The sequence below is a fragment of the Pelodiscus sinensis genome, chromosome 2 (genome assembly GCF_052426305.1).
Source record: "Pelodiscus sinensis isolate ZL-2025 chromosome 2, ASM5242630v1, whole genome shotgun sequence".
Classification (NCBI taxonomy): domain Eukaryota; kingdom Metazoa; phylum Chordata; order Testudines; family Trionychidae; genus Pelodiscus; species Pelodiscus sinensis.
Genome location: NC_143053.1, coordinates 5,839,412 through 5,910,500, shown reverse-complemented (window position 1 = coordinate 5,910,500; position 71,089 = coordinate 5,839,412). Strand labels below are relative to the sequence as shown.

The 71,089-nt window shown below is 51.5% G+C and overlaps 1 protein-coding gene across 1 annotated transcript; it reads right to left on the bottom strand.

Moving 5' to 3' along the window:
• Nucleotides 1–57,469: 57,469 nt before the first annotated feature.
• On the bottom strand, nt 57,470–63,723 carry ARC (activity regulated cytoskeleton associated protein). The gene is made up of 3 exons (XM_006126511.5): nt 60,555–63,723; nt 59,561–59,713; nt 57,470–59,195 (listed from the first exon to the last, which is right to left on the bottom strand). The coding sequence occupies exon 1, from the start codon at nt 63,301–63,303 to the stop codon at nt 62,086–62,088; it is 1,218 nt and encodes a 405-aa protein (XP_006126573.1). The 5' UTR covers nt 63,304–63,723; the 3' UTR covers nt 57,470–59,195; nt 59,561–59,713; nt 60,555–62,085.
• Between the last annotated feature and the right edge of the window lie 7,366 nt (nt 63,724–71,089).

Here is a 71,089-nt window from a genome sequence, read left to right as displayed (position 1 = left end):
AATTCTCCGCTTCAGCACCGGTCAGGTCCCAAGGGTTCTGGACTAGGGAGGTTCAACCTGTTGTGTCAAACCAGTGTGAGATCAGAATCAAGCCCTCGGTCCATAATTATGACTGCAGTGGAGTTGCACCATCAGAGAATTTGGCCCTTCAGAGCCTGGATCCCAATACATAAGAACATAAGAACGGCCGTACTGGGTCAGGCCAAAGGTCCATCTAGCCCAGTAGCCTGTCTGCCGACAGTGGCCAGTGCCAAGTGCCCCAGAGGGGGTGGACCGAAGACAATGATCAAGCAATTTGTCTCCTGCCATCCATCTCCAGCCTCTGACAAACAGAGGCCAGGGACACCATTTCTATCCCCCAGCTAATAGCCTTTTATGGACCTAACCTCCATGAAATTATCTAGCATCTCTTTAAACTTTGTTATAGTTCTTGCCTCCTCTGGCAAGGAGTTCCACAGGTTGACGATGTGAAGAAGAACTTTCACTTACTAGTTTTAAACCTGCTACCCATTCATTTCATTTGGTGTCCTCTAGTCCTTATATTATGAGAACTTATGAAGAACTTTTCTTTATTCACCCTCTCCACATCACGCATGATTTTATACACCTCTATCATACAGAAGCTATTTAAGCACATGCCTGATTGTAAGCATGTGAAGAGTCACATTGAAGTCGACAGAACTGTGCCTAAAATTAGATATGTGCTTAAGTACCTTGCTGAATCAGACCTGTAGCATCTTCCTGCTCCTGGGGTTACGGGGGAGGGATCTCTTGATGATTCCCTGTTCTGTTCATTCCCTCTGGGCTACTTGGCATTGGGCACTGTCAGACGACAGGGTAGATGGACCTTCGGTCCGACCCAGCATGGCCATTCTTATGTTCTTATGGTCCTTGAGTAAGATTCTGCCTCCAGTGTAAATCAGGAGTGACTCCATTGGACTCATGCTGTTCCACTTATGTGGAAACACATAACAGCAATGCGGATTATGTAATCTATTTGCACTATCCCAACAGTCTTGGGGCAGGGACAGTCTAGCAGAGGAGTGGGCTGAGGGCAGTCTAGCCTAGTGGTTATAAAGAGCATCAGGACTGAGGGTCAGAGCCAGCGTCAGTAGCCCAGAGCCGAAGCCAACGGTCCAACGGGAGGGCAGGAACTGGAGCCAGCAGGGTATCCCACAAGGTGGGTGCTTAACGCAGAGGCAGGAGAGAGGCAAGGTGGGGTCTGCAGGAGCCAGGTAATGCAGGAGCAAGCAGAGAGCTGGGAACGAGCGTTGAGAAATATTGTACAGCTCCGAGCACAGCAGGGCCCGAGCCCAGGACCACAGCACCGATAATAAAGATTAATAACATTCGCAATACCCATATTACCACAATGGGGCCTCAATTTTCCTAGCCCTCCAGGTGCCATTGCTACCTAAATGTAAACGACAACCATATGTGATGGCTTGTTATGTATTCTTCACGTAGCTGCATGGTCCAGGGCACAAAACTCATACAACACAATGCCAATCTCTCCCCTTGTATCCCTGCCTGGGGGAGGGTTCCCTCTGCCTGCCTGGTCTAAAGCCCATGGGAATTTTGCTGTGATCCTGGAGAAAGCTCCCACATAGTTTCCTCCTCTGCTGACTCCTGAATCCTGTATCCAGCACAGAACAGCTTCCGGTTCTCCCCTCGCGGCCTTCCCTTCCCATCACAAGTGGGCAGCGGCCTCTGTAGAAATCAACCCGAATCTAGAGGGCATCTCCGCTTCACATGCCAGGAATGTGGAAAGAGGGACAGCATGGGCCAGCCACGACCTACAAGGTACGTATTCCCCACACGGAGAACGCAGCCCCGCCAGGCTGTGAGCAGCAGCTAACGGGAGCGGTTCATTTGAGCGCTGCCAGATCCCGACAAGTCATCGTGGGGCCTGTCAGTAGTTTAATAGGGTGAGCGATGTTTTGATACCGTCTTCGATCAGGGGTGGGAGTCAGACTTGCCAAGTTCTCTCCTGGCCTAGGAGACTGGAGGGGATTGTCAGCGTCTCGCATTTTATTTTGAATCCTCCATGCGTGGGTGGAAGGGGAGGAAGGTGGACAATATTTTGCACTTCTGTAACGATGCCCTGAGGTTAACGGTTTTCAAACTTTTTTTCCTCATGACCAAGCCGAAAATCATTGATGCCCGCGACCCAACATCATTTGACGAGAGGGTGGGGCTGAGGAGGAGAGCTTTGGGGTGCAGGAGGGGGCTCTGGCTTGGGTTGGAGGGGGGGCTGGGGCAGGAGGGGCTTACCTCAAGCAGCTCCTGGTCAGGGGTGCAGCGGGGGGGCTAAGGCCGCTTCCTACCTCTGCTGGCACCGCAGAAGCCGCCAGTAGCAGGTTCCCAGCCAATAGGAGTGCAGCGTTACTGCTCGGGGCAGGGGCAGTGAGCGGAGCCCTATGTGCTCTCCCCCTGCCCCCCCAGGAGCCAGGCCTGCTGCCGGCCGTTTCTGAGGTGCAGCGCCGTCTGTGGTGCTAGGACAGGCAGGAAGCTGCCTTAGCCCCCCACTCCTCACCTGATCCCCCTGCAGCAAGGAGACCCAGTGCCCGACATGCCACCCCCCAGTGCTGAGTCGCGACCCGTCCTTTGAAAACCGCTGCTCTAGAAGGCCAGCGGCAGGGACTGACTGCAAACCCCCTCCATCTTCTAGAGACACCCACCTTGAGCGACGGGGCAAGTCTATTGAGTCAGAGAATGCTCCGGACTCACAACCATTTAGACAGCTGGGGTCTTAAATGGTCCAACTAGATCAGGGAGAGGAAAGGTGGGAGGAAGAAGTCGCTAACTTATCCCTTGGCTGGATTCCAGCTACTGTGGTTCTGGGTGGATATTTGACCTCAAAAGCTAAGTGTGGAGCACTTCCAGACCACAAGTAGCCTCATTAGCTACAATGAGCAAGTCCTTTTCCCCCCCGTCCCTTCTTTTCCTGTTTTAAATTGTGAGAGTCCCCTCTTTTCTCTCCACCCTGCTCTCCTGGGGAAGTGGGTTTTGCCCACAAAAGTGCATAATACTCTCTCTATATATATTTGTTAGAGTCCGAGAACCACTAGTTCAGGGCTCCCAAAGTTAGGTGCAGTAGTTAGGGTTGCCAGGTGTCTGGTATTGACTCGGACAGCCCGGTATTTGCACCTTCCGTCCAGTAAAAACATTCTGTATTTTCTGTTTTTCCCAGGCCTGGCAGAGGTGTCGGACAGAAGGCCGCACAGGGAGGGGGAAGCGTGTCTTGATAATTAAAGGGGTCGTGACTTCATTTCAGCCCTGGTCCCTTTTCTCCTGAAAGGTTTTTTTTTTTTGCTCAACAGAATTTTTTCCGGGTGTTTTTTCTGTGAGGTTGTGTGTGTGTGTGCAGTATTTTTTGTGAAACTACCTGGCAACCTTAGCTGTAATGCTGACAAAGTCTGTTGTGTGGCGGGAGCTCACCACACCCCCTTCTGGGAGCAGAGCTCTTTGGCATGGCCAGCACAGGCAGGCGGGCCAGAGGGAAGGGAAAGGGGTGTCTCCGTGGGGTTCATTCACAGGAGAAAGTCTGTGCACCTCTCAGGTACCATGAGTCCCCAGTCTACTGCACAGCCTGTCGGTGAGAGCAGCTGAGGAAGGGCAAACCTTCCCTCCCCCCCTCCCCCGTCTCTTGGTTTCTCCTTTCGTCGCTCCCCACTTCTCTCCGCTGTCTCTACAGTCAGCCTCCTTACACAGGTACCTCTCCATGCATTAGCATATCATTTGCATTCTGGGTGTGGCCTGCCCATGCAGAATTCTCACAAATCTCCTTTTGTTATGGCTGGCCCTGGGAAGGATTACACACAGTGACAACTGTAGCATCTGAGGTAAAAGCCAGTGCTAATTTTACTCTCCCCTCCCCTTGCCTTCTGTCCCAGTAACGCTGGAGTCCTGGAGTCCCAAGGGCAGGGGGTTGTTTCTAATGTCTTGCCTGTGGGAGGCCTCTCAGGGAAAGTAAGAAAAAAGTCCCTCCCCCCCCATCTGTTAGGTTAGAACCAGTTAGGGATTGTCCTTCCAGACAGGCATTTAGACTGAAGATGCCATCGAATATAAAACAAAGAAAAGGACGTTTTTCTTCATGCAGTGCACAACCTGTGGAACCCCTTGCCATAGGATGTTGTGAAGACCAGGAATTTAACAGGGTTCAAAAAAGAGCTAGATATATTCATGGAGGATAGGTCCATCAATACTTATTAGGGTAGGAATGGTGTCCGTAGCCCGTTTGTCAGAGGCTGGAAATGGGCGACAGGGGAGGCTGGATGGACCTTTGGTCTGACCCAGTCTGGCCATTCTCATGTTCTTATAAATTCTATAAACTCTGTGGTGCTGATGCGATCCCTTCACTGTACTATCTGAGCACCTCATACTCTTTAATATACCTCTGTGGTATAGGGAGGTGCTATTATCCCCCTTGTCATGGGAGGGAAACTGAGGCAAAAAGTGACTAAGTGACTTGTCCATGCCCATGCAGGACTGTCAGTGGCAGAGCAAGGAGTGGACCCCAGGTCTCTCAGGTCCTAGCTTGTGCCCCAACTACTAGACCATCCTGCCTCTAAGGGCTCAGATGAAAAGCACGCCAAGACATCAAGATTGGGACCAGCTGGCTTAGCCTGGTCCATGGGCCTGACCCTGCATCTCTTACTCTTATTGAGACAGAGTAAAGGCCGCAGAGGGCGGGGGAGCCGTGAGGTCTCCAGCCGTATGGCGGGCCGTCACTCAGTACAGGGTGCAGGCTGCTAATGCGTTATTGATGTTGTTTATTAAACAAGCGATGTCTGTGCATGGCAGCTGGGCACACACCATAAATATCACGGCGCAAGCCTTAAATTAAACTGCCAGCCCTGGACGTCAGTGCAAACATCCCCCGCCCTTCCCCAGCCTGCTTGACCACAATAAATAACAACCCAGCAGCCGTCTGGGGATGGGGGACGTGCCTTGTGTGCCGATTCCACCCTTCCCAGGGGAGAGAACCCACAGACATGAAAGGGAGAGGCTAAGGGAGTGCTTCCGCAGGAGAGCTGTATTAGTAGGCTTTTATCCCACTGTGTTAAATCTGCAGCATTCTCTGCAGGGGCTAAGCCGGGGCGGTGGTATCACAGGCAGGTTGCCTTCCCAAACCGACAGCCTGGCCCTGCCCAGACTCCTCCCCCTGGATGCCTACTGGAGTGGAGTGTTGCTGCTCCTGAGCATCCGCCCTCTCCATGCTCCAAGTCCGGGGAGTCTGAGACCGTGCCGCCGCGCCTCCTCGTGGTGCTCCAGGAGGGGGAGGGAGGTTGGTTCTCATGGAGGGCGGAGCTTCAGCAGAAGGGGCAGGGCTGGAGGTGGCCTTCACCCACCACCGCCGGCCCTCAGCAAAGTTTTGGGAGTGAGCTCAGTGGAAAACCTCTGGAGTTATCCCGGCAATATCTAGACCACTAGCATCCTAGGAGATTCTTGCCACCGCAATGGGGCCTAAAAGAGAGAGCTGGCTTCTAAGGCGCATTTAGGCGCATCGCCCAGACTCGGGCCTGGACGAAGACGGGAAGCGAGCGCAGTCCACTTAACCACAGACCCAGTCTGAGCGCGCTGCAAAATGAGAGTGCTTTGCCATTGTCTAACCTGGGGCGGGGAGAAGCCTGGATGACAATGGCCACATTCATTAGGAAAGGCCGTAGTTTTGGGGCTCATCGATTAGTTGATGCTGCCACAGCACCTGACAGCTGACGGAAATTTAGAAGCACTTTACATCCTTAGACGCTATTGAATCATTGCAAAACACCAGCACAGACACGCACCACTCAAGCCAAATATTAAAAACCCACAGTAAAGGGGCAAAAAATGCCCCTCGCTCTGTATTTGCAAAGCTTCCAGTACAATGCAGTCCTGGTCGGACCTGCAGCCAAATTCAACAAAATATTGATGCTCCCATTACTCATCTCATGCACAACCATCAGGAAACATTGTCCAGGACCAGCCAATGCTGTAATCTGAATGTAGATTGACCCTCTCTAATCCAGCACCCCCAGACCTGACCGGTGCCGAACCAGTGAATTTGTTGGACGATAGCAGGTCAATATTGTCTAGTTGCATTTCCAACACTTCCACTGGGCTCTTAGAAGACATTTAAGGGTAGATTAGAGCTAAATCACAGCACAGAACACTGAGGCTGTGTCTAGACTGCATGGCTCCCGCGCCGACCTGGAAGCCCTTTATCGACATCCCCGTTATGCCTCGTAGGATGAGGTTTACCGTGGATGTCAATAAAAGGCTTTCATTTCAACAGGGGAGTGTCCAGATTCGCGTTGAGCCGACAAACAGCTGATCAGCTGTTTGTCGGCTCAGCGCGGCAGCCATGTAAATTTAAATGAAGCCGCGATTATTTAAATCGCGGCTTCATTTCCCTTTGCCAAAAAACCAAATCTACATGGCTCCGTCGACGGAGATATGTAGTTTAGACGTACCTGAGAGCCAGGACTGGTGGCTGTAAACAAACTTTATGGGACCGCGGGAAACTTGGCCATACCCATGCAGGACTATGGATGTTACCAGATTAGGGAGGTTCAAACTGTATTATTATAAGGTGTAAGTGAGGGTGGATACTCATTCGATAACAGTGGAGGGTGACTTTTAAAAGAACCTTCCCTGACCTGGAAGATCTATGAGGCTTTAATATCTCGTATTTGTCCTCACAACAGCCCCCTGAGATAAGGAAGTGCTATTATTCCCATTACTCTCAGGGTCAGGGAAGGGTGTGCTTTTGGCCCGATAGAGAGGTGCTGTTATTCCAGCGCATCAGGCAGGATATGTTACTGGGTGACATTTTCCAGGGTGGGAAACTGAGGTACATTGAGACTAAGTGACTTGCCCTTTAGATGTCAATGCAGAGCAGGGAAGGTATCAGGTCAGGAGTCTAATCACTGGAGCAGCTTTCTTCTCCAGCTGAAGATGTGTCCTGCCTATTTTGCCTCTACCTGCCATATTGTACTCTGGATCTTCACAGAAAAAACTTCTGGGATTTGTTACTGGGAAATATCACTCTTGCTGATATAACAGGAAAACAACATTGCTGGTCCCCACACTCTGTATCTGCCACACTGAAATGGTGCTGGGTTATTCATAGAGAGCTTGCTCATAGAGTTGGCTGCAAATTCTCAGATTTCAAAACTTGGACAAAACTTCCACATCATCTCCTGTGACTGCAACGCCGAGACCACTCGCTCCCTGCGGATCTCTGCCCTTTCAAAGGGGCTGAAAGGAGGGGGGTGGATTTTAAGGTGCACAGGTCAGAAAGATTGTGGTTCTTTATAGAGGAGTCACATCACGTGGAATTGGACCTCCATGCTGATGGGATGTTAAATGCAGTTCACTTAATCATAAGCCACACCACATTCTGCATGAGAATTCTGTGTGCTCTGGGGCGGTGTCTTTCTCCAATTTTCACCCTTTTCTCTGTCTCCAAATGGCTCTAAATTGCAGGGTTATTTCTTGGGAAACACCTCGCAGTTATAGGCTTGTCCACAAGGTGGGGCGAGACCACGAGTTGTAAGAGCAGCAGAAGCCGGGAGCTCCCATCAGAGGGAATAGAAGGGTGATATTTGAGAAGAGCTGGCCTCCTTCCCCAGCCATCTGGCTTCATTAGCTCACCCACTCAGCGGGGAACCATGAACAGGAGCCTCAGCTCCTGCCAAGAGCATCCTATTTTCAGCGGGGAGGAATCACGACTCTTGGCCACGTTGCAATGAGTGGAAACCCTTCGTGTCTGCCGTCGGGAGGGCGGCGATGGGGCTGGAACCGTGTTCTACTTCCAGCCCTGCCAATGAGTCCCTGCAGGTGCATCTACACAGGGGTCTAGCCAGGCTCCTTCTAGCAGGACTTGACTCAAGACCCCAGACTGCTTCCCGAGCCATACTGCTAGCTTTATTGCGCTAGCTGGAGTCCCGCTAGCGCAGATCTGTCCACCCATACTGGGAGGCTTGCACCTGGTGCAGTGCCAACATAGCCTCTATGGCCTGCCCAGTTGGCATAAACTAGCCATGTCTCAGTCCCTCCCTGGGGAGAAATGTGCTCTGTTCCTTTCGATCCAGCTGGTCCGAGGGGGAAGTGGTCACTGGTTTCAGTGGAGAAGCTGCTGACTTTGCAACTTCTCAACCATTTCTCCTGTGGGTCAAATGGGTGAGACACAGAGAGATGGAAACTGGGCCGGTTCCAGAGCAACAGCCGTAAGAATGCGGCTTTGATGACCACTCAGTTAGACAGCTTGATTCTTGCCTTTGAACAGAAGAACGGCCACACTGGGTCACACCAAAGGTCCGTCTAGCCCAATATCCTGTCTTCCAACAGTGATCAATGCCAATCATCAAGGAATCTCTCCCCATCACCCATTCCCAGCTACTGACAGAGGCTAGATCAAGGATGGGCAATCATTTTTGATGGGGGGGGGCCACTCCAAGATTTTGGAAAGTGGTCCAGGGCCGCACTCTTCCATGATTTTAATGGAGCAGGTGTGAGGTCTGGGATGGAAGTTTGGTACAGAAGGGAGGTTGGAGTAAGGGACTGGGGTGCAGAAGGGAGACTGGAGTCTGGGAGGACTTTGGGTGAAGGAGGTGTTTGTGACCTAGGGCAGGGGACTGGAGTCCAGGGTTTGGGATGTGACGTAGGGTGGGAGGGGACTGTGATCTGGGGCAGGAGATTGGGGGGCCAGATATGGTAGGGGGTATGGATGCAAGAGAGGGACAGAGGGTTTGGGTATGTTCAGTAGGGGAGCAGAGAGCTGGGGAAAGGAGGGGCTGAGGCAGGCTCTGGCTAGGAGACTTACCAGCCAGCAGCCCAACCAGCCAGCCTGCCTGCAGAGCTAAATGCTTGCAGAGCTTCAAACATTTCCCAGCCAGCCATCCTGCTTGCCTGGCCATATGCTTCAGTGAATAACTGAGCCAAGGGGAGGGGGGGCGTGGTTCTTCTTGGCTGCCTGTTATTCAAACAAGCAGCTTCCATTGGCCAATCTCTGTCCAGAAACCAGCCAATGGGATTGTGCTAGGGGGTGAGGGCAGCTCCTGAAGCTTTTCCCCCTCCCTTCTGGGATTACAGTTTTGAAACAGAAACAGGGCCTGTCAGTTGCATTTCTGAGCAGCGTGCGGGGCTACGGGGCAAACAGAGGAGCTTGCTTGGGGTCCCCCGCTGCCTGTGTGGGACAGATCTGGTGGCTTGGCAAGCTGGATCTGGCCTGTGGGCCATATTTTGCCCAGGCCTGGGCCGATCTATCCTCCATGAATTTCTCTAGCTCTTTTTTGAACCACAAGATAAGTTAATTTATCTGGCTCTTTTATGAACCCCATTACAGTCCCCTTCTCTTGGCTTTTGAATCTGTCTCTTTCATGTCCCCACATTTTTTCTACCTCGGGGGATTTCCCCCCTTTGCTAGATGTCTTCTTCTCTTTCGGTTTGCCCTTGGGCCAGACGGTTTTGAGGTTGCCTGGGATGGATTATTTGGCTTTTCAAAACCATGTGTTTCATTTATTTTTAAAGTGCCTGGCAAGGGGCCAAATAAACAACAAAAGAGTCAGAAAATAAAGTTAATCAAATCTTGTCCAAACCCCCCCAATTTTGTTTGAGGTGAAAATTTGGTGAGCAGAGGAGGGACGAATTATCTATAAACTCACTGCTGGGGGTTCGACCGAGTTGCCAAAGGATGTCACCGCAGGGGAGCAAGACTTGAATGGCCCAGTCACGATGCAGCCTTCTGACACAGCACACGGACAGATTCACAGAGATGCGGGGTCTTGGCTCCCAAGTGGCATAGCTGCTTCTCAGCAGAGAGATAGCTCAGTGGTTTGAGCATTAGCCTGCTAAATCCAGGGTTGTGAGCTCAATTCGTGAGGGTTCTACTTAGGGAAGTGGGGCATATTTGCCGGGGATGGTTTTTGGTGTTGCTGTGAGGGCAGGGGACTGGACTTGATGACCTCTCAAGGTTCCTTTCAGCTCTATGAAATTGGTATATCCCCATCTAATACTTTGGCACAGAGAGGTGGTTTACTGGAAAGCTCCATAACCTTGTCACAGATCCAAGAAGCTGCATGTTGGGAACACCTTGGATAAGCAACTAGTCAAGCAAAATAAAGCGAGCAGTCTTCCCTTCCGGGTGCCCTGTCAACGCGCTGAAAACATTTTGCAATTTTGTTGGTGGTGGTTTGCTTTATGGTCGCTCATAGAAGTCCCAAGCAGGATCAGTGCCTCAGGGTGCTAGGGGCTGTACATACACAGAGTGAGAGACAGGCCTGGCCCCACGGAGCCGACAGTTTAAGACAAGACAAAGAGCAGGAGACAAAGTGGTCTAAATCGTGGGTCACGCTGTTGCTACTGGACGACACTGCTTCCCAGTGTCTGGTCTATAGCACGCTTGTGTCAGGCTGTAACAGGGTGACCCTCACCTCCCACGAGCGCCCCATTTGGCCAAATGAGTGTGCCTGTGCTGCCCTCAGTCTTCACAGCCTTTTTGGCTACTCGGCCCTCCGGCCGAATCACACACCCTTGTATGAAATCACAACCGGTTCCGGGGTGCACGCCTAACAAAAGCCCATCCCCGTGTCCTCTGCTAGTGTCCCTTATCTCTTAGTTTGGCTCCTCACTCAGGAGCGAGTGGTGCCTCCGGGCCCTCTCCTGCAGACAGTTTCTTGCCCCAGCTCAGGGCTTTTTTTCAGTTCATCATTCTCAACAGCTCTCCATTGGGAGCTGTCCCCCCAGCCCACCACCCCAACGTTCTCCCTTCCAGGTCCAGGCTGTAACTGAGCTGCCGCTAGTGGAGCAGCTTCTTATATAGTCCCTCTTGGCCCCTGATTGGCTGATTCCTTCCTAGCCACTCTAGCCACCTGAAGGACTTCTCTATGGCCTTAAGGCCTAGCCCTGTTACACAAGCTGATCTAAATCCACAAGTTCCAGATCTGGTGACTTACTCAGGTCTTATTGATAGTCTGAAAAGTGAGGTGGTGAGGTCCTATCTTTTACGGGACAAACTTCTGCTGGTGAGAGAGACAAGCTTTTGAGCCACGCCAAATTCTTCCTCAGGTCTAGGAAAGGCAATCCAAGCATCACAGCAGAACGCAAGAGGGAATGGATCATTTTGCAGAAGTAGCTAGCAAACATGAAAGGGGACCACTCGTGACAGAACGGACCAGTAGAGGGCAGCAGTGCACACAAACAAGTCGGTTAGTTACATCTTCTTAGTGCAGTGGCCGGCAAGGTAACATACAACATTTCCATATGTAGAGTTTGTTTTGGATGGCTGGGGCCTTGCATAGCCAGCTCCACTACCCACTGTGCACTGGGAGATGTGTATGTTTAGCCAGGACAAAGTAACTCCGGTAGCTTTGTGTGGCATGAAAGATCAGCTCATCTGAGGAAGTGGAGTTTGCCCACAAAAGCTCACAGTCCTAGATATATAAGCTAATATATGTTAGTCTCTGAGGGTACATCGACACAGCAACATTATTTCGAAATAACTTAGTCCGTGTCTACACAGCAGGCAGTTATTTCGAAATATTGTCAAAATACTGTCAAGCTGGAGGACTTCTAATCCGACTCCTGTAACCCTCATTGTACGAGGAGTAAGGGAAGTCAGAAGAGTGCTTTGTTTCGTTTAAGTGCCGTGTAGACGCTCCCAATTTCGAAAGAAACTATTTTGAAATAAGCTACGCAAGTGACATAGTTCAATTTGCGTAGCTTATTTCAAGGTAAGCCCTGCTGGGTAGACACACTCTAAGGTGCCACAGGACTACACATTGCTTCTTCACAATGTTCCAGACCTTTGTCTAGTTTCTGTCTCAGCAGACTGACATTGCATGTTGCATACAGCAATGGAGATCAGAGGAAACCCCCACAGCTTTGGTCAGGGTCTCGATGTTCTGTGCTCGTTGCTTGCATTCCAAGAAGCCAAGAGGCTGGAGAGCAATGTTCCCTCTAACCTTTTCCATCCATGTGTGGATTTTTTGCCCTCTATGGGTGTGTCTAGACTACTGGGTTTTGTTGACAAAAGTGGACTTTTGTCGATAAAACTATACCTGCGTCTACACTACCTATGAGTTCTGTCGACATAACGTCGACAGAACTCAGCAGTTTTGTCGACGGTGGTAAACCTCATTCTACGAGGAATAACGCCTTTTGTCGACAGAGTTCTGTCGATAGAAGGCGTTATTGCATCTACTCTGTCCTTTGCGTCTACACTCTCATGTCGACAAAGCGGCTTGCTTTGTCGACAGAACTAGATATAGTCTAGATGCTCTTTGTCGACAGAAGCTTTGTCGACAGTATCTGTCGACAAAGCCTTTGTCGACAAAAGCCTGTAGTCTAGACATACCCTATTTGTGGAATAAATGTTATGTGCATCAAGGCATGTGCGGATGTGCACCACCAGGAGAAAAAAAAGCCAGCTCTGGGTGCTCTGCTAATCAGTGGGACATCATTGGAAACTCTGTTGAGTGGCCGCACAAGCACCCAGCTTAAAGGGAACACCTCTGGAGAGCTTTAAGTGTCTCTGATTTCATCCGGCCTCCTTATGAAAGCTCTCAGAACCCTGAGACAAAAATACCCATTAATAGAGAATAGTGAGGCCTTGTGACAGGAAGCCTGTCTGGAAATAACAAAGGGCTAATAAGAGAAATGCAGGATATCGCTGCCTGACAGTTGGTAAAGAAGGAGCTGCGTGGGGCTAAACAAATCTTTCTGTAACGGAATCAAACTGGGCAAGGCTTTCCGAAAAGCTGTCTTGCAATATGCTCCCCTTCCTGGTTTCATCAGAAGAGCCGTGCGATTTCCCTGACTGGGCCATCCCCTGGGAGCCTTTGTGGGTTCTCATGTATCGACGACCTGGCTGTCGATCTGTCCACGGTATCTGTAGGGCTCCCTTCACCCACATATTGGAGTGCTTCACGGTCTTTAATGTTGGTGAGGGGAGCTAGATAAATACCGTGGACAGCCAGACAGCCTGTCTACACATGAAAACCCACGAAGACTCGCAACTTTTCTATGTGGCAGGGCAGTGCTATCTCCCCCTTGTATAAATGGGAAACTGAGGCACAGGCAGGTTCTATGCCTGGCCCAAAGTCACACAGGAAGCCTGTGGCATCCCTATCTCCCGAACTCTGGGACTTCATCCTCTCTCTACTGGTCAGCAAAGTCCATTTCTAGCATGATTTGTCCCGGAGATTACTGTTATTCTCTGTGCCATGCAGAACCAGAGTGGCTAGGCAAAAGGTAGCAGGTTTAAAACTAATAAAAGAAAGTTCTTCTTCACACAGCGTGTAGTCAACCTGTGGAACTCCTTGCCAGAGGAGGCTGTGAAGGCTAGGACTATAATAGAGTTTAAAGAGAAGCTAGATAATTTCATGGAGGTTAGGTCCATAAAAGGCTATTAGCCAGGGGATAAAATGATGTCCTTGGCCTCTGTTTGTCAGAGGCTGGAGAGGGATGGCAGGAGACAAATCGCTTGATCATTGTCTTCGGTCCACCCTCTTTGGGGCACCTGGTGCTGGCCACTGTCGGCAGACAGGCTACTGGGCTAGATGGACCTTTGGTCTGACCCAGTACGGCCGTTCTTATGTTCTCATGTAAGGTGACATGGACAATTCCTGGGGGAGTAGCGATGGTGCTATATAAGGAACGGGATTGTATTGGGGTCGGTGAAACTGGCTTGTTGAATAGATGCCTGACCGTCACATGTAAACTGCTGTATTGCTGAAACTTCCAAGTGTGAATGAATAAAAGGTCTGTGGAATTGACCTAAGAAAGCAGTAATCAGAAATAAGTAGGGTATATTCTCTTGACAACGATTCATATTCAGGCTCAGTTGGAGAACTCTGCATTGTGCGACCTTGAGAGTGGTCACCTTTTAGGTCCGTTCTTTGCATGTGCGGAATCCAATCAGAGCATGTTATATATGCGGTATGTAAGATGTATGTAAGATGTATGAGGCCTGGCCAAACCAATTCCCAGGTAGATGTGACCGGTTTTTACCTTCTGCATTTTGCAAACGTATCTGGAACTGGAATAAAGTGTGCAGAGTCTGGGGTAATACAGTACCATTGCTACAGTAGCCAGTCTCGACAGGTATTTTAGAGTGCATCTGTGCGTCTGTCTGTGAGTCCGTTTGTTCGAATTCCTCCTAAACGGTATGAGCTAGGGCCACCAAATTTGGTAGGCAGCTTCCTCTTGTCCTACTTTAAAGAAACCAGCAGGGGAGAGCTATTCTGCCTGTTCACTGGAGGAAGCCGCACCCCCAAGGGAGAGACCAGCAGGGCTGGCGCTCCATCATCTTGCCTGCCGGCACACCAGTAAGTAGCCCCCCTACCTAAGGTTACCAGGTGCCTTCAGATAAAAATACTGGACACACTTGATCTCAGTTGCTGGGGGAGAGGGGGAACTCCCCCACCACTTCCCCTACCCCTTTGGCTGGCAGGAGAGGGCCCCCTCCTGGCAGGTCTGGATTTAGGCCTGCCTGGATGGGGGGGGGTGGGGAGAGCAGGGAGTGCACCCCCCCCCCCCCCCCCCGAGCTCCTGTGTACTGAGAGGGACCCTCCTACACGCCGGCCAGCTGAACTCTCCTGAGGGGGAGAATTTGAAGCATCTTGCAGCAGGCTGAGGCAGCACCCTCCCTTGCTCAGCGCGGTTCACAGAGCCTTCCGGAGGTCGCCAGCACAATGGCTTCCCAGCCCCCCTTCTGGGATAGGACGGCAACGCCCAGGCCTGTAGCCAGCAGCAGTACACGGTGCATTTTCTTTTCCAGCCGCAGGAGGAGGGAATGGACCATGGCGCTAGGCCTCATGACTGAGGAGGATTAATTATCTTGCCGCCAGGGGCTCCGGGCCAGCTAGTGCTGGACAAACACGACAGCCCAGCTCCTCAGAGGAATTCAGACCCCTCTCCCCCTCTGATTCCAGTGGGCCACGGCATTGGGTAGGGGCCACCCCGCTCAAGGTCCTACAGTCTCAGAACTCGGCTACCTTGAATAGAATTACCGCCATGAGCCGTTGCTGCTTCCTTCCCTACCCAAGCCCCCTCGCCGGTGCGTTTGCCACAGGCTTTATGGGCGCCTGATCGAACCGGTGTCTGATCCAACCCATGGCAAAAAGCCATCTGTTTACAGCATGTTTAAACCGGGGCGGGGAACCCTTTTGGGGGGAGGGAGCCACCCACCCACAGAAAAATCCATCGGGGGCCGCACACACGTGAGAAGCAAAAAACAAAAACCAAACAACCCCCCCCCCACACATAAATCCTCATTAACGTGGCCCCCAACTGAGGCGGGAGACACCCCGCCCCTTCCCCTCACACACCCAAGCCTAATGGGGCCTAGGCCAGTAGATTTGTGTGCTCCCGCCCCACAGCGGGTGGTGGGCGGGGGACCGAGCACCAGTGCGAGAAGGAGGACATGGTGGGTGGGGAGCTCTCAGCCTTGGGGTCCGGATCCAGGCAAGCCAGGGGCCACATCCGGCCCCTGGGCTTTAGCGTCCCCATCCCTGTTTTAAACCATGAACAGCCACTGGGCCTTCGCTCCCTCGCTTTCCCCTCCCCGTCCCGCAGTGAGTCACAGCCCAGGAAAGCGGGGTGTGACCAGAGATATCGAACGAGATGTAATCTGCGCATTTGGCAGCGGGCGCACGCAGGAGGCGGCTGAGCGGTGACAAGGGAAAGAAGCGGGAGGTGAGAGCGAGACTGTAAACGGTTCATTGATTTGAAACCGGCTCCCCATGAGGCAGGGGGAGGAAAAAAGGCTTTTCAGGGAACGGAGACAGGGAGAAACCACTCAGGCATGGCAGCTCCTCTGTGTACGCGGGCTGTACGCAGCGCTGGCGACGCGCAGGCCGGGTCCCCTGCGGAGGCTCCTTCTTTTTCCCCTGGCACGGCTTGTTCCGGCTGGAGTCTGGCACAACCCGCGCTCCGGCAGCCATGGGGAACGTGCCCCAAGCGGCACCGCCGTGAGCCACTTGTGTCCACCCACGGCCAGATGTTGCCAGCCTCCAGCGTTGCCAAATGGTCTCCCAAAAAATACCGGACTCGTGGTATTTTTGTGCAGCAAAAAAAAAAAATAAAAAAAGGAACATGGGTTAATAAGTACGGACACTCCCCCACCGCCACTGCCCCACCTCATCCCCCGTTGTGATGCGCCCAGAGGACTCGCAGGCTGGGAGGCGGGGCCACGATTGGCGCTAGGAGCTTGTGACTGCACAGGAACGAGGCGGGGGGAGTGGCTAGGAGTCCCAGCCACTGCCCCTGCCCCGACTGGCTTTTGCACGCGACCACAGGACTCCCAGCACCAATCGTGCCTCACCTCCCAGTCGCTCACCCGCCCCCCAGGCTTCCGTCCGGCGCCCAGCTGGAAATTCAGAAAATACTGGACATTGCACATGTCCGGTATTTTCTGAATTTTTCTACCGGACAGAGGGCACAAATACCGGACTGAACAGTAGCAAACCGGACACCTGGCAACTCTACCCCAGCCCACCTCTTCTGCTGAGGCCCGGCCCCCACAGAAGCCAAGACGCCTCCCCGCCTCCCTCGCCGTCCCCTCTCCCAAGAACAGAGATGGCGACGGCACAGTCCCAGCCTCCCTGACACTGGAGCACAGCAAAGGAGGAGAGCATATGGGGCAGCAACCCTCCGCCCCCAGTACACCAACAGCAGGAGTTCTGGGGGCAGAGCGCCCCTTTCCCCCCCGTATCCAATTTGTCCACATCTCAGCAGCGCCCACCATTTCCACTTGCACCTCGAACCTGCGGTGGGTCAGGGAGCATGGAAGGGGGCGTTTCTCCACAGAGAATCTCAAGAAAATAGCGTCAGGACACTAGGTGCCAAATGCAGAACGGCCAGACGGGGTCAGAGCAAAGGCCCAACTAGCCCAGTATCCGGTCTGCCAACAGCGGCCAATACCTGGTCTCCCAGAGGGAATGAACAAAGCAGGGGATCATTAACTGTCACCCATCCCCAGCTTCTGACAAACAGAGGCTGGGGGGGAGGGATAGCTGAGTGGTTTGAGCATTAGCCTGCTAAATCCAGGGTTGCAAGTTCAATCCTTGCAGAGGCCATTTGAGGCTAAAATTCATCAGGGGTGGTACTTGGTCCTTGGTCCTGCTGTGAAGGCAGCAGACTGGGCTCAATGACCTTTCAAGGTCCCTTCCAGTCCTAGGAGATAGGCAATCTCCATTATAAAAAAAAACCCATCCTGGCTGATAAGTGTTGAAGGATCAAACCTCAAGTGAACACTGTTCTAAGTGCTGGACAAGGCAACAAAAGGGCAGATGAAATTCAGTGCTGGTGAGTGCACTGTAAGGCACACTGGGGGGGGAAAAAACATTCCAAATCTGCCTACAAAACAATGGGACCCAAATGAGTGTTACCACTCAGGAGAGAGCTCATGAAATCCTTGCAGCTAGTTCTCTGAACACAGCCACTCTACTGCAGCAGCAGCACTTAAAAAAAAAAAAAACAGAACATCAGGAACAGGATAGATAATGAGACAGAAGATATCTAGGGGAACATCTACACAGCACACTTATTTTGGAAAAAAATGTCCGCAATAGCTTATTTTGAAATAGCACATCTACACTACAGGGAAGCCTCAAAATTAGTCCGAGGCAGGCTTTCCTAATGTGGACGTGCTACCTTGAATTAGAGCCCCAAGAGGGAGTAATTACTCTGAACAGCCCTTGGGAGGAGCTATTTAAAAATAGCAGCAGTGGAGCATCCACACTACTGCTATCCCGAAATAGCTTTTTCCTCATGGAATGAGATTTACAGATTTCAAAATAAGACATCCGTTATTTCAGAATTAGTTCGAAATAACAGAATTGTTGTGTAGACGCTCGCATTGCTATTTCGAAATAATGGCCTTTATTCCAAAATAATGCAGCTGTGTAGATACGCCCTATATAAATCCATGATATTCCCACACCTGAAATACAACATGCAGGTCCGATCATCACATCTTAATAAAAGACATTAGAATTGCAAAAGGGGCAGATAAGGGCCACAATAAGGAGATGGAACAGCTTCCATATGAGGAGAGACTAAAAAGACTACCACCGTTCGACTTAGGAAAGAGATGATCAAGGAGGGAGGTCTATGGAATCATGAATGACACAGAGAAAATGAATAAGAAACCATTATTTATACCTTCACATAACACAATAAGCAAACATGAAATGACTATGCGGCAGGTTTAATACAAACGTAAGGTGCTTTTTTTCACACAACACAGAGTCAACCTGTGGAACTCCTTGCCAGAGGATGTTGTGAAGGCCAGGACTTTAACAAAAAAGAGTTAGATAAGTTCATGGAGGACAAGCCCATCAACTGCTATTAGCTAAGAGGGTCAGTGATGCAATCCTATACTCCAGGGCTGTGTCTAGACTGCATCCCTTTTCTGTAAAAGGGATGCAAATTAGACACATTGCAATTGCAAATGAAGTGGGGATTTAAATCCCCCCCCTTCATTTGCATAAAAATGGCTGCTGCTTTTTTCCGGCTCGGAGCTTTGCTGGAAAAAAGCGCCAGTCTAGACGCGGATCTTTCGGAAAATAAAGCCTTTTCTGAAAGATCCCTTATTCCTCTTAAATCCCCGCTTCATTTGCAATTGCGATATGTCTAATTTGCATCCCTTTTACGGAAAAGGGATGCAGTCTAGACACAGCCCAGGAATGTATAAAACCTCTGACTTCCAGAAGCTGTGATAATTGTCCTGTTCTGTTCTATCCATCTGAACCATCTAGCAGTGGCCACTGTCAGAAGATGGGTCTGGTCCATAGTGACTGGTTCCACCCCTGTACTCTCACCCTACCCACTATTTCAATAACCTTCATACAAAATATATCTTGTGTCAGGTATCATTTGAAAACAAATAATTCGCTGGTCAATAACAACATGGTGAAATGTAGGTACCAACATAATGTGTGAAGGCATGAAATGTCTCCCATATGCTGTTAAATGCGCATGTTCAAACAACATCCCCTGGCGAGTAGTTCCACAAGTTAGCAGAACTGAACAAACAAGGCTTTCAAACAAATGGATGTGGGTTTCCCTCAGTTTGCATCAGCTTTGTTTACACTTGCGTGTTAAAGTGTTGCAACACTGTGACCACAATGCCAGCAGTGGGAGAGAGCCCCCTTGATGTGGGGCGTCGTTCCCAGTGCTGGGAACCCATCTACACGGATACTCTACACTGTTGAAATGTGCTGCTCTCGGGGGGGGGGGTGATTTTTCACACCCCTGAGCAAAAACGTTTTCACCCAGTAACCTCTGAGTGTCGACAAGCCTATAGATGCTGCAAACGGCATCCTAAGACAACAAGAAAGCAAAGACAGGAGACAAAAGAAAACTGAATTTCAGCATTTGTCTCTGCACCCCCACCAGCCCAGCACAAATTCAGTGCTGCCCAGCTAAGCTCAGAGCCAACCGACAACCTCGCAGCAAGCAACCAGCAATCCCAACCGCGCTGCCTCTGAGACATGGTGCGAGGCAGGAGGGGGTAATACAAGGAAGCCAAATTGATTGTGTCCAAAGGCGTATTATGTGCCCTACTTAATTGCTTATCACTCACGGGAGGAAAATTACCCTTTCTCCTTCCTTTCTTAATTGCTCTCAAGCACTGAGATTGAAATCCAAATGCTTCTTTATTTATGGTTTTGCCTTCTCTTTTTGGAGTGCAACAGCTGTTCCGAACCAGCATTAGCAGAATTATTCTGATTGTCACAAGGAGGGAGTTGTGTGGCTAATTGGTCTCATTCCTACGGATCATACATAGAGATCTCTATCACCAACGTAATAAAAACTGGGCCGCTTCAACCAAGGCCCGTTGAACGAGGGGCGGGATAAATACATGGTGAGAAGTGTATTTACAGTCAAACTAGGCAAGGGAGACAGAGATGGGGAAACTGAGGCACAATAGGCTAGGGGCCAGATTTTGGAAAGTATTTGGGCATCTCAGGATGCAGACAGGATCTTGGGGGGCTGTCAGAAATGCCTCAGTGGGTGAGGGGCTTTTGAAAAAAGTCTCACTAGGTCACTAAATAGCATCCAAAATTTGGCCCCACAGGACTTGCCCAAATCACATGGGAAGTTTGTGGTTGAGCTGGGGACTGAAGCCCAATTTCCTGCGGGCCAACCCTGCGCACCAGCCATTAGATTGTCCTTTCTACCGCACTTGGAGGAAGTTCTCCCATAGGACAAATTGGGGCTGCCCCTCCAGGCCCCACACTTTTGGGGCTCCTATGGATGGGAGGGACTCAAGAGATTATGGGAGCCTGGCACCATGCAGGTGGCAGGAACCATAGCGGCCTGGCAGGCCACTCCACTCCATCCTGCCGCTGCGCTCAGCTTCTCAGGGATGGCAGGAAGCAGAGTGATCCGGCCTCAGGGTGCTCCACTTCCCATCGCTGTGGTGAAGTAGGGCGCAGCAGGCCTGGAGGAGGTGGCACGGTGGGGTGGGGCAAAGCAAAGCAGGCTGCCAGGCCACTCTGACTCCCAGTGATCATGGGGGGGAACCCCTGTTGCCATGGCACCAGGACCCCTTTAATCCCCCAGGCCATGTTGCTCAGAGGTGGGAGAAAGGGAGCAGGCAGGGGCGGGGCTTAGGGAAGCGGTGGAGAGGGGGTGGAGCCTGTGCCTGGGGCACTGTGGGAGGGGGGTTGCCTCAGGTCCCGTACCCCCCTCAGGACAGCCCTATCTCTAAACCTCATGGTGATGGGGTTCGACATAGACTGGTCGTTTAACTGTACCACCCCCAGGCTGGAATCTCTTGGGGCCCGATCCTCCAGACCAGCGTCCGCTCGATTCAATGGACTCTGGATCAGGCCCCAAGGCCTCCAAAGGGAAGTGAGGGAGGCTCCTTTTTTTGTCATTCAAAACTAGAGTGGAAACCATACAATCAGGTGCAAGCCGCTCCGGCCTACAAAGCGATGGTCTGGATGGCCTACTGGTTCCATCTGCCATTTCTCTGTCACTCCAGCACTTTCCAGAAAAGCTCAGTTCAGATTTAAGAACTGCTCACCCTCCCTTGATACATGGAGAAAACATAACAAGAAAAAGAGTTTGTTCCAGGGTTGTGGATCTCCCCTTACAATCCGGGTTTAATCAGTTGACAAAATCCCCCCTGAGAGCCAGAAGGTGATGAAGGAAAGTTGCCATTTACTGGGGGGCTAAAGATCAATTGGTTGCATCTCTCAACGCCAGAACTTGGAAAGAAGGGAGGAGTGAATGTGTCCATCGGAAGGGACTCATGTTACTGCACTGGTTACATGACCCTGCCGTATCCAAAGGCACTTGGATGAGAACTACCGCTCAGCAACACACAGGCTGAGTCTGGACTGGCATGATTTTGCGGAAATACTTTTAATGGAAAACTTTTTCCGTTAAAAGTATTTCCGCAAAAGCGCGTCTAGATTGGCATGGATGCTTTTGCGTAAAAAGTGCTTTTGCGCAAAAGCATCCGTGCCAATCTAGACGCAATTGTGCGCAAGAAAGCCCTGATCGCCATTTTAGCCATCGGGGCTTTTTTGCACAAAACAGTTCTTCCCTGTCTACACTGGCCCTCTTGAGCAAGTATTCTTGTGCAAGAGGGCCTTTTCCCGAGCGGGAGCGGGAAAGTTTTTGCGCAAGAAGCACTGATTTTCTACATTACAAAGTCAGTTCTCTTGCGCAAATGCAAGCGTCCAGTGTAGACAGCCTGTGCAGAAAGGGCAGGGCTTGGGCAGCATGAGGCTGTTCCCATTGGTTGGGAACTTGCTACTGGCTGCTTCTGGGGCACAGCACGGTCTGTGGTGCCAAGAGAGGCAGGAAGCTGCCTCAGCCCCGCCCCCCATCGCCCTCGCTTCCAACCCTTGGCGTTCCACTCTGCTTGAACAATGGGTAATTCACAGGCAGATTGTCCAACCATTAGCTTACAACGGTGTTTCCCACATGGTGTTCCATGGAACCCCCCGGGTTCCACAATGTGAAAATCAGGGTTCTGCGAGAAAATCACATTACAATCACATTTTCTGATTAAAAAAATAATAATTAATATTTAAGCATTTATGAATTTTATTGAAAACCATTTTCATTGGTGTTTGCCACGATAAGTGTCCATGTGTAATACCGGCTTAGCCAGAGAGTGGGGACGATGATGTCACTATTTAGCGCTGATGTCCACGTATTAGACGGTTATTAGGGGTTCCGCCAAATTCTTTCGAGTTAAATAAAATTGGGAAACACTGGGATACAAAAAAGTCAGTGGTTCCCATGCACCTTTACTCAGCTGTAGGAATGTCCCCTCCTATTGGCTAGTGCCTGCTACTTCCATCTGACTCCGTCTGCTTCCACCTAACAAATCTATTGCTGCTTGTGATTGTGAGACCGAGGTCTGGGGCAGCCCGCTTCCATGGCAAGCAGGAACCCACATGGCAGAATGAGAGTCAGGCACCGGTAGCCCAATTTTGATCCCTATTAGGGGAGCTCACGTAGCAGCCTCCTGCAAAAAGCCACCAGCATTAACAGCAATACACTTCCATGAGTGTCGGTGAACAAGATTGCAGTCAATAATACCTCTGCTCTGGGTGTCTCCTGGATTCCTTCTGTACCTTGCGACATCCGCGTCTGGTGTTAATGAGTGGCTTTTGTGAGCTTTGTTTGGGGCTTTTTCTTTTCGTCTGTGTTCTGCAGGAGAGCCGCCTGTTCCGTGCGCCAGCCCCTCCGAGACACCAGCAGGGGAGGTCTGTCCTTTGCTCTAATGCAAAAATAATGATTCACCAGAAAAATTGCTTTTATTCCTGGGCTGCCATGGTCTGAAAAGCTTTGCTGCAAGTGGGCGTAGGTTAACCCTGTGTGTGCTGGGTTGGGGGAGTTGAGGCCACGTCTCTGTCCTGCTACATCTCTCCTTTCCTATATTTCAGAGATATTTACAAGACCGTTAAAGGCCAGCGTCTAGCTGAAGGGAGCATAGCGTTCCCATAGGTGCAGACCCTCCTAAGCCCCACCCAGGCTCCTAGTAAATCGGCACCTATGCGTAGGGTCAAATCTTCTGCCGCCATGAAGTCGCGTCTCTCCTAGACTTCAAGGCCAGAAGGGACCACTGTGATCATCTAGCCTGACCCTCCGCACATCACAGGTCACAGAACGCACCCCCCTCCTCCTGGAATAGGCCCAGAACCTCTGGCTGAGTGACTGATGTCCGCGAGTCCTGGTTTAAATACCTGAAGTTACAGAAAATTGATCATTGGCAGCACTTGGTGAGCCCCGTCCCTGGGAAGCCCCGGCCAAGCAAGGCAGCAGTGGGGCCACTGGCAGCCGGCAAGCCCCATCCCCACAAAGTCCAGCTGGGTGGGGGAGAAGCAAGGCCACCAATGAGCCCCGTTCCTGGGGAACCCGGACCGGACAGGTCAGAAGCAGGGTTGGTGATAGCTGGTGAGCCCTGTCTCTAGGGAGCCATGGCAGGATGAGGCAGAAGCAGGGCCGGAGCTCAGTTGCATTGGGCCTGGATTGGAGCCAGCTGCAGGGAGGGCAGCGTGCTTAGGAGGCCAGGGTCAGGGGACCTTCCCTGGGCAGGGATCTTTCCCTGATCCAGAAAATTCCCTCGTTCGAGACCAGCCAGGTCCCAAGAGTGCTGGACCAGGGAGGTCCAACCTGTAGTTTAAACCTGTGACTGACCCTTGAGTCAGGGGAAGCCAGACCCACCCCCATGGTCTCTGCCAAGCTGAGTGTGGGGAAAATTCCTTCCTGACCCCAATTTGGTGGTTAGTTAGACCCTGAGCACACGGGCCAGGCTCACTAGCCAGACACTTGGGACAGAATCCTCTGCAGTAACTCGGGGTACGTCTACACAGCAGAGCTAAAGTCAAGTTAAGCGACGCAACTTGAGCTACGTCAATTGTCTAGTTACATCGAAATAGCTTTAACGGAAAACTTTTCCGTTAAAAGCATTTGCGGAAAATCATACCAGTCTAGACGTAGCCAAGCAGTTTGCTTGATGTATCTTTACTATGGGCCTAGAAGCCTGTTCTTCCCTGCTAACCAGAGAAGGGTGGCCAACCGAACGATACTTGTTTAACATGTATTCTCATACTTCCCATTAAGCATATTACATAAAATATTATAAAAATCTGGTCTATGCCACAGTGTGGCTGGAGCTCACAAAATCTACCCGCCTGGGGTCAGCAGCCCCCAACTCAAAAAATGTTCCCCACCCCTTATCTAAAAGAATGGATACTGCAACTTAGCCCCAAACGCACGGCCTTTCCTTCCCGGGACAGCTGGCTGGTTCCCAGCCTGGCCTCTCCGGAGTCTTCCTAGCCCCAGTCTTGAGCTCAAATGCCTCTCTCCTGACCCACATGGAAGCCACAGCCCACAGCCCATGGGGCAGAGTGTCACTTATGGCCGGATCTCCTCAGCCCAGTAATTTCCAGGGGCTTCTCACTATGGAGTCTGGACTTTGGAGGGTTCTCCCTGTGGGCAGGGTGACCCCAGCTCGCCTTCCCTGGCTGTGCTTTGGCTCCACCAGCGCCCCGGCGCAGCAGGGCTCTGTCCTTCCCTGCCCATCGCTGAGCCTACTCAGGGCAGAGCTTTCCCATGCTCCAGGGCGTAGTCTCCAGACTACAGTCTGGTCTGCTTTCTCAACACAGGTTCTTAAAAGGGCCCCACACTGTCCTTAAAGGGGCAGACCATGATTACAGTCACCTTTCCCCTCCACCTGGACGGGGCTGTCTGTGCTGCACCCATTCTCACCCCATATGTTTGTAGGGCCGCATCCTTCCCCTGAGAGCTGCACTGGAAAGGGTGTGTGTGTGTGGGGAGGGGGAGTCATCAGCATGAGCTGCCCCTATTCCTTAGCCATAGGCCTCACAGAGGGGGAGAGCCAGGGCCGGATTAAGACTTTTAGAGGCCCTAAGCACTGAATAGATTATGGTGCCCCCCCAAATGTAATTCGAAATAAAAACAATACTAGACCGTAAAATAAAATTGTATTTTTCGAAATGACACAAAACCGACATGTCTTCTGAAATTAAAATAGCTTCTTTCTAGATTTTCTGATTGCAAAATTCTGGATACATAAGAACATAAGAACGGCCGTACTGGGTCAGACCAAAGGCCCATCTAGCCCAGTAGCCTGTCTGCCGACAGTGGCCAGCACCAGGTGCCCCAGAGAAGGTAGACCGAAGACAATGATCAAGCCATCTCTCTCCAGCTTCTGACAAACAGAGGCCAGGGACACCATTTTATCCCCTGGCTAATAGCCTTTTATGGACCTAACCTCCATGAAATTATCTAGCTTCTCTTTAAACTCTATTATAGTCCCAGCCTTCACAGCCTCCTCTGGCAAGGAGTTCCACAGGTTGACTACACGCTGTGTGAAGAAGAACTTTCTTTTGTTAGTTTTAAACCTGCTACCCATTAATTTCATTTGGTGTCCTCTAGTTCTTCTATTTAGGGAACTAATAAATAACTTTTCTTTATCGGCCCTTCGATGCGTTCATCGAAGCTGACTTGACAAAGCACATCCGCTTCCATACACAATAGGGAAAGTGAATTGAGTCTGTCCTGACACATTGTTGTTCTCTGAGGGTTTTATATTCTTTTCAGCTGAGAAAAAGAGTGTTCTGTGGAGTTCTGACTTTCCCCACAATGACAACTTCAATGCTTTTTTTGAAATATCAAATTTTTTCAAAAAAAATCTCTTTTTCTTTTTGGTGTCCCTCCTTTGCTGGTGCCCTAAGCACGTGCTTAGTCTGCTTATTGGATAATCCAGCCCGGAGAGGCAGAGTATGGGCCAGAGAGAGTGCGGCCAAAAGTAGCAAACCTGGACTTTGAGATGGGTTATTACAGTTTTTTTTTCTTTCCTGGTGTAGACTCAAAAGATAGAGGCTGAATTACTGTGTCTCTGCGAATACACCTGATGGCTCTTGGCAGGGCAGCGGAAGGAAGCTTGTATCATTTGTCCCTAATAATGATCTCTTTTGTGGATAAGAGAGAGCTTTATTCCCCAAGGAGGCTCATGCGACAATGCTCACCAGAATAAATGCACTTAAAATATAGATGGAATTCATAACAGGGCGAAAAACCAAACATGCTCACATTCGCTCTTTGCTTTTTTTTCCTTTTTTTTGTCAAAGTGAGCTGTTTCCGCTGAGCCAAAGCATTCCCCAGAGACATAGCCGTTGGGAAGAAGTTTTCAGAACAAAAGTTTAATAGAATCATAGAATCAAAGAATACTAGGACTGGAAGGGACCTTGAGAGGTCATCGAGTCCAGTCCCCTGCCCTCACGGCAGGAACAAATACTGTCTAGACTATCTCTGATAGACATTTATCTAACCTGCTCTTAAATATCTCCACAGATGGGGATTCCACAACCTCCCTGGGCAATTTATTCCAGTGTTTGACCACCCTGACAGTTAGGAACTTTTTCCTAATGTCCAACCTAAACCTCCCTTGCTGCAGTTTAAGCCCATTACTTCTTGTTCTATCCTCAGAGGTCAAGATGAACAAGTTTTCTCCCTCCTCCTTATGACACCCTTTTAGATATCTGAGAACGGCTATCATGTCCCCCCTCAGTCTTCTCTTTTCTAAACTAAACAAACCCAATTTTTTCAGCCTTCCTTCATAGGTCATGTTCTCTAGACCTTTAATCATTCTTGTTGCTCTTCTCTGGACCCTCTCCAATTTCTCCACATGCTTCTTGAAATGCGGTGCCCTGAACTGGAGATGTGGTTTCCGAGAATGAGGGTGGAATCTCTTGACTAGGGAGCTGGGGAAGAGGAGAAAGAGAACGAGACACCCCTATTCAAATGTGAGCTTTACTACTCCAAAACGGGCAGTTCAACACCAATTCCTTTTTGCCAAAGGGTCCAATTTTTTTTATTTGCCTCCCGACAGGGAATGGAAACAAATGTCAGCACCTCAGAGCTTGACGTGAAATGGAATTCATTCGAGAATCCTAGGGCTGGAAGACACCTCAGGAGGTCATCAAACCCAGCCCCCTGCTCAAAGGAAGAGCAACCCCAGCTCAATCATCCCAGCCAAGTCCTGAACCTGGGTCGGCATGCCTGTTATCTGTGTGCAAGAGACAGGCCACTGCTGAGAGAAACTGGCAAAAACAGGGCTGACATTATAGAAACACTCCTACCTGAAAGGAACTAGGCACAGTCTGTGAACACATTCTAGAGGGGTCATGACAGAAACTTGTGAAGAAACACCAACCTCCTCCCCACAAATAACAAGCAGACCGCCCCAAGTTCCGGACCAGAACTGATTGAACCCTCTGTTGTATGAGGTAAGGGGTGGTAACTAAGCAACAGGCGGTGGGGCAACCTGATACGTCAGGAGTGATGTGTAACTGGTTTTACCTGTGTATGAAGGGCACCCCAAAGAGCTGACTTTGTCTGGCCTAGGGAAAAGTGTCTCATCCCTGGCACTAGCTGCATCGGACCATTGTAACGGGCATACACGTGTTAATCATAAGAACATATGGAACATGTGGAACTCCTTGCCAGAGGAGGCTGTGAAGGCTAGGACTATAATAGAGTTTAAAGAGAAGCTAGATAATTTCCTGGAGGTTACGTCCATAAAAGGCTATTAGCCAGGGGATAAAATGGTGTCCTTGGCCTCTGTTTGTCAGAGGCTGGAGAAGGCTGGCAGGAGACAAATCGCTTGATCATTGTCTTCGGTCCACCCTCTCTGGGGCACCTGGTGCTGGCCACTGTCGGCAAACAGGATACTGGGCTAGAAGGACCTTTGGTCTGCCCCAGTATGGCCGTTCTTATGTTCTTATGTTCTTAAAGTGTCTCATCCCTGGCACTAGCTGTAACGGGCATACACGTGTTAGCCTAACTGTAGGGGGAAGCTAGGACTGTATCTCCTCTACCATAAACCTGGCCTGGTGCCTTCAACCTTATCTGATTGTGTGGCCTTTGGGGGCTCTCTCGGAGTCTGCTGTGTTGACGAATTGTAAACAGGGGAGCAAACGCGTGAGCGCGCGTGGCCGTACGGTTATCATCATCGACGGAGCAGGAAACTTGTCGGGACGCCCCACCGGTGAATTGGGACTGCTACAGGATTCAACAGCAAAGCAACACCTAGATGCTGTTTCTAGATGGCTAGCACAAGCCCCGCTAGCCCAAGTCTGTGGACTGGGGCTGGCAGGCTGGCTCCCAGATGGAGAGTGACCATGCTCTCAGGCACACATAGCTGCCGTGTTTTAGTGCTTAGCAGCATTGTAGCGGTCACCTTCATGGGTACACTGGAGAGAATCATTGCCTCTTCCCATTGCACCTCTCCCAGCACTGAAATCCCCCATAGTGCAGCATGTCCAGGTATTAAATTGGGAACCAAGCCAGTTTAGCCTGTGCTTCTATGACTCATCACATGCCTGGCATGGTTGGACAAGAAACACAGAATCCTCGGGCTGGAAGAGACCTCAGGAGTCATCAAGTCCAGCTCCGTGTCCAAAGCAGGACCAACCCCAACTAAATCAACCCAGCCAGGGCTTTGTCAAACTGAGACTTAAAACCCCCTAGGGATGGAGATTCCACCCCCTGCCTAGGGAACCCATCCTGGTGCTTCTGCACCCTTTTAGGAAAATACTTTTTTCCTAATAACCAACCTAGACCTCCCCCACTGCAACTTGAGACCATTGCTCCTTGTTCTGCCATCCGTCACCTGAGAACAGCCTCTCTCCATCCTCTTTGGAACCTCCCTCAGGAAGTTGAAGGCTGCTATCAAATCCCCCCTCCCTCTTCTCTTCTGCTGACTAAATAAGCCCAAATCCCTCAGCCTCTCCTCATAAGTCATGTGCTCCAGCCCGCTAAACAAGACTGGTCACTTGATGGAAGAACCTCAGATGTTCCAGCTATGGATGCTGTGGGTTCCTGCCATTCCCTCCCTGCATAGTGTTCAATGGGTGTTGTCATGGCTCCTTCCCCACTCTGGCATGATAAATGCAGAAGTGGGGGCCAGCAAGTGTACCCCAAAGCCTTATCTACCAGGCTTTGGTATAAAACTTCCCTCAAAATCTTAAAAACCTAGATCTTGGGAATAAAACTTCCACTGCCACCCCCAAATGTTGATAAAGAAATCAGGGGAAAGCTCATTTGGGAAATCTCACCCCTAAAATAAAAATCAGGGCACACAATTAACCACTGCCAGGTTAATAAAAAGAAAAGAAAGAACTTTTATTATTACAACAATATTCCTGTTGCAAGCATAATGACTAGATAGGGAGGTAACAAAATATACTCATGGAGAAACTCCATGGGCCTAGAACTTAGTTACAAAGAAAAGCCAAAACATCTTTTAAACAGTGCCAGATCTCAGATCCCGTACCTAACCCTTAAAACAATAAAGTCTAACGAAACTACCTAAATGTAAGGGGACTGTTAGCCCCTTACTTAAACTCTGTAGGAGTTTTTTGGCTTGCCAGCTCCCAGTGTCAACAGGGGAAGGGTCCATGAGACTGACTGACCCCAAAGACAATGGAAAGCAGCCAACACTCCAGCTCAGCCTGATTGACAGGTTGGACAGGCCACTGAGGACAGCAAGAGGCCAGGACCCGTCCTCCCTGTGAGCTGGGATTGTTCTGGCTCTCTCTGAGCAAACAGAGAGCTGAGACACTGCCCAAGGGGGGGGCAAGCAGTGTGCAGAAGAAGTCCTGCAAAAACAGGGAGCTGAGAGACAGCCCAAGGAGTGCAAGCTGTGTGCTGAGGGGCAGTTTTTGCAGAGCTGAGCCAGACACACACAGCTCAAGGAGCGCAGACCCTGTGTTGAGCAGCAGACTGGCCGTGCTCAGAGAGCCAAAAGGAACAGAGAAGCAACGCAAGGAGCCAGAGACTGGCCACGCAGCACAGCCTGCAGCTGGGTGTGGTGAGCAGCTGGGAACTGCAAAGTGTGGGGAGAGGCTCTGGACTGGGAGAGGGGTCTGGCCACTTCGAGCTTGAGGCTGTGTGGTCACTGCCAGAGCAAGCGTGTCCAGCCTGCAGCCCCCCCCCCCGCAGCACATCCAAGGCCTCTAAGGGGCCTCTAAGGAAGAGACTGTGGACTGTCCTTACACTCTGCAGGCTGCTGTTTTGATGTCCCTGTGCTACAGAGCAGGGCTGTGTGTTCTCATTTAACCATTCTCATTTTTTTATTCTTTTCTCTTTAATCAGTTGATGTTTAATAAATTGTATTTGCTTTGAACCTTATGAAGTGATCACTGGGCCAAGAAGGCCTGCGGTGTGAAGAGAGCACCTCGGAGTGGGGACACCCTAACTCCTGCCCCTAGTGACTACAAGGTCGGGGATTAAGCCCCAGGAAACCTGGGCCCAGCCTTGTTGGGGTTTCGAGGGCTCTGCTCCTCAGGAGAGTGGAGGGGGAGCCCTCAGGATCAGGGAGGCCGTGGGGTAAAGGAAGTGGGAGTGGGGACTCAGATCCTTTCGCTGGTCCATTTCACCGGGGTGTATAGAAGCCAGGAAAGTTCCCCGCAATAGCGGGACCATTCCCCCGCTTACACAAACTTTACCCTACTTACAGAAAATGAAGAATGGTGTCTTGGAGAGAGAGAGACATGCTTGTCCCTCTCCGTAGCTGCAGAGGACTCCCCCAGAGAGACAAAAGGGAGAAAGGAAAAAACCCAAATTCCTTTGTCCCAGTTTGAAAGTCCCACCTACATTCCTACTGGTCACTCCACCTGGCTAGGTGTAGTTAACCCCTTAATCCCCAGGCTGCTGGCTAACCCTCATAATCATGACAGGTGTCATATGGTAGGAGATTGCCCTATCACCCCAAAGACAGACCCACTCTGACCCCTAGCGCTTCATTTAACTGCAGACATCGGCCGGAGCCTGGGCTGCGATTCCTAAATCTATGTTTGCCATGAAACAGTGCAAGGAAAATAATGCAACAGGCATCTTGGCTCCCCTTCCTTTCAAACGGGATGTAAAATTGAGCCTGGGATATTATAGCAGGTGCTGATAAACAAAATCCAGCTTTGTGGCTGAAAAAAAAAATCAGAAATGGCCTTGTTTGGGAGTGAGAAGTGTCCTGGCCTAACCTCCCTCCCGGCGTAATTGCAGGCATTGAGATGGTGATGTGCTCGGGAGCAGCTGCTGACCGGCATCGTAGCCCGGCGTTCCCTGTTTCTGAGCCGTCACGGAGCAGCTGCATATTCTGACCGTGTATGAGGTGCAGAGATACTGATAACAAACACCCCCAGTGGAAATGTGCGGGGCTGATCCGCAGCGGAATACCCTTGCTGTAAACAGCTGATGCGAAACAACCGCTGACTAAAATACAGCTTGATCGTGAGCAGCATCTTGCCGAGGTACAGTGAGGATATGATGTGCCCGGGGGCAAAGGCAACATTTCACACCCCCCCTCCGCCGCTGTGTGGTGGGCCCCGAACCTGGCACAAAGCTGAGCCCAACCCTGGCAGGAGAGGGGGAGCTTGTACCGCGTCTTTCTCCGCCCCCTCCAGTTTGGGGTCCCCACATGCACTAATCCGCTGGCAGAGATGGGAGGAGGGAGGAGGTGGGGGCAGAGATGCGGGGAGGAGGCTCCAGCCGGCGGTGGCAGGCAGAAGAGGAGCAGGAGTGCCGAGGAATGACAGGGTGAGCAGAGGGGGACTAAATTGGTGCACCCACATCTGGCAGCATGTGGTACTACTGGTGGTGCACAGCCACACATGCCTCTGCGCATGTAACCAATTTATTCCGCACATGGATGGCAAAAAAGGGCGGAAACATTGGCGTTGGTGCCACAGAAGGCTTTTGTGCCAGCTGTAGGGAGGTGGCATCAAGGGAAAGAGGGAAGAAAGTGGAAAGAGACAGGGCGGGGAATGGGTTGAGATTTGGGTCTGTCCTCCCAAGACTTGGTTGCTGAGCTTGGTTGGTCATTTGACGGTGGCATAGACCTAATCTTTCCCACTCCAGCAGGGGAGACCGTGTGGCTCAGAGCGGGTCTCTGCATCGCCCTGCCTCTCAGAGCCGCTGCGAGGGTGGATTGAGCTGTGCCTGATCTCACAATGTAGTCCACCTTGGTCCTACAGGTGTAGATCCCCTCGTTCACATGGGCTGGGTAAATTCCACCCCATGGTATCAGGAGTCCTGCTCCTTGAAACCAGGAAATGGGACATTTCATTTGGCTTGTTATCTGCAGCCAGGCTCTCATTGTTTGCTGCTCTCATTACATTTACAGCCAGGCTGGTGGGAATGCCAGCCCCCAGCACAAAAGACAGTCAGGTTATAATAGGCTTGTTAAAGACAAGCCTGAGAACATGTACACGTTATGTGAACTGGAAGTCAGGCAGCCCCCACCCCTTCCTACAAGCCTCCACTGCAGCGACCAAGAGGGTGGCGGAAGGATCCTCTGTACTCTTGAGATTACCATCTACTGCACCAGGAAGCCAAATACACAGCCTGCTACTAGAAATGTGCATGTCTGTCTTTCTGTCCGTCTGTCTGCTCACAATCGCCTCCTAAATGATCAGAGCTAGGACCACCAAATTCAGTATATAGCTTCCTCTTACCCTAACTTAAGGCCAGGGCTTGGTTGTGCCAGGACAATGGAATGTGCTCAGAATCTGATTGCTTTCCATAACGTGGAATGGGAAGGGCCTGTTAGGAGGGACAGTTATATTCTGTAAGGACCCACAGGGGGGCAGCGAGTGCGGGGGCAGTTTTACTGTAGTGACAACAGGGAGGCAGCCAGCTGGAGCCAGAGTTCTGCATATTGCAGGCAGCTAGGTAAATAGCTCCTTCCTCAAAGCCTCAGACCAAACTCTTCCCCCAGTGCCAGATCCAGGTTCATTTTAGAGACCACAGATTCTTGCTGGTATTTTGGATGCTTTAGCCCAGCCATCACCTGATCACTGTCTAGCCATCAGGGATGGTCCCAGTGGTTCCCAAGCTTTTTGGCATCACGCCTCCTTTTTGATTTTTGAAAAATCCTCACTCCCCCTCCCCAAAATAGCAGCAAAAAAAAGGAACTGACTGGGGTAGCAAAACTTGATTGGGAGGGGGGCTGGGATGCCTTGCACCCTCCCTGGAATTTCTTCACACCCCCTCAGGGAAGCATGCCCCCCAGTTTGGGAACCCATAATCTCTAGACAGTACTGGGTCCTGCCATGAGGGCAGGGGACTGGACTCGATGACCTCTCGAGGTCCCTTCCAGTCCTAGCATTCTATGATTCTATGATTCTACCTCTGCCGTGACCTCACTGTCTGCCTTGATTCCATCCGTTGAATCACAGCCTCCTGTCTTGATCTGGATGCAGGAAAGACCCATCACCCTTCTGTGAGATGGTCCCATCAGCAACATCGATGTTTCAAGAACAAAGACTGAACGTTTGCATGGAAACATTCCCGGAGTTTGCTTTGGGCCCAGCAAATCCCAGAGCAGTGGTCACCAGCTGGTCGATCAGGATCAACCTTGGAGACTCTCCCAGTCGATCGTGATCTCCTGCAGCAAGGCAGACTTGCTGATAAGCAGGGCATGACGTCAGGCGCCCCTCCCCGATGATGCTTACTCTGGAGCATACAGGTATGCCGATGAAGAAGAATAACCAAGCGATCGCTAAGATTATTTCTGTTCCATGAGCAAAGGCATCCTGGAAGTGAACCACTGTTTATGTCAGTGATGTAGCTTGGAGGGCTTCGGTTGTATGGAGCATTGGTCCATCTTTTATGGGGAGAGGGGACCATACAGTGTGGATGACCTCCACCTCAGTAGAGTGAGGACCAGTCTTCTTAGGGTCAGGCTGGCTAAAATAGTCGGAAGGGCTTTACACTAATGGGGTGGTAAGAAGAGTGACGCTCTGAGGATGCAGCTCAAAATTAAGTCCTGCACATGGAATGAAAGAATCCCAAGCATTGTTACAGGCTGGGGACCGAATGGTTAAGTAGCAGTTCTGCAGAAAAGGACCAAGGGGTTACAGTGGATGAGAAGCTGGATAGGAGTCAACAGTGTGCGCTTGTAGCCAAGAAAGCTAATGGCATATTAGGGTGCATTAGGAGGATCATTGCCAGCAGATCTAGAGAATGATTATTCCCCTTTATTCAGCTCTGGTGAGGCCACATCTGGAATATTGTGTCCAGGTCTGGGTTCCCCTCTATAGAAAGGATGAGGACGCATTGGAGACGGTCCAGCAGTGGGCAACCAAAATGATGAGGGGGCTGGAGCACATGATCTCTGAGGAGAAACTGAAGGATTTGGGTTTGTTTAGTCTGCAGAAAAGAAGAGAGAGGGGGATTTGATAGCAGCCTTCAACTTCCTGAAGGGGGGTTCCAAAGAGGAAGGAGAGAGGCTGTTCTCAGTGGTGACAGATGGCAGAACAAGGAGCAATGGTCTCAAGTTGCAGTGGGGGAGGTCTAGGTTGGCTATTAGGAAAAACTATTTCCCTAGGCGGGTGGGGAAGCGCTGGGATGGGTTCTCTAGGGAGGGGGTGGAATCTCCATCCCTAGAGGTTTTTAGGACACAGCTTGACAAATACCTGGCTGGATTGATTTAGTTGGTGTTGGTCCTGCCTTGGGCAGGGGGCTGGACTTGAGGTCTTTTCCAGCTCTATGATTCTATGATTGAATGAATGAATCAATAACCCAAGGACGTCATCAGGAGAACTTTTTTAATAGCCAGGGCTACAAGCCTTGGTAACAACAACAACAACAAAAAATACTGTGGAATTGCTCATTTATCATCATAAATTTGCTCTGGTGAGTGTTACTGGACCCTGATCGCATTGAATGCACACTTGGAATGTTAAAATCCATAGTTATAACTTATTTACAGAGCACTGAGTGGGCAAACAGAGGAGGCGGAGTGACTCTCTCTGTCAAAACTGGCATGGCCTCTCTCCAAGTCACTGGTAACACAGAAGAAAATGGTCTTGAATGCTAATGGATCGATATCCTCATAGACAAAACACCAGCTGGGGTCTGTGGCAGACCTCCAATCCCAGTAGGGAACAGGATCTGGAGGCATCTATCCAAAACGAGTCGGGAAAAACGCCACGTGCCCATGCAGAGGTGACAAGTGGAGGGGGAGCGTGTGGGATCATTTGCCTCTCTCCGCCCACCCCGACTTTTTCCATAGTTTGCTGGCCCATAAGGAACGCCTGCAAAACTAACTCACCAGCTTCCCTGAAAACTCTCCTCTCCCATGTTGTCTACCGTCAACTTAACAGGCATGCTGCGGACTTGTGAAACCTATCCTGCTGACTGCTCTTGCCTCATTCTTTCCTTGTTTTCCCCCTCCCTCTGCATCCTTCTTTTGTCTCATGTCTTGCACATCGACTGGAAGCAGCGTGGGGCAGGGACTGCCTTTTCATTCTGAGGTTGCACGCACATACCGCAGTGGTGTCCTGGGCTGTGATCATCCAATCCCAGCCCGCATTCGCTGTCGCAGGAACGGAACAGAGCCGTTTGAAGTGAATGGACATTTATGCTTCAAGGAGGGGGAAAAATAACCGACAAATGTTACTAATTTTTCATCTGAAATGCAACAAAGTTAGTAAAGGCTACAATAATAATTCAATGCGCCCACGTTTCTATCCCGGCCAGCCAATTTTCCTTGCTCCACATATACAAGTTGCCAGCTGGGAGGATGTTCTGGGACCTGTTCAGAGGATTATTAGCCCACAATGCGTCTACTTCAAAATATCTCTCTCCAGAATGGAACAGAATGTACGATAGCTGTTTGCATTGATCTCATTAGCACATGTACATATGGATTCCATCTCTGCTTGGAAAACTTCTCATTATGGAGCCTTCCAAGGCCTGATTCTGAGCTCCCTCACATACGTTTGATGCTGGCATGAGCCCACTGAAATCGAGCGAGATGCTTCTGATTGCCACTTTTCTCAGTGCCATCAGAACTCGCTCCCAAATGTGCATGAATTTCAGGGGTTCTTGGTAATGGGAAGAAAGCTTTTTGGTTCAAGGTGACGTGCCCTTCTTCTGGGAGCATGGACATGATACTCATCTCCATCACTCAGCTCTGGGTTTCTCTGCCGGAGTTGGGTTTATACAGGGAAGTGCCCACGCACGTAATCAGCTCCTCTAGAGAACACCAGCCGGGTACATACAACCCAGAAGTGAAGGTAAAGGAGAGGAACACTACACCCAATTCTGACTTTGCTCATGAATTCACAACCTGAATACTACATGCAGATATGGATGCAGCATCTCAAAAAAAAATCTTGGCACTGGAAAAGGTTCAGAAAAGGGCAACAAAAATGATTAGGGGTTTGGAATGGGTGCCATATCATAGAATCCTAGGACTGGAAGGGACCTCGAGAGGTCATCGAGTCCAGCCCACCGCCCTCAAGGCAGGACCAAGCTCCGTCTACACCATCCCTGACAGACGTCTATCTAACCTGTTCTTAAATATCTCCAGAGAGGGAGATTCCACCACCTCCCTTGGCAATTTATTCCAATATTTGACCACCCTGACAGTTAGGAATTTTTTCCTAATGTCCAATCTAAACCTCCCCTGCTGCACTTTAAGCCCATTACTCCTTGTCCTGTCCTCAGAAACCAAGAGGAACAAATTTTCTCCTTCCTCCTTGTGACACCCTTTTAGATATTTGAAAACCGCTCTCATGTCCCCCCTTAATCTTCTTTTTTCCAAACTAAACAAGCCCAGTTCATGAAGCCTGGCTTCATAGGTCATGTTCTCTAGACCTTTCATCATTCTTGTCGCTCTTCTCTGTACCCTTTCCAATTTCTCCACATCTTTCTTGAAATGTGGCGCCCAGAACTGGACACAGTACTCCAGCTGAGGCCTAACTAGTGCAGAGTAGAGCGGCAGAATGACTTCACGAGTTTTGCTTACAACACACCTGTTGATACAACCTAGAATCATATTTGCTTTTTTTGCAGCAGCGTCACACTGTTGACTCATATTCAACTTGTGGTCCACTATGACCCCTAGATCTCTTTCCGCCATGCTCCTTCCTAGACAGTCGCTTCCCATCTTGTATGTATGGAACTGATTGTTCCTTCCTAAGTGGAGCACTTTGCATTTCTCTTTATTAAACCTCATCCTGTTTACCCCTGACCATTTCTCTAACTTGCTAAGGTCATTTTGAATTATGTCCCTATCCTCCAAAGAAGTTGCAACCCCACCCAGTTTCGTATCATCTGCAAACTTAATAAGCGTACTCTCTATCCCAATATGAAAAGAGATTAAGAAGACTAGGGCTTTTCAGCTTAGAAAAATGGAGAAAGTGATTAAGGAAAAGTTAGTTACTTGTTCCCATAATGAAAGAACTAGGTGTCACCTGATGAAATGCCTAGGTAGCAGGTTTTAAAAAAGGAAGTATTTCTTCACACAATGCACAGTCCATCTGTGGAACTCCTTGCTAGAGGATGCTGTGAAGACTAGGACTTTGGCAGGGTTCACAAAAGAACTGGATCAATTCATGGAGGTTAGGTCCATCAATGGCCATTAGCCAGGATGGGTAGGAATGGTGTCCCTACCCTCTGTGTGTCAAAGGCTGGAAATGGATGACAGGGGAGGGATAATTTGAGGATTCCCTGTTCTGTTCACTCCCTCTGGGGCACCTGGCATTGGCCACTGTCGGCAGACAGGGTCCTGGGCTAGATGGACCTTTGGTCTCACCCAGTGTGGCCGTTCTTATGTTCTTACGTTCACTGATTCCTGCCCACCAGCGTAATATCTGGCCTCTAATTACTCTGCCATGTTCTCAGAGCTTAGGCAACAGCAACTGCAAGCTGCAAAAAAAGATCTGTTTTTTTTTAAAGGAACAGCTTGGTGCAACAAGTTTACTCATAGCACTGCAGGCTGGGAACTTGCTGCTTTATTTAACTGCACCACAACAGACAGGGCGAGGGGCCAGGGAGGGACAAATGATCTTCAGCTCACTAAAACAGGTCCTAAGGAAGGAGGTGGGGGGTGGTTCTGTCCCATAATACCCCCAGGGGTGTGTCTAGACTACACCTCTCTGTCGACAGAGAGATGTAGATCAGGCACATCGAAATTGCTAATGAGGTTTACAGGATCTGTCGAAAAAGGCTTTATTTCCGACAGATCTGCGTCTAGACTGCCGTTTTTTTCTCGAAAAAACTGTTTCGAAAAAAGTGGCGGCCATGTTTATGCTAATGAGGCGTGGGATATTGAAATCCCAGCTTCATTAGCAATTTCAATGTGCTTGATTTGCATCCCTCTATCGACAGAGGGATGCAGTCTAGACCTAGACCCAGGAGGCTAGCTAAGCCTATTCTACAATATACAAACAGGCATTCTGCTTTGCTTCCAGATCCGTGTATCCTGTCCTGAGAATTGTTTCTACGGAATCAGAGGTGTTGGGAGAAAACTTCAAACAACCACAACACAACCTCCTGGGGCAGGCATGATGCGAAATGACCCAGATGTCCGTCAACAACTAAGAAACCCCCGAGCCGCTTGGTTGTTTTCTAAGCCTGGCTGGTGCACAAATGTATTATCATCTCATGGGTCCTTTACAACTTATATTCAAGAGAGTTTGGTGCGGCTTAGTGCACGGAAAAGGCTTGCCTCCTCCAGCTCTACTGTCACCCACCGCCCATGCTTCAACTCCACTGTGTGTTTCAGTAGAGAAACAGGAATGACCTGGCCCAGCCGTTTCACCCACCAGCGCCAACCACCCTTCGATTAAGTCACCCGCAGCTACTGGTGTCTCTTTGCAGCTCCTACTGGCAAGTCCCTGCCGGGCCCCTTCCTTTGAGACCTCAGAGCGGGAGGGTATTTGGGTGATTTTACATTCTCGTGTGGATTCCAATTGAGGTCATCCCTAGAGCCCTGCACATCCACAATGTCCCCGGCTCATTTTGGCGGATGCGGACACAAATGTTGTATCTAGTTGTTGTATCTGCACAAATGTTGTATCTGCACTAGTTAGGCCTCAGCTGGAGTACTGTGTCCAGTTCTGGGCGCCACATTTCAAGAAAGATGTGGAGAAATTGGAAAGGGTACAGAGAAGAGCGACAAGAATGATTAAAGGTCTAGAGAACATGACCTATGAAGCCAGGCTTCATGAACTGGGCTTGTTTAGTTTGGAAAAAAGAAGATTAAGGGGGGACATGATAGCGGTTTTCAAATATCTAAAAGGGTGTCACAAGGAGGAAGGAGAAAATTTGTTCCTCTTGGTTTCTGAGGACAGGACAAGGAGTAATGGGCTTAAAGTGCAGCAGGGGAGGTTTAGATTGGACATTAGGAAAAAATTCCTAACTGTCAGGGTGGTCAAATATTGGAATAAATTGCCAAGAGAGGTGGTGGAATCTCCCTCTCTGGAGATATTTAAGAACAGGTTAGATAGACATCTGTCAGGGATGGTGTAGACGGAGCGTGGTCCTGCCTTGAGGGTGGGGGGCTGGACTCGATGACCTCTTGAGGTCCCTTCCAGTCCTATTATTCTATGATTCTATCATTCTATGATCTAGAATCCTGCAAATTTGCTGAGCTCCGTGTTACGCCATGGTATCCGCGGCTGTGGAGGCGTATCGCTGCGGCTCATTTTTACGCATACAGATGCAGATACAAAACTTGATATCCATGCAGGGCTGTAGTAATACTCCACCGGAAGGGCTGCCAGCACCCCACAGCCTTTCCTGACCCCTCTGCTCAGTTCTCCCCAAAGATGTTTTCATTAGCTACTTGGAACCGTCACAGTCTGTTCTCCCTTTGTAGTTTCAGAAAGAATTGGGTCCTCTGGAGAGCGGGGAAGAGAACCGGAAATCTCTCAGGCTACGTCTACACTACGAGTTTTCTTAGCAACAAATATGCTAATGAGTTACTCATTTGCATGAGTCTCAATCTCCTTTGCATATGTTCTTCCAATCCGTTTTTGTGCAAAAACGGATTGGAAGAACATATGCAAATGAAATCACGACTCATGCAAATGAGACCCTCATTGGCATATTTTTTACCATGAAAACTCGTAGTGTAGACGTAGCCTGAGAGATTTCTGGTTCCCTTCCCCACTCTCCAGGGCAGCCTCACTTTCACAATGCACCAATGGTTCTGTCAAAAAAAGGGAAGAAAAAGGGGGAGGAGAATTCAGCAATGACATGGGTGCTGCAGATGAGTGGGGTTGAATATTGACTGATTCCTGGTGGCGAGTGGAAGGATGCCATTTGTCACTCCCATGGTCTGGTCTGATTTCTTATTAAAGAGCCTGGTGAGGAGAGACAATGCAGAGAGGGAACGCGTTCTGTTCCTCCCGCGTCGGGCCGAGCGAGCCGTGCAGGATGCGACTGGGCAGCGGCACATGGTGGAGAGAAAGAGACACATCAAATCACACCTCCAAGATGAAACAGGGAAATGGCCCTGAGAATTGCATTGCTGCTGGAGAAGATACCACCAGCTTGGTGCAAAATGCTGTCTGGACAATTTTCCAGGACCCGAGAGACTGGCTTTGAAGGGCATGCCTACACTGCAGAGTTATTCTCAAATAACCAGGTGAGCATCCACACAGCAAGCCCATTATTTCAAAATAACAGGCTTGTTACTTTGAAATAAGAATCCGTGAATTTACAAGGAATAATGCCTATTTCAAAATAGGGTTAGTGTGGACGCTCAGCTGCTGTTATTTCAAAATAACGACTCCCCAGAGTCATTCAGTGTAATTAATCCACAGCGCTACCTGGGGCTCTAAGTGGAGGTGTTGCGTCCACATTATAAGGGAACCTGCCTTGGACTAATTTTGAGGCTTTGCTGTCGTGTGGACACACTCTTTGAAATAGTTATTTCGGGAGTTATTATTTCAAAAGAACTCATTTCAAAAGAACTCATTTCAAAAGAACCTTGTAGTGTCGACATAGCTGAACTGGGCTACACTGCCGTTCGGCCTTTTCAACGTGGAGGATGGTGATTTGCACTTCTCTGAGCCGGCGTGCGAGAGCACAAGGGGCAAAGTCCTTTCCCTGGTGTTGAGAACTGCCAGCTTCCTCGTGGAAGCCTGCGCCCCACGGGAATAGCCCTGGCAGAGCTGGGCTCAGCCACGCTCCCTTGCCCCAGTGCCAGGGAATGCCCTGGTAGCCAGAAATTCTACATGGTGGCACAGGCGTGACAGCCTGCTCCACGGCTCGTGTAGCGGGGTAGTGGCATTAGTCCATACCCAGAAAGCTACACTGCAAGTAAACAGCCCTGCAGCCCAGACCCTGCGCAGGCAGCCAATGGCTCCTATGGCCAGACTCCAAGGCGCAGATTGGGCACAAAGTCACTCTGCTGGCTTCCGAAGGAAAATGCATGAGCTGTGGGAGATAAAGCAGGTATCAAAGTCCCATGCCAGGGTAATCCTCATGTGATCCCTCTCCTGCCATCCATTTCCAGACATACAGAGGCTAGGAACCCCAATGGCCATTGATGGACCTAGCCTCCATGAATCTATCTAGCTCTTTTTTGGATCCAGTAAAAATCCTACTCTTCACCCCTTCCTCTGGCAAGGAGTTCCACAGGTTGACTGCGTGCTGTATGAAGGAAAACTGTTTGTTTGTTTTAAGCCTGCTACCTATTCATTTCATTTGGTGACTCCCTCGTTCTTATATTATGGCAACAAGTAAATAACTTTTTCTTTATTCACTTTCTCCACGCCAGTCATGATTTTATAGACCTCTATTATAGTTTCCTCTTTTCCAAAGTGAAAAATCCAAGTCTTTTTAATTTCTCTTCATATAGTACCCATTCCAAACCCCAGGGCCTGGGGTGAAGACTCCCTCTGCCGGACCTTGGATCTGGCTTCCAGTGGTTCACCTCTGGGTTCTCTCACGGCGTTGCTCCTTCTCAGTGCTCTTGTGGGGGGTTTCCCTTGCTGTAGGGAAATGTTTAAATCGCTTTCCTCCCCTCCTTCCCAGTCCTCAGCGCCAGCCCCAGGCAGCGCCCACCTGTTTTCACTGGAATTCTTAGGGGAAACCTCATGAACAGGTCTGTATCCGCAGCCGGTGACTGAAGAGAAGCCGCGTCTGCAGTCTCCGTGACCTGCTAAATGCCAGATCGTTGGCATCAGAGCCACCCAATGCCTGTGGCAGGGACGCGGGGGAGGCCACCGTGAGCGAGCCGGCTTGGCCCCCCTCCTCTTAGACATGCACCTCACCAAGCCGCCATCCGAGCTGCCAGTTTCCTCCACACAAAAGCCAAGGATGGGAGGCTTGGCCCAGAGCCTGCTGATCTCCATGGAAGGCTCTCCCACGACATCCGTGGGGCTCGGATTGGCTGCCCAACGTGCATGGAACCTGTTCCCTTTTCACGCTGGCAGTGAGCCCCAGGAGATCCGGGGTGAGGTCCACTGGAAGCTCAGGAGGTGATGCTTGTATCCTATTGCTAGTGCCATACCCATTTGACAGCTGCACAGGGGACTTTAATCCCATGCCATGGGTCAGTGACACTCAGACTGAGGCTTGTGAGTGGCACGTGGCTTTTTATGTGTCTCTTTGCTGTGCAGGATATTCAAACCCCATGGCTACGTCTACATTGGCCGCCTATTACGGAATAGGGATGCAAATGTAGCACTTGGGAAGAGGCAAATGCGCGGGGGATTTAAATATCCCCTGTGGCATTTACATTTTCATGGCCGCCGCTTTTTTCCGGCTTGGAGATAAGCCGGAGAAAAGCGTCCAGACTGGCGCCATCCTCCGGAATAAAGCCCTATTCCGGAGGATATCTTATTCCTACTTTCAGTCACAGGCTGTGGATACAGACCTATTTTCAGCCATCTTGCAAGTAGGAATAAGAGATCTTCCGGGATAGGGCTTTATTCCGGAGGATCGCGCCAGTCTGGATGCTTTTCTCCGGCTTATCTCCAAGCCGGAAAAAAGCGGTGGCCATGAAAATGCAAATGCCGCAGGGGATATTTAAATCCCCCGCGCATTTGCCTCTTCCCAAGTGCTACATTTGCATCCCTATTCCGTAATAGGGGGCCAATGTAGACGTAGCCCATGGGATTTGCCTATGAACCATGCAAGATGTCATTAACCAATTGCAATTGATGAAACATTGGGTCAGTTATAGAATCATAGGACTGACAGGGTCCTCGAGAAGCCATCTCGCCCAGTCCTCCACTCTCACGGCAGGACTGAGCATTATCTAGTGCCGTGGTCACTAACCAGTCAAGCAGGATCTACTGGTAGATCTTGGAGCCTCTGCCAGGGGATCCTGACTAGTTTGGCCAAGCCGGCACTTCAACCGCCCCTCCCTCCAATGCTGCCCATCTCCTGCTCTTTGCCTTGGATCTCCCCTTCCCGGCTGGAAGCCTCCTGCTTGCTGGGCAGGGGAGAGAGAGGAGGGTGCTGATGTCAAGGTGCCCCCTCCCACTCTGTATCCCTTCTCCACAGAGCGGGGAGGGGACGCAACAGGATTAGCAATAGGGCAAGTTTGCTGGCTACTTTAGGGAGTGGTGCAGGGGTGAGCCGGCCTCAGCCCCACTGCACCGTCAACCAGGAGCCACCAGCAGTCCCCAGCTGGAGTCCACATCCCAAACTCCTACCCCAGTCATGAACCCCCTCGTGCACCAGCCCCGAGCACCCGCGTATCCAAACACCATCCCAGAGCCTGCACCTAGAACCCCTTCCTACCTCCTAACTGCCTACCATCCTCCTCCTCTCATACTCCAGATCCCTTCATCCAAGACCAGAGCCTGCACCCCTACCCTCTGCCCCAGCCTGATGGAAGTGAGTGAGGACGGGCAGTACCTTGGAGAAGGGGCGGGGAGGAGGCGGGGCCAAGGATATTTACATTTGAGGTCGATCTTGGATTGCACTTAAATTCAACAAGCGATCTCATGCTCAAAAACGTTGGAGACCCCGATCTAGATCATCCCTGACAGGTGCTCGTTTAACGGGCTCCTAAAAATCTCCATTGATGGCGATTCTACAACCTCCTTAGGCCATTTATGTGAGAATAATTTCCCATTAAATATTTCCCACCAGACTCTTGACATATGACTATCTAGCACTTATAGCAGAAGCTCCCAAACTTTTCTGATTGCATGCCCCCTTCTAGATCGCCTGAATATCTGTGTACCCTCTTCCAGATTTGCCCCCACCCCCGCCATCCTTCTGGTCAGTGATCATAGAATCATAGAATAATAGGACTGGAAGGGACCTCAAGAGGTCATCGAGTCCAGCCCCCCGCCCTCAAGGCAGGACCAAGCTCCGTCTACACCATCCCTGACAGATGTCTATCTAACCTGTTCTTAAATATCTCCAGAGAGGGAGATTCCACCACCTCCCTTGGCAATTTATTCCAATATTTGACCACCCTGACAGTTAGGAATTTTTTCCTAATGTCCAATCTAAACCTCCCTTGCTGCACTTTACGCCCATTACTCCTTGTCCTGTCCTCAGAAACCAAGAGGAACAAATTTTCTCCTTCCTCCTTGCGACACCCTTTTAGATATTTGAAAACTGCTATTATGTCCCCCCTTAATCTTCTTTTTTCCAAACTAAATACCTATGTTCTTCTTCACACCACCTATTTTCAGCCATCTGCCCATGTGTCACTGGTATGTATAGAAATATAGTGCAATGTACACAACTAAAAAAAACCCAGGTAAACGGACAGTTGCTGGGCAACTAAACTAGCTCTGTACCGTGATTGGAGGGGAGAGCTGCGTGTGTGTGTTCTCATTGGTACGTCTTGAAATAAATTAATTATCGTATTTTATATAAAAATGTCCTACAGAGTTTTAAAGTTTCACCAGAGTAGCCTATTATGAAAATGAAATAATTAGTAAATAAAATTCACCATTACACAATTTCTCCCCTATGCCACCCACAGGTACATGTACCATGGTTTAGGAACCCTGGCATAATAGCAAACAATGAATTCATGCCACGCTGGTGCTTTTGGGTAATGCTGATCACTAATTTGGCTCCTGGTCACCACTGAAGTCTGAGTCCCACTGCTGTACCTATATCACCTGACCAGTTGATATCTGACCAGTTCTCCTAGGACATTTGGAGACATGAATTGTCCTGTTCCGTGTGTCTCCATCAGAAAGCAAATTGGCTTTTTTGTGGTTCAAGTTGCAGCATTGTGGCTTTATAAATACACTTGTGCTTCTGTTTTTTGTTGGTTATTCAAATTCATGGGAAATCATTTTTGAAAAAATCTTAGCTCTTTGATGTATTCTCTCTCTTACGTGCCCTGAGAACCGAAATCCTAAGGAGTCAAAGGTACAGGTGTTATCTAGCGCTACCAAGGAGTCAGTCTCCCTAGCAACTGAAATCATGGACACATTTGAGGCTATCTCTAGACCAGAGGTATCCCGGAAAAACTCTGTTTCGTCCAGGGAATGCATCTGCTCTTCCACTTTTTCTTGCGGAAGAGCAGACCTGCTCTTTCGGAAGCCCTGTTTTCCTCCTCCTCGAGGAAGAAGGGCTCTTCCAAAAGAGGAAGCTTTTCTGAAATTGGGCCCAGTGTAGACGGGCCAGATTTCAGAAAGCCTCTTCTGACAAAACTATCAGGAAAAGGTACAGAAATTGCAGAGCGCAATTTGCATACCTTTTTTCTGATAAAACCACGTAGTCTAGACATAGCCTGGATCTGATTAACTCCCTGTCCCATTCACATGCCTTTCACTCCCTGATGTGCCCTGAGTGAGGAATTAGGTGTGGTATATTCTGCCCTCGAGGGTGTGGCGTTGCTTTTCACCGGTGCCGGCGCTCGCCCCTACCAGAAACCATCCTGCCAGCATGCAAGTTCCTCATTCAAACTCTGGTGGATGAAAATTTCTGCTGTAGTGCTAAGAGTAAGGGCCGAGGCTGACCGCCCCGGAGATCAAGTCCTTGACTTATGCACAGAACAGGTGCAGTGGAGACGGGAGCAGTACAAGCCCCCGCTTCAAACCTGTACCACCCATTTGCCTCTGCCCTGATCTTCGCTCTAGCCCAGGAGAATGTCAGTCTCTGTGCTTCACACTGCCCAGGGTGCTGATGTTGGGGCACAAACTGCAACTTGTGCGTACACCTGTTAGCAAGCAGAGGGCTTTGCATGCAGGGGCTGCCTGTGGACACTTGCATGTGGACACTTGTCCACAGACACCTCGCCCGAGGCTGCCAGATTCCTTTGCACGGGGCCCCTTTGCCCCACCCCCATCCCAGGCTAACGACTTGCCTCGGTTGATCTGCCCAGGCACTCCGGTGGCCCATTTGATGAGGCACTCCGGTGGCCCTTGACCCGGGGCATTCCCAAAGCTGCCCCCACCCCCTGAAGCGTTTTCTCTAATGATGGTGCCTACTGGAATGCTGCCCTCAATCTAGTAATTTGTTTCCAAGCTCATTGTGAAAACGAACAAACGTAAGTCTGATTCTGGCTGGGTCAAGTAGCTTGCACAGCTCCTATGACTGCAGTGGGTTTGCATGTGTGACGTAGTGGGGGGTACCTTGCTGGTGGCTATGCTGGGCAGTGGGCTGTGGGTGACCTCCACTGGCTGCTGGCTGTAGCACGGCCCAGGAGGGCAGGGAATGAGTCATTATGCACAGGGGGCTCCAAACCTGTCTGACCAGCTACCCCCCATGGAGAGAAACAGAGGAAGGTGGAAAGCCGGCCCTGGCTGGGGGTCAGGGCTGGAGGAGAGTTAGTTTCTGTCTGGGATCATGGAGGAAGCAGCCTAGGGAAAGGGGCTGGAATTTAGGGGCCCAGTCTCCCCCATCTCAAGAGGGGCTGAGGCATCCTAGCCCAGCTCCTGTAACTGGATTACATCTGTGCTGTGCTGTATCCTGGAGGAGCAATAAACACCTCTATTCTACTGGCTGGTGGAGTCTGTCCATGCCACTACGGGGGTGCAGGAGGCGGGGGACCCCAACGCGCCATCACAGCATGGGGCAAAGGTCAGGGCAGGATTCTACAGACAGAACTCTGGCTCTCTCGTTCTAATAGCATAGGTTACTAGTTGAGCTCGAGGAAAATCTCCTCTGGCAGGTGGCAGTACTGGGCACATGACACACAGTACATCAACAGTAATTCCAGATTCAGCCAAGGGCAATGGTGTGTATCCATACTAGGGAGTTCAGGATACTACAGATTGAACCTCTGTAAATTAGGACTTTCTGGTCCGACAACATCCGTGGTCCAGAGAGTCCTGGTGGAGGGACGGCAACTGGGCTGTCCGGTAGTGCCGGGAGCCCAGCACACCACAGAGGGGCTGCCCAGCAGGGCAGGAGGTCATCACACTGGGAACTGGGCTGGAGCAAGGCTGCCTGGCTTAGCAGGCAACAGGGGGGACCGGCAGGGCAGTGGGTGGGTGGAGTCAGCTGGTCGGGAGGCTGGTCCAGGGCTGGGGGTGGGCAGTTGCAGGGAGGCCAGAAATAACCTCCCCTGATCCAGCAAAATCCCTCTTCCAGGACTGGTCAGGTCCTGAGGGTGCTGGACCAGGGAGGTCCAATCTGTACAGTTGTGGGATACGGCAATCCGTTGGCAGCCTATTTTCCCAAGATTCTCTTTGTGATCAACGTTGGTTGTCAGGGAAGCTTTGGGAGAGGAGAGAAACCATCAGGCATCGTCATAAAACAAACACAGCGCCTTCAAAAATACATGTCGCTCCCGTCCCACCCACTGCCTCTCAGTACACAGTCTCCTTACTTGTTTCAGTCTGGCAAATCCACCATGCAATTGTCTTTCCTTCCACTTCAGCCTGCTCTATGTCCCCTTTCTAAACACCTGTCACTCCTCTGGGACTTTCCTTTTCTCTCCCTCCTTCCACACACTCATCATTGCCGGAACGAGAGAGCCTTCTCCTTTGCATTCGCCTCCTGACCCTTGGTATCTTTCAAACCTCCTGGGACATCCCAGCTCCTCTCCAAATGCCAGCTGACAACAAGTCTCTTTTCTTCCTGGCATAGAGGGTGCATCTTAATTTCTCCCTCCCTCTGTGTGTTGTTATTTGCTCTACACCATCTAGTTCTGGGAGCTGCAGAACGAAAGAGGAAACCACCCAACTTGACAGTAACTTTGCCTTCTTGCCAGACCCTGGTGGCAAAATCAAAGTTGTAGGGCAAAATTTTAAAATGCCTTTGGTCATATCGGGTACCTCTATTTCTCGCATCCCCGACCTAAAAGGTCTTAAAGCGACTTTTCCTGTTCTCCCTGTAAGCTGAGCACTTGGGCGGCCACCTAGGAGAGGTTCAAATGCCACCCAGCTGATTAGCAGAGTGCCCACAGCCAGAGTGCCCACAGCCAGCAGTTTGTATTTCTACTGGTGGTGCACATCCACACTGGCTTTGGTGCATGAAACAAAATTTATTCTGCACACTAAAGGAAACCTGTTGAAGGAACATTGGGCTTCATCCTCCCCCATGCATTGCTGTACACCATTAGCCCTGTCTGCAAAGGTTGGGTCGGTTGCCTTGTATTCCTACGGCATCTTTCCCAGGAAAGTCACTAGCTAAATTTCCAATCTGCAGCAATCAGTAAGCCATAGTTAGGAAGTACCAACAGGAGGTGAATAAGTGAGACATCCGCTGAAAGCTCCCTTCCTTCAGAGGATTAGAGGAGAGGCGGGCCTGGGGCCGAACTCCAGCGAGACTCTAATGCCCTTTTTCTAGCAAAGGCAGAATTAATCCTGGGTCCGAAGGCGAACATTCAGGGAGGGATTCACTGCAGACAGCAGCCCAACCGGCGCCGTAATCACCTCCATCTCGTTTCCATAGAGACTTGGGCCTTTCTCGCCAGCAGCGAAATGATGATTGACACCTACCACTGTCAGGGAGGTAGAACCCCGGCGCCATAGAAACGGGCTCTGAATGGGCCTTAAACCCCCTCACTACAGGGCGTTGTTTTTGGTTCCCTAAGCCGATTTCATGCCCGCCAGAGACGCGCTGGAGTGACGGCTCCGGGGACGGGGGGCCCGTCTGCGATCCGCCGCACAGGTACAGCGCAGGCAAGGGGCCGGTCCTCGCCGGGAGGCTGGGAGAGAAGGGGCGAGTGGGCGGGGAGACAGAGATGCCTGATTGCTTTGTGCTGAACAGCCTTGCGTGGGGGAAATCCAGCTTCTGGGCTGACTTCATGGTGCGGGGGCGGTTCTGAGGGCTCTTCCGTGTAAACAGACTGAGCCGGTCGCCTCAGCTCACACCAGCGGGGGGGGGGGAGGGCGGGGGAGGCTGGCGTCCAGGGGGGCCGCTTTCGCTTGCCGTGGGGATGGGATGGCGTGGGAGGGGGTGGGGGCGATGGGGAAGGGGGCACATGGGAGCGTTCCCTGCAGCGGCGAGTCAGAGCCGAGAATCCGAACTCCCCCGAGAGGGGCAGCGTGGGAGGGGCTGCGTTGGATCGGCGCTGGCTGCATCCAACGTCCTGAGCGAGCCATTGCTGGATCAGGACGAGGGCAGGAAAGTGGTGGGGAGACCCACACGGTGCCTCTTTCTGGGGGTTCTTGCTCTTGGCCTCCCCATGCAACCCGCTCTCTTTCCTTTCGGCCGCGTGGTGTTCCCAGCCCCACCGATCCCCTTTGGCCCCCATAGGATCCTTCACTCGCTTCCCTCTGAGGGGGGCAGGAAGGGAAGGGGGCAGGGAACCAGAGAGATTCACTGGGGATTTCAGGAGGTCCCTTCTCCATCCTTGCAACGTTCAGGGCCTGCTTCATCGCCCCGAGCTATAGCGCCCAGGCGTGGCCATTTTCCCTAGCCCCTGCTTTGTGTTCCCGAGGGGGCCACAGCCCCTCAGAGGTCTGGGGAGGAGACGGACCCCTCTGAACTGCCCCCAACAGGCCAGGAGGATGGAGAGGCAGCGGGAAGGTGGCTGCCCCAGCCCCAGAAGACAGCGATGGGGAGGGGAGGGGAGCAAACGTAGGGCTCATGAAAGAGGAAGGTGCTGGGAGGGGAAGGCAGAGGAAGGAGAGGTGCTAGGCCGGGGGGCATGGAACTGGGTTGGCAGCGGCAGAGAGGGATGCTGGGAAAGGGCGGGGAAAGGCTGGGATTAGAAGGCACTAGGAGGGTGCGAGTCTGGGGGGGAGATGCCCAGCCAGCAGCCTCAAACGGTACCGGCAGACTGCCTGACAGAAAACACCCCAGGCCGGCGGGGTGTTGCCTGGAGGAACAGAGTCTGCCCCACAGCTTCTCGCTGCCCTTCCCCCCACGCCGTACCGCTCTGGTCTCTTTGCCTCAGCTGGGGCCAGGACTTGCCACAGGGGCTCCTCACCTCACCGGAGCCTCACCCTCCAGCCCCATGAAGCTACCCGAGCTCTCGTCTCTTCCTGAGTCCACCTATGCCACATTGTAAGCCTGGGTCTGCGGGACCTGGGCTTGGGGACTCGGCGGGGTTCCCAGCTGGCACCTCAGTGTCCACACGGCACTGTAAACCTGGGCGTACAATTGCTGGACCTCGCCTACGCCAGGCCCCTGCGTCCTTGCTGCACCCCGCAGGCCTTTGGACCCAGCTGTGGTTCGAGCTGCGTCCACACTTGGACCTCAGTCGCATTGGGCCTGGCTCTGACCCTCTGCCTAAGCGGGGTCCTGAAACAGGCTGGTTCATGTGTGGACACAAGTGGAGGCCTTGGGTTCGCACATGACTCAGAGCCTGGATTGAGTCTGCAGTACACACAGACCCCTTGTCTCCAGTGCCCTCTTGTAGTTTCCTGATCTCCCCCCCCTCCCCCCGGCTATCTTCCAGTGCCTGCAGCAGGCACCGCAGGGCTGCCACTGGGCTTCGGATCAGGTCCCAAGCTCTCTTTCCTCATGAGGTGGGGAACGTAAGGCCTGACGGCCAGATGCAGCCCCCGGCTTGCCTGGATCCGGCCCCTGAAGCTCAGGGCTCCCTCCCAGCCCCCCTGCCGTCCCACCATGGGGGCAGGAGCACCCAAAATCTCCTAGCCTGGGCCCCCCAAGGCTCTGATGTGTGAGGAGAACATGGGGAGAGGCTTTCCCCTTCTCAGCCAGAACCACGGCAGTAAGGCTTTGGGAGTATTTTTTTGCTTCTCACGTGTGTGCGGCCCCCGACTGATTTTTCTGTGGGACAGCAGCCCCCAACCCAGCAAGATCCCACACCCCTGTAAACGTGTCCAACAGTGACCCACTAAACTGAACATGGCTCAGGGAAGAAACCAGGCGAGTTTGAATCCCCAACCCGGTGACTCATCCTGCCAAGGCCAGCATAGCGCATTAACTCCTCGGCAGGGGAACCCTTTAAATTGCGGCTCCTGTCTAACCCCCCCATGCAGCACGTTTCCAAAGAGCAGCATGAAGCCCCTTCCAGCCTTTCCCGTTCATTGCCATGTACCAGTTGGTTGTGACGCTCCACTCCAGAGGTGGCTGCATTTCAGTGGGCTCTGTGCATAGATTTGGGTGAGGTATTAAAGTCCTATGTTAGGGGTAGTCTGGGAATTAACAGGCAGCAGGCTGGTTTGGGTCCCCTCCAGGAGCGCTAGGAGCAGGCACGGAAGAGCAGGTCATCCTGCGAAGAACAGTCTCCCAGTAATTCTCTCTCCCAGCAATTCTGCCTTGTCATACCCTTCCCACGATTTGAGTGCCTCGCAGCCTTGAGCAGACCTTATCTTCACAGCATTCCTGGGAGCGGGGAAAGTATTAACTCCCCAATACTGCTGAGGAACCGAGACACGAGGCAGATTAAGTGACTTGCACAAGGTAGCGAGAGAAATGGGTAGCAGAGCACGACAAGGGCGCAGACGTGGGGCTTGGGAGACACAGGTGATGTTCCCTACTCCGCCCCGCAACTACCATGTAACCTTGGTCAAGTCACCCAGTCTCCCGAGGTCTCTGTTTCCAAAATACGAGGAATTTCCCATTGGTAAAGGGAGGCAAATGCGAGGCTCAGAGCTGGAGAGGTCTGTTGTGCTGCAGGCAGGAGGGGGTGACATCAGGACCCTAGATAGCTATGAATTGATCCCAGCTCTCCTGGGTTCCATCCCTTTGCCCCATCCCTTCTTACCCTCAATGCTTACCTACAGCAAAGCACCCTCCGGCGTTACACCAGGGGGTGTCCCGTTCCAGGCAGCTTGCCCAATTCCTCCGTCACCTCTTCCACAGAGCTCCTCCCAGAACTCAAGCTGCTCTCTCCCCGCCATGGCTGGGTTTGCTCTTTCCCGAGAAGCTCACACAGGGTCTCCCCGCCTCCCACAAGCCAGCGGCTGTTCGGTGGGGGCGGGCGGCAGCGTCCCGGAGCTGTGCAAGGCGCCGGACGCCAGAGTGCAGCTCTGAGGTAGAGGCAGCAGGATCATTCTTATCAGCTCCAAGTTTGCCCGGGTTCATTAGAGGCTCTTTTGAGCTCCCCCGGCCTTAGCCTGGATCGTGTGAAATCCAAGAAAATGCTAAAGCAAAGACACCAGCGCGCTGGCCTCCGAATAATGCTGCATCACCGGCCTGTGGGCTAATTCCCACTTCACGTTCCTTAGCACGTGGCCCTAAGGTAGGGGTGGGGGAACTGAGGCCCAGGGGCTGGATGTGGCCCCCAAGGCTCAAGGTCCCTCCCCCGGCATTGGGGAGCCCGCACTGGCACCCTGTCTGCCCCATTGCAGGCCTGAAGCACACAAAATCTACTAGGCTCTGGTGTGTGGCTCCCAACTAATTTTTTCTGTGGGTTAGTGGTGACCCAAAAAAGGTTCCCCACCTGATTAAGGGAGACAGAATGAAATGTCTTTCTGGGGGGCAGACCATCCCACCCAGCAAGGTAGGGACAGGGGCATGTACTTATAAGAACATAAGAACATAAGAACAGGGGCGTTCTTATAAGAACATAAGAACGGCCGTACTGGGTCAGACCAAAGGGCCATCTAGCCCAGTAGCCTGTCTGCCGACAGTGGCCAGCAGCAGATGCCCCAGATGGACCGAAGACAATGATCAAGTGATTTGTCTTGTGCCATCTATCTCCAGCCTCTGACAAACAGAGGCCAGGGACACCAATTCTATCCCCTGGCTAATAGCCTTTTATGGACCTAACTTCCATGAAATTATCTAGCTTCTCTTTAAATTCTGTTATAGTCTATATGGGGAACCAGCCTTCAAGGATAACCTACTGTGTCCAGTGCTGGGTGGGGAGGGATAATCAGTGAATAAACACCTCCAGAGCACCCCCTCCTGCCCTGATGGGGAGTTGCAGGGGACTTTGTCTCGCCTTCTCCGGCAGGCAGTTTCTTAGTTGCTGGGACGACTCTCAGCCATCCTCAGTCCTGGGGCAAGTCCATTAAGTGGGCACCAGGGATTAACACCAGCTCTGAGTCACATCAAGAGGTGTGAGGCCCAGTCAGCGTGCGCAAAGAGGGAGCATGTGTTGCTGAGAGTTTTGGGTAAGGTGGAAGATATTTGGAATCCCACCTAGCTTGGGTGAGAAGGTACAGACCTTCTCTGGGGTTGCCAGGTGTCCGGTTTTGAACCAGACAGTCCAGTAGTTGAGCTTTCTGTTTGGGAAACAAATCGAGAAAATCAAAATGAGAAAATATCAACATCCGGTATTTTCTAACTAAGATATAATGTAGATTGTGATGTAATGTCAAGTGTGTCCGGTATTTTTGTTGAAACCATCTGGTAGCCCTAACCTTCCCTCTTCTTGTTATTTTATATCCCTCTATCCTGTCCCTCCCCTTATTCATCTCTTCTCTAAACTAACCAAATGATCAGGGGTTTGGAACGGGTTCCATATGAAGAGAGGTTGAAGTGACTGGGAATTTTCAGTTTAGAAAAGAGGAGACTGAGGGGGGATAGGATAGAGGTCTATAAAATCATGAGTGGTGTGGAGAGGGTGAATAAAGAAAAGTTATTTATTAGTTCCCATAATAGAAGAACTAGAGGACACCAAATTAAGTTAACGGGTAGCAGGTTTAAAACTAATAAAAGAAAGTTCTTCTTCACACAGCGCGTAGTCAACCTGTGGAACTCCTTGCCAGAGGAGGCTGTGAAGGCTAGGACTATAACAGAGTTTAAAGAGAAGCTAGATAATTTCATGGAGGTTAGGTCCGTAAAAGGCTATTAGCCAGGGGATAGAAATGGTGTCCCTGGCCTCTGTTTGTCAGAGGCTGGAGACGGTTTAAGCCTTATGGCTCTCTAGAGACTTGTTGGCTGCCCCAGCAGAAAAGAGGTTCTCACAACTTATTCGCCTGCAGTTGGGGTAAAAGCCAGAGGGGGCCGACGCAAAATGAAAAATCTTGCCAATTTAGAAAACCCTCCATGCTCCAAACAACCTCCCTGGCGAAACCCATCTCTTCCCACTGTCAGTTCTCTAGCGTCTGTCTCCTCTCCATCCCACAACATAATTTAGACACCAATGGTGCATGCGAGATCTTTCACCTCTTGGCGCTTCTGCCGTCTTAACCAGGCTTTTTTAGAATTCCATCTTGCCGATACTCCGGGTAGTTTTCAGTTCCGGTCGGAAAACACCTCTCCTTCGCCTGACCTTCGATGGCCCCTCCCTGCGCTACCATTTGCTACATTGCACGGGAAATTCGACTTTTTTAAACTGATTTTAGTGCCCACTAATGTGGCTTTGTCCCTCTTTACTGGATGAGACTGTTTCTGCCGCTTGCTTAATTAGGCGGCTCAGGCGATGGACACTGGTGTTTTTAATTACAGAGCTCCAGGATTCTGCATTTGTAAATGCCCCACCTGGGTGCATCTAGAATCCTACGGCTGGAAGAGAACTCAGGAGTCATCAAGTCCAACCCCCTTCCCGAAGCAGGACCAATCCCAACTAAATCAACCCAGCCAGGGCCGTGTCAAGAAATAGTCAACATGGATTCACAAAGGTCAAGTCATGCCTGACCAATCTGATTAGTTTCTATGATGAGGTAACTGGCTCTGTGGATATGGGAAAGTCAGTGGATGTGATATACCTTGATTTTAGCAAAGCTTTTGATACAGTCTCCCACAATATTCTTGCCAGCAAGTTAAGGGAGTATGGATCGGATAAATGGACTGTAAGATTAATAGAAAGCTGGCTAGACTGTTGGTCCAATGGGTAGTGATCAATGGCTCGATGTCAGGTTGGCGGTCAGTTTCTAGTGAAGTGCCCCAAGGAGCGATTCGTGGACTGGTTTTGTTCAACACCTTTATTAATGACCTGGAGGAGGGGATGGATTGCACCCTCAGCAAGTTTGCAGATGATACTAAGCTAGGGGGAGAGGTAGATACGCTGGAAGGCAGGGATAGGGTCCAGAGTGACCTGGACGGATAAGAGGATTGGGCCAAAAGGAATCTGATGAGGTTCAACAAAGACAAGTGCAGAGTCCTGTACTTGGGATGGAAGAATCCCAAGCATTGGTACAGGCTGGGGACTGACTGGCTAAGTAGCAGTTCTGCAGAAAAGGACCAAGGGGTTACAGTGGATGAGAAGCTGGATAGGAGTCAACAGTGTGCGCTTGTAGCCAAGAAAGCCAATGGCATATTAGGGTGCATTAGGAGGAGCATTGCCAGCAGATCTAGAGAAGTGATTATTCCCCTTTATTCAGCTCTGGTGAGGCCACATCTGGAATATTGTGTCCAGTTCTGGCCCCTTCCCCCTCAGTATGGAAAGGATGTGGACACATTAGAGAGGGTTCAGCGGAGGGCGACCAAAATGATGAGGGGGCTGGAGCACATGACCTATGAGGAGAGGCTGAGGGATTTGGGTTTGTTTAGTCTGCAGAAGAGAAGAGTGAGGGGGGATTTGAGAGCAGCCTTCAACTTCCTTAAGGGGGGTTCCAAAGAGGATGGAGAGAGGCTGTTCTCAGTGGTGACAGATGGCAGAACAAGGAGCAATGGTCTCAAGTTACAGTGGGGGAGGTCCAGCTTGGATATTAGGAAAAACGATTTCCCTAGGAGGGTGGAGGAGCACTGGGATGGGTTCCTTAGAGGTTTTTAAGTCTCAGCTTGACAAAGCCCTGGCTGAGTTGATTTAGTTGGGATTGGTCCTGTCTTGGGGTAGGGGGCTGGACTTGATACCTCCTGAGATTTCTTCCAGCTCTATGATTCTATGGGACTTGACACCTCGAGGGATGGAGATTCTACCCCCTCCCTAGGGAACTCATTCCAGTGCTTCCCCACCCTCCTAGGAAATAGTTTTATCATTACACTGTGGTGCTCTAGTAGAGCACGTTCCAACAGTCTTATGGCTGGATGCGTTGTCTGAGTTCCTATTAGTGTACTAGAGCTAATAATTCCACTGCTATCAAAACACAACAACTATTTCTGCCCCGCCGTGGTGAGAATCAGAGAAGGGGATGCCCGATATTCACTGGGCCCCATCTAGTCTGAATCAGTGATTCACTCTACTTCAGCGTCCACCCAAACTAATGCTGCTATGAGCTCCCTGTCAGGCAGCCTAGCCAGACAGGCAAAGGACTGAATAGCTGCATTCCATCTAAGCCGGGCGCTTGTGCAGCTGCTCTGGAGATTAGCAGCGCACCCACAGCTAGGTTTTGGTTCTCCTGGTGGTGCACATTTGTGCATGCCTTGGTGCACATAACAACATTTATTCCACGCAGGGATGGAAAAGATTAGAGGGAACATTTCTGAATAGGCAGGGAGGCTAAACTAGCTCTCTCCCTTAAAAGAGGCCCCTCCGGGTCAAGTCTGGAGTGCTAGAACAGCGCAGATTCGTGTGCCACGCTTGGAGAAACAATTATCTCTAATTGGACCAGTCCGGAACTTTTCAACGGTGTTATGTTCACTTCACCTACTGGGCTGGATTCTCTGCCTTGTTATGGTCCCCTTACATTGCCCTGGAGACTGGAAACCATCCGGGGGACAGAGAGATTTCCCAGCTGGAAAAGGCCAGCATAGAAGCTTGACACCTCTCCTCCACGTGGCTCTTGACATAGGTGACGTGGGGTGACCGCCACTGCTGATCCCCTTTGGACAATGGGTAGATGAGCATAGTTACATCTGAGGCTGCTCTAACTTGCCGTTGCTTGCACCCAAAATTGGGAAAGCACAACGTTGGCTGTAACCAGTCATCTGCGTCCCCACCTGACTCTGCAGCACCCTGCCTCGACTTCCCTTCCTCCAAGTACCCCTTAAATTAACTCCTTTTAGCTAGAGTCCTTAAAAATAGTAAATTTAGTTATATAAAATTCACAGCACTCAGTCCTGAGGCTTTTCCCCTGCGAAACTCCACATTGTCCCCCCTCGCCTGCTCCTTGAAGCCCCTGACTCTTCTGCAACCTCCCTCTGCCAGCAGGAGTTTTCTAACTATCTGCACTTTCACTCTTGCACCCCTCTTCCTCCAGCTCTTTTCAGAGAGCCTGCTCATGAGACACAGGTGGACTGGACCTGTCCCCTCTTAAAGGGCCAGGCCTCCCTCTTAAATCCTTCGTTATCCTGCGCCTCCTAACCATACAGAACACAGTGTGATCATAACAAAAACCCTGGGGCCCGCTTAATTAAGTCCATCTCCTACGGCATTGAGGGTAGATCCAGGATCTGCAGAATTAAAGAGGATTCTGTCCTTTAAAATAGATTTTTGTTCCTGCAGAGACAGGCTTTTAGAGGGTGGAATCATTCATGATTTGGGGTTATCAAATTCAGCTCTTCTCAGATTCTCATGTCTCTAGCTCTGCAGGGTACAAGACAGGTAAAGAATGGAGAGCAAGAAGCAGACAGCTGTAAGCAGATGTTTCAGTGTTTTATTCTATAAATCTACAAAAGGCTCTTTCCGAAGCACAAACTTTGCGACAGCGGCAGACAGACTGTGGCGTTGTTCTACTGACAGATTCCAGTAACTCCAACCTGTCCCATGATACAGTCAGAACTAAGTTAAGTTATTTCATCGCGCAAAGACCTTTGGCTTTCAACCCAATGATGGGGACTGGTAACAATTCCTTACGGTCACCCTTTGTACAACAGCATATGAATTAATAAGATCTATAGTAAAAATAAATCTATGTAGCAGCTTTGTCAGGCTTACATGTAAAATTCTCAGAAAACGATAGTCATTGAAATCTGTTTCGGTTTTCACCACTCACCCCAGCTCACACACCTCAGTCTGCCCTGGGACAGACAGATGATCAGTCCTTTCAAGAGAAGATGATTCTGTAAACCAGGGTGCTACAAGTTAAGCTCCAAATGGCTAGGAGCAACCAGTGAGATAAACCAGTACCTGAGATCCAGCTCTGCATACTCCAAAAAGTCAGGTGAAAAAAAAAATCCCAGGACCAAAAGGTGCCATGTTTCAATCAGCTTTATTTAACAAAGTGAGACTAAACATTCTAGAAAAGAAAAGGCCCAAAGACAGTGCTAGTGGATAGTGGAGGATCCCTGAAAGTCTTCACCTTGAGCAGTGCAAATCAGAGGGTTTTTCCCCCCCCACTTCTGCAGTCTACCTAGTTGCAGGCATTCTGTGGCACCCACATAATCTGGTCCCTGGATATGTTTGGTGACTGATCACTGGAGTGTGCATCGGATCTCACCAGCTCAGTTAAATGTTACAAAATGCTGCAGATTTTGGTTATTGGCATTTGGTAGCTCAACACACACACACACACAAATGGATCTGGAAGAAATAAGAACTGACCCAGCCCTTCCACCCAAGGCGTGAACCCAAACTTTCTTGAAGTTCAAAAAGTTTGGTCAATTTCACTCACATTCCGGTTTCTCACACTCTAGGACACTTCCTGGTTCTGGCTGGAAACGAAAGCACCAAAGCTGCACAAGAAACCCCACTCTAGTGGTCATTCTGGCCCCTCCAGAAGCAGAAAGTGCCTGTGATTTCACGAGCCCTCCAGCTCTTGTGAGGTGCATGGCCCGGTTTTGTGGCCTCAAATGGTTCAGACAAGCACCTGGCTTCCCCGATGCTTCTCTGAACCTCCAAAGCTATTAACATTTGACCAGGGTTGCCTGCAATGAAATGAAACTACCAGCTCCAATGAGTGACAGTATTAACAACCAGGAGGGTTGCCTGGATGGGCGGTTTTTGGCAAATTGTCAGAAGAGCATTTTAGTTCACAACCAAGCTTTGATCCGCCCCTGTTAGCCGCCAGTTCCCTGGGTGCAGTTACACCGAAATCAGCAAGGAGTATCGCTTAGTTACAGCACAACCCCAGCATCCTGGCGTGTCCCCAAAGTCCAAGCACGGTCTTGTTCCTTCATGCCCACGTTCGCCTGGGCTCTGTGGAGCTTGGCCCAGCTTTGACCAGAAAAGTCTTGGAGCTTTATTGCTCAGCTGACGTAGCTCCCTCTTCGTCTCTCCCGCGTTGTGTCTTTAAAGAAGCATTTTCCTCGCATCCCCTCTTCCCCCAGAAGGCGGCTCTTCTGGGAGCGCGGAGCTCTCTTGCTCTTCCCCATGGAAACTGAGGCTCTCCTCTGAACAGAAATCCCTGGAAGAGACAACAAGCAGGATTTAGCACAGGGTGCAGGAGGGACCTGAGGCTGGGGGGGGGGGGGGGGCCTTTCAGTAGGGCCTGCCAAGCCTGGCTCCAACCCCAGCCTTGAAATCTGCACAGCCTGGCTTAGCCAAGGCCAGCTACTTTGCATTGCTGCCCAGACGGACACACGGTTGCCTGACTCATCAGACCCTGAGCTCTGCTTGGTGGCCGGAGCGGCATATGCAGAAGGGAAGGCTGTGACACCCACTCTATCGGGAAACAACTCCTCTGGGTGGTGCATGCAATGGCCCTGAGCCGCCTTCTGGGGGGGACTTGGCCTCAGACTCCCTGGGAAAGGTCTGGCAGAGTGCTGTTACCTGGCCTGGCTGTTGTCCCTCGGGGCTGCAGGTGAAGCACACTGGTGGCTGTGAAGTCCGACCCCTTCCTGCCTCCTGGGAATTCCAGGCTTTCTGTCTGTGCTCTGAGCAACCTGAAGCGAATTCTCCTCAGAGGAGGGTCTGGGCGAGTCACTGTAACAGAAGGAGGAGAATACACATGAGCCTCACATTTAAACTTTGTCTTCCAGTCCCTCAGATCCCCGCCCCCGCTGGCATGCGCTCACAGCCAAGCAAAGATCCCTTGCTTTCGGCAAACTCCCTCAGCCCACACCGGCTCACTTATCACCCCCGGGGCTCGAACTGGGAATCTCAGGCTAGAGCAGGGCTGGGAAACCTAAGGCCCTGGGGCCGGATGCGGCCTCCACCTTGCCTGGATCTGGTCCCTGAGGCTTCCCCTCAGCTTTGGGGAGCCTGCGCTCGCCCTATGGCCTCACCGCTGTCCCCCCTGTGGGGCTGGAGCCCACAAAATCTGCTAGCTCGGATCTGCCGAGGCTTTGGAGTGCGAGGGGCATGTGGGGAGGGTCTTTTCCTCTCAGTCGGGGGCCACGTCAGTGAAGGTATTTTTCGCTTCTCACGTGTGTGCGGCCCCCCATTGATTTCTCTGTGCGGCTGCAGCCCCCAACCCTAAAAAGTTTCCCCACCCCGATCTAGAGGGACTAGCTTATGCAGCTCTGCTAACAAGGGGGCTGGTAGGTTGGCGAGCTAGCTGGAGGGGTCACCATCCCCGTTTTCACCGCTCCCTCAGGCCCACTGTTCAGTGTCTTGGCCTAGTTCTTGATATTCATTTCACACGCCCCTTTGCTGCCCATTACGCGGAGCCATTCTACCCCCTTGGGCCCTGCTAAGCAGTCTCCATCCCTCTCTTCATCCCCATCCCTAAGGGCCCAGGTCAGTCCTGGTGCAACGCCAGTGTGGCGGTCCCCATGCTGAGCCCAGCCCACTTGCTCATTGCAGAGGAAGGAAATTGTCTTACCTTCAGCCTCCGGGAAGGAATCGCCCCCAAAGGTTTTGCAGCTGCCACGTCCCAGGGAAATTCCAGCTCCCTCTTGCAGTTTCTCTCGTGTGCTGATCCTGCCTTTTCAATCAGGTGATGGATGCTGGCAGGTTGCTGAAGTGCTGCCAGGGATAGCATGCGGCAGGGTTGCTAACACGCCCCCGGAAAAGCTTTCCTCAGTGTCTGAGCCGGGCCTGCGGTGCCGATCCAGAGCCTCGAAGGTCCAAGCGTCCTCAGTGCCATCTTCATGCATTAGTCAAAGTGCTGCCCATTCTGGTCTTTAATACTGACCGTGGAAAAGTAGCACAGAGCCCAGGTCCGGCTTCAGCCGGGAGCAAAGGGGCTAATTTTAGAAAGTCTGTCAGTATTTGGCACACGTCAGCCATCGGCCTGCCCATGCCAAGGGCATCAGACCTCCCGAAAGCAACGCGTGTGTCCATCTGCTGTCAAGGAGTCTTCTTTGAAGGGTCTGAGACACGCCCCCCGTAGCGCCTCACAACTTTGTTTCTGCTTTCCATGGCAAAGTCTCACAGAATCAAAGTCCTACAGTCCCACAGGTGCTGACGTCCTCCTGCTCCGGCATCTCCAAGGGAGGAGCATCACTTTGCTGCTTGGGGGATCTTTGCTCTGACCTCAGGGTGTGCTTATTTGATTTTTTAAAAATTAGGAGCTTTCCCCAGGTACAACTTCGGTGCCTTGGCCTGATTGCCCCATCTCATGGGCCCCCAAGTAGAAAGATCTCTAACCTGCCTGGTCCTGAATCAGATAGAGAAGGCTAACCCAGTGAGGAACAAAGGTTTCGTTGCGCCCCAGTCCAGTGGACACGGGGCACCCAGGGAAGAGCAGGAGCGGAGAAAGGGAGAGAACCACTTGGAGGAAAACTGAGATACAGTGTCAGGTGGTAAAGATGGATCAAGCCCCTTAAAGCTGCCATTGGCTGCAGTTCTAGGAGCTCTCCTGAACAACGATGAACTTGGAAAAAAAAAAAAAACGTCTGCCTGGAAGCTTTGGTGGGAGGTTGCGAGGGAAGGAGAAGCCAGTGGCTTCCCCTTGAGCTGGACAAAGCCCTGTCAATAAGGCAGAGATGGGCAAAAGTCAAAACAGACTCCCCAGGAGAGGGGAACCCCACTCTGGAAGATGTAAGAGACTGGTAGGTAGGTGGAACCCTTGGTCAACAGCTGCACCTGTTTCAGGTCCTTGAAAAGCACCAACACAGGGTGGTTGCTTCTGCAGTGGGGAACTATCTAGCTTCCTACCAAGAGCATCATAAAACTATCCACCCCACAGCAGTTCAAATAGCCTCCTCAGCCTTGCACCCTGGGGTGAGGTGGGCAGCTACGTTCTCAGGTGGCCCCTCCGTTAACAAAATGTATTCCTCCGCCGAGGACCATTGTGGACTGAGTCCAGCCAGAACTGGCCACAGCCAGAACCTCTCGCGAAGGAGAAGCGTCCTAAATCAGCCCCCTCCACACCTCGGCATAATACAGGCCAATCCCGTAGCGATCCTCACTCATATCACTGTAGTTGGCGGGCTAGGGGGCTCGGGCTGCGTCTCGTCGCTAGCAATGGGGCTAGCCGTGGTTGAGGGGGGCAAGCTATCAACCGAGTCCCCTGGCTGATGCTCAGGGGTTCTCTGGGGGGTCGGGTCTTCTGACTGGTCGAAGTCGCTTAGGACTTCCTTCCCCCTCTGGATCAGCTGCTCTAAGGTCTTGGGCATGGGGTGACTTAGGAAGCGTTTGAATTTGGGACGGAGGGTGCCTACCACGTACTGGATAATCTCCTCCTCCTCGGCGTCAGTGTAGAGCGTCTGATACAGATCTCTCTTACGCCAGAGGAACTCATCCAGGGGTTCCCCCTGCTTCTGGGGCAGTTCCAGCTCCCGCTTGATGGCGTCCCGGGTCAGAGTGCCCTCGCTATACTGCAGAAACTCCTTCTTGAACTCCACCCAGTTCTTGACAGAGTCCTGCTTGTACTCCCACCACTTCTTAGCTGGGCCATTCATGTGGTTTTGGATCTGGGAGAGCCAGTACTCCTCCGTCCCCCCCACCTGCTTCAGGTAGTCCTCCAAGTGGCTCAGGAACTCATGGGGATCTTCAAAGATCTGGGTCTCCACCGGGGAAGACGGAGCATCCTCCGGGGCAGTGACCCATTGGTAGGAGTCATGGGGCTGGGGCATGCTCATTATGTCCCCAGGAGGGGACGTCAGAGCGTACATCTGGCTCATGTCAAGGGCATAATCGTAGATCTCCCCCTCGCTGGGCCTGCTCTCCGGGCCACCCACCCCAACTGAGACAGTCTGCCTGGCATGCTCCGGAGGGCAGTACTTCCCCCCCATGGACTCCAGCCGGTCGGCCCATTTCTCCAAGCGGAAGAACACCTCCCGCCAGACATTCATCTCCCTCTTAACCCACCTCTCCAGGTGGGCGATGGTCTCCTGGCACCTGGCCAGGCAGGCCTTGATGGACTTTTTCCACCTCTGGTTGTCGGTGGAGGGGACGTGGTCCTCCAGGTTGTTCTCCAGCTTCCCCACCGATTTCTGCAACCCTTTCAGCTCCCGCTCCACCTGCTTGGACACCTCGGTGAGGAGGTGCCGGTGGGTCCGCCGGACGTGCTCCAGCATCTCGGCCCTGCACTTCCCTATCTGCAGGATCACGTTGGGCTTGGTGGCTACTCCCCGGTGGCCCTGGACGGTGTGGATGCTCCCGTTGGTGATGCTGTCCAGCTGCATGGCTCCTGTAGCACTCAGCCCCAAGGCAGCACAGAGCTAGACTTTATGCCCTAGTGCTGACCTCCCTGCTTAGGGATCCCCCTCCTGGCAGCCTCCCGCACCGAGTCAGAGACCCAGTCGCCCGTGCAGGCAGCAGGGAGTCGGTGGCAAAGTCCTTCCGGCCGGTGCCACGGGTCTGGAGCGATGCGGCTCCGGGGAAGAGCGAGCGAGTCCTGGATTGAGATCTCTCCCCGGGATGGCGAGCGGCCGAGCCTTCCCCTTGCACCCGGGGAGCGCTGGAAGCAGCTTCCTCCGCTCGCAGGCGCTTGCTCCGCTGCTTTCCAAGCGCCGGGCGAGAGCAGCAGCCGCGCACAAGCCGGTTCGCCTCCCTGTCGGCACTGCCAGGCTCCCCGGCATTCCCCGCTACTTATACCCCGCCCGGCTCCACATGTGGGTGGTACCCAGCCTCTGCCTCCACGCGCCGCTCGCCGCTGATTGGTGGAGAGCCCGGCCCGGTGGCTGTGGCAACCCAAATCTTGGCAGCACTCCCGCCCCCTCCCCCACGCTGAGAAGCCCTTGAAAGGTTCTGGAGACTGATGGAGGGATGGAGGGATGAGTAATCCCCGCCCGCTGCCTCCCAGCTGGCAGCGAGCTCTTATTCATCGCGCTACTATGGACTCAGCAAGGTCAGCGCTAGCCTGTCCCCCCCCCCCCAGCCGTGGGGGGAACGCGGATGAATTCAGCGTGTCACACCAAGCCGCCCCCCCCCCATGCCCCTTGCGCGTGCACCCCGCTTCCCCCCGCAAGTATTGAAAACTCTAGTAATTCAGCAGCCAGGAGAAAGAGGGGGGGAGTGGACGGGACCCCCGGGGTTCAGAGGAAAACTCGGGCTTTTCTAAAGCTCCGCGAGGTGGGAGGGGGGATCCCAGGGAGGGGGGGTCCCAGGAGTTAATGATTTTGGGGGGGTCCCAGGAGTTAATGATTTCAGGCCATGGGGGGGGGGGGGGAGGTCCCAGGAATTAATGATTTTGGGAGGGGGGTCCCAGGAGTTAATGATTTCAGGCCATGGGGGGGGGGAGGTCCCAGGAATTAATGATTTTGGGAGGGGGGGTCCCAGGAGTTAATGATTTCAGGCCATGGGGGGGGGGGGGTCCCAGGAATTAATGATTTTGGGAAGGGGGTTCCAGGAGTTAATGATTTCAGGCCATGGGGGGGAGGGTCCCAGGAGTTAATGATTTGGGGAAGGGGGTTCCAGGAGTTAATGATTTCAGGCCATGGGGGGGGGGTCCCAGGAGTTAATGATTTGGGGAAGGGGGTTCCAGGAGTTAATGATTTCAGGCCATGGGGGGGAGGTCCCAGGAGTTAATGATTTCAGGCCATGGGGGGGGGGAGGGTCCCAGGAGTTAATGATTTCAGGCCAGCTGCTATTTTGGAGATGATTGGGAAGGGGGGGGGGGAGAAGGAGGAGGAGGAGGGGCGATTTCATCTAGGTTTTTCCACCACATTAAATCCGCCTCTCCGACGTGCTCAGCTTGAATCAGATGCTTTAATTGTTCTGCCAGCCCACCGACGCAAATGAGGCTGCACTTGTGCTTGGCAAGGCAGGAAAGCCGACCATAAAAGGAGATCGGGGTCTTATATAACGGCAGGCTAAAGGATTCCCTGCCAGCAGAGTTCCCTTCCGGCAAGGCCGTCATATGGCTGGGGGGGGGGGAGTGTTCTCCTTCCAAGCGGGAGGGAGCTGTCCTGGGGTGCTTACTCAGAGGGTACTTGGTGTGATGTGAGAAGGTGGCTCATACTGGCGGGCATCCCCTCCCCATGATCCGGGCGCCAAGGACGTGTCTGCACTAGGCGAGGTGGCAAACGTCTCTAGCGCTGGCCATTGGCTGGGAGAGTGGGCAGGGTGCTGTATTTTAATGCCTCCTCCCGAGGAGAACCAGGCCATACCCGAACTCAAAGTCAAGTGGCCCTTGGCGGCCACGTGGAGACAAAGCCACAGAGGCTGACAGCTCATACTCCGTGGCACCTGCTCTGATGAGCCATGCCATGAGCCCACGGTGCTTCTCCTGGTCCTATAGGAGCAGGTATCCAGCTGCCATCTGGCTCCCCCCAGGGACCTTGCCTAAAATCTCCCCCGCCAATAAGTGGCTGGTCTTAAGGATTTCAGGGAGTCACAGAAGGAAAAGACCCGTGTTTGCATTGAGTCATCTCCGTGGGTAACACCGGGTCAGTCTGTGGCCCACATCAGGAGTGCCTTGCATTATGAACCCTGGTTTCAAGCATGCCCAACCCTGGGGCCGCTGGTGTTGCCTGGAAACAGGGTGGGACTTGACTGCGCCACCCAGGGCTCCTGAGGCTGATGCCCTATGCCCTACCTGGACCGCTGGAGGGCCCACCCGAGCTCCCTGACTTTAGCTGGTACCAAGGACAGCTCTAAATGTGGGGCAGCTGGTGTAGCCTGCCTGGCTGCTACCTGGGTAGTTGGGGGGGAGGTGGGAATTGAGGGGCTGCTTGCACACTGGCAGTAACAGACTCTACAGTCTGGACACAGGAGCAGCTGGAAATGGAGTCAAGGGAAGGCATGGCCGTCCCAAAACTGCCTACATGCCCGGCTGCCAGGGAAAGTTGGGGCTGCGGCGCGGCGCCCGGCTCCCCAGCCGCTTCAGGAGCATGGCAGCCTCAGCCCTCCAGGTGACAAGGAAGCATCAGTCTGGGATTGGGCGGGGCTTGGGTCCAGGGGCGGGGCCTTGGGCAAAAGGGGTGGGGCTAGGGTTTGCCTTCCCCAGCTGAGCCTTCATCCCCAAGTCTGGACCCCTAACTGGACACTTGCCCCGAGGCAGTGCTTCCCCCATGGCTTCTGCCACATGCAAACGCTTGGCCAGCACCATCCCCCAGAGTGACACTAGGGATGAATTCAGCCCTCGATGTCGATAACAGCTCCTGTCTCATGCCGAGGTGCTGGACGGGTTGGCAGGGCCTTGTAGCACCCTGTGGCCCTTTGGCTCCAATCTTTCTAATTCCAGCTCTGCTTTCGGGTTGGTTTCCTCGGGAGCTGCTCAGCTTTCCGAGGGCTGCAGGGGGTTCCTTGTGGCTTTCCTGGGGAATGTCTCGCTGGTGGAAAATACCATGACAACTGCTTTCCTGGTAGAGCTAATTAGAGGAAGGTGAGTAGGCAGCAAGGGAGGAAGGAGGGGAGCCGGAAGCCAAGGGCAGGAGGAAGAGAACTGGCACAGAGAGACCCGGGAGAGACAGACAGCCACTGTCACACGCAGAGGGTCTCTGACTCCATGAAGAGGGACATGGAGAAAGGAGACTAGGCTGCCTAGTTATTATTATTCCCGTTGTTTATCCCTTGTCGTCATGGGGCTTGGCACATAGCAGGACATGGAGGGACAGCGTGGGGGCCCGATGAAGTGTGCTAGGCTACAGGACAGCCGCTCAACCCACGCATGGAGGCTGCCTGGCTAAGGACAGGCATTGGCGGCATTCCCGCAGCCTTGAGTGAGCTTTAATGAAAAGACTGGGAACGTGGTGACCTAGAACTGTTCCCCGCCCAGCCTCCGCTTCTGCACAGGCTGTGAAAACCTGCCCCAAACCCCGGGGCATTATGCATGAGGCTAAGGCCGAGAGACCTAGCTTCTGAGGTCACAGATCCTGTAGTCTGGACTCCTCTGTCACACCTGAGCATCCGCCTGAGGTCACTGGATCACAAACACTTAACTCCAGCTGAGGATTTTTGTGCATGACCAGGAGTTAGGGCAAGAGTGGGGTTGTAACGCGAGATGACAAATCCACAGCGTGACTCATAAACTCTCCAGCCTTTCTCCTTCCATCACTGCGACGGTCAGCCTAGAAACTTCCCCACCCTCAACCCACCAGCCCTCCTGCCACCCCTGTAAGGAAGCAATACACATGCCCTCTTAGCTCTGACTGCGGCAGAAATGTGGCTGGCCCGTTGTGGGTTTTGTTTTGGTTTTTTCCTGGAAGCGACATCTGCAGGAAGAGTGGTAGGATGGAGAGAGGGAGATGTGTAAAAAATAAAACAATAATAAGAGATTTAAAGTACAGTAGAGAGCTCTATTCATCTGTCCAGGAACGTTCTCCTCTATTAAATCCGCCACTCAAAATGCACAACCTACCAATCACAACACAATTTACCATGGCACCTGCATTGTTCTTGCCTCCTCGAAGTGGGCGCCCACTCTACTTCTCTGTCAAACCCCGTCATTTGGTGGTGGTAAGGGACTGGAAGGGGCACCAGTGGGGGAGATCTGAGGGAGAGTGCTTGATTGGTATTAATTATTATTATTATTGCTAATAGCCGGGAGCAGAGAAGCCTGTAAATTCGTCCATTTTTTCCCCCTCAGCAATTTTCCGACAAGCACTCCTTTTGGAGCCAGATAAATCTTTTTTTTTTCTTGCATTATTTAAAAACAAAATTCAGAGCAACCTTGATTTTCGAATGCAATGTTTTTTGGTTTGGGTTCCTGGGTGAGTGGGGGAAATGTTAACGAGCGATTGATTATGCTGCTTTTACTGTCGTGTCCCTCAGTATCAAACTAGCAGTGGCTTAATCAAGGAAACAAATGAGTTCTGTTAATTTTTATGGCTGGCAGGTTTTGCCTTTCCAGTCAGAACTGTGCACTTGGCTGGTGGTACATTGATGGAATTAATGCAATAATAGGGATGTAGCTAAAGTGGAAGGGTATATTTGTCATGCATCAAGCTGATGAGACGATACAGTACATGTGTTGCTAGAAAAAAAAAGTCACATTCGGATCTTGTTTACACTGGTGAAAATCTGGACTAACACTGGTGAAGTCAGTCAAGTGACTCTAGCTTGGCACGGTTGTAGCCAGGTGTGGAATCCGGCTCTCACTGATTAGCTGAGTGTCTGGAGGTGTTTTAAAGTGCGCAGTCCTCTTCCTTTTCGCCTTTAATTGTCAAGCCACAGTTTGGGAATTATGTGCGGTTTAGCACCTATTGAGCTGTAAATTTTAAAATTACAGGGAGGAAGCATTTTGTGTTGATTTCCAGCCACCCCTGGACTCGGTTCCCCTCAATGGGCAAGATTACATTAACTGCGTCTGCAGGCGTTCTCATCAGTCGCTATTGTGCGGGACTGCTCACCTGAGCCTGAACAGAGTCAGCCAGGAATGCGATAAATGTCCAGGTTTAATGGAAAGTGGTGCTTCCTTGTTGGCGCCTGTGTTCCAATGGAGAAAATAAAAGGCCATGCGGTGGCCCTGGTGCATCTGTAACCCACACACCTCCTGGGTGGGGTGTACTGTCTCATCTGGGAGCACCAAGATCATTTACAGAGAGACTAATGAGCCGTAGCTGAGAGCCAGAGGGCTTTTAGCTCATGCACTAAGTTCCAGAAGTCCCAGGTTTAGTTCTCCTTATACAGGCAGTCCCCGGGTTACATGGATCCGACTTACATCGGATCCCTACTTACAAACAGGGTGAGGCAACCCCGCACTAGCTGCGCCCCCCCCCCGGCAGCAGACCAGGGAGACGCGAAGCTAGCACCCCCCCCCCAGCAAACCAGGGAGACACAGAGCGGCTTTTCTCAGCAGACACCTCAGCTTGAGAATAAAGGACTGAGGGAAGTGAGGTGTGGGAGAATAAAACTGAGCTCTGGAGAAATGTTTGGCTAGAGTTTCCCCTACAATATGTACCAGTTCCGACTTACATACAAATTCAACTTAAGAACAAACCTACAGTCCCTATCTTGTACGTAACCCGGGGACTGCCTGTACATGCTACACTTTAACCAGGATGGCAACTTTTCCACTATCCCAGAGCAGCAGGGATCCCTGGGGGTCTCTTGTGGGGTTAGGCCTGGATATCCATCCCACACAAGGCTGAACTGACGTGCTGATACATCAGTAAAATCCTCCGGTGCCAGAAAATCCCCTTTTCAGAAGGTGGGAGATGCCTCAGCAGCATGGGTAAGGAGAGAAAGCAGAGCTGACTTTCATCTCTGGTCTGAAGGGAAAACGAGAGTCCTGTTTCGTATCAATGGAGGGCAGAGTAGCAAGACACAGGGCTCTTCTCCATAAAAGAGGACCAATAAGAACATAAGAATGGCCTCTCTGAGAACATAAGAACATAAGAACGGCCGTACTGAGTCAGACCAAAGGTCCATCTAGCCCAGTAGCCTGCCTGCCGACAGTGGCCAGCACCAGGTGCCCCAGAGGGGGTGGACCAAAGACAATGATCAAGATATTTGTCTCCTGTCATCCTTCTCCAGCCCCTGACAAACAGAGTCCAGGGACACCATTTCTATCCCCTGGCTAATAGCCTTTTATGGACCTAACCTCCATGAAATTATCTAGCTTCTCTTTAAACTCTGTTATAGTCCTAGCCTTCACAGCCTCCTCTGGCAAGGAGTTCCACAGGTTGACTACACGCTGTGTGAAGAACTTTCTTTTATTAGTTTTAAACCTGCTACCCGTTAACTTCATTTGGTGTCCTCTCGTTCTTCTATTATGGGAACTAATAAATAACTTTTCCTTATTCACCTTCTCCACACCACTCATGATTTTATAGACCTCTATCATATCCCCCCTCAGTCTCCTCTTTTCTAAACTGAAAAGTCCCAGTCACTTTAACCTCTCCTCATATGGGAAAGAGGGTCCTTGTGCGCCTTCCCAGTCCCATGCAGGTAGCCGGCCCAGCAGACCTGAGCAAACTGCCCAATGGCTACAGAATGCGTATGAAGGCACCCAGCAAGATGTATGGTTGAAGAAACATGGCACTGGTGCCTTATACTTGCTACAGGTGCACTTCAGGTCTGTGACGATGGACGCAGCTTGATTTGTGGCAGGACTTTTCACTGTCGCCTCAGCTGGCCAAAGACACTTCCTCTGAGAGACCTCTTTCTTCACCGACATAAACAAGGCCCTTTGACGTGGCCCAGGGCCACCCTCTGACATATTCGGATGCCACTTGTAGCCTCATTCCAAAACATTTTCATTCATCATGCTGTCACTTTAACCTCCTCTTTAAATGGATCGGCGCGTTCCTGTTATCTTTGGGGAATGTGTTGCTGCTGAGGTGTTCGGGTACCATCCTCCTGGGACGTGTTTGTGTGAATGCCCTGTAGGGTTGCCAGGTGTCCGGTTTTGAAACGGACAGTCCAGTATTTGATGGGTCTGTCTGGGAAAAAAATTAAGAAAATACCGGACATATAAAATGTCTGGTATTTTCTAATTAGGTTAGTTTTATTATTATTATGAGTATCGGTACCTCGTTGGGAATTGCCTGGCTGGTAGACATGCTCACTCTGCATGAGAGTGTCTCTGAGCCAGGCAGTACACAACTACGTGAGGAGGGGCGGTGCAGGGATAGGAGAGAATCCCTGGGGCCGGACTCTCTCGTGCTTCTCCGGGACTGTGCACGGGATGGGTAGTGTCCCGGGATCTGCATGAGCCTGGGTCAATCCCGCTCCCCTCCGGCCGATTCTCTCCCCCTGCTACTCCCCTCCCCCACCCCGGCCAGCCCTGCTCCCCCTGACCTCCCCCCCATCCAGCCCTGCTTCCCGTTGGCCTGTCCTCCCCCCCCCCCCAATCTCCCCGAGCCAGCCCTGCTACCCCCGACCCTCCCTCCCCTCGGTCAGCCCTGCTTCCCACCAGCCGGTTTCCCCAAGCCCCCCCATACACACACATACTCCTGGCCAGCCCTGCTCCCCCTCCAGCCAATGTCCCCCCCACCCATCTGAGATCAAGGGTGTCCGGTATTTTTTTTAAGCCACCTGGTAACCCTAATGCCCTGTGCCTAGTCTTGATTAGGAACGTGTCTT

Coding starts and splice junctions, on each gene's coding strand:
- ARC (XM_006126511.5), bottom strand. CDS start 63,303: ATGCAGCTGGACAGCATCACCAACGGGAGCATCCACACCGTCCAGGGC.